Source organism: Peromyscus eremicus, chromosome 9, assembly GCF_949786415.1.
Source record: "Peromyscus eremicus chromosome 9, PerEre_H2_v1, whole genome shotgun sequence".
Lineage (NCBI taxonomy): Eukaryota > Metazoa > Chordata > Mammalia > Rodentia > Cricetidae > Peromyscus > Peromyscus eremicus.
Window position 1 is genome coordinate 8,086,161 of NC_081425.1, and position 72,089 is coordinate 8,158,249.

Genomic DNA, 72,089 nt, shown 5'->3' on the forward strand with positions numbered 1-72,089 from the left:
GAATCATGCTGTAACATTTTGCTAAATCGAATCATCTACATTTTCTCAGTCCTTGATATCACTCACCTGCAATTACGCCACCGAAATGGGCTTTTGTAATTCGTACAGAGCAAGATAACACGATTATGGGAATTAGAGTTGGAAGGCAGAGGCCATGTGTTGTGAGATACACACGTGGCTTTCTAGCAGATAATGTAACAGGGCTAGATTATACCAAGGTTCATTTTAGCCATTATGAAATGAGGAAATTGTAAATTACATGACAAAACTGGAAAAAATGATGTCAGGGTCTTGCATGTAGATTTTCTTCCTAGTAGGTTAGTTATGTGTGGTATCTTTCTCAGATTACATTTTAAAATATAACTTACAAATAGATTCTTTTTTTTTTCAGGACATATTCTTAGAAGACAACGAATGTAATTTTTCTATGTCAAATCAGTATCTTCATGTATTAAAATATTATTCTTTTCTAGAATATAATGTTCATCCAATTTAGAAAATAATCCAGTCTATAGACCTAAATTTTTAATACTTTCATATTTATCAATGAAGAAAATGGCTCACTATCTTTTTTTCATAAATAAGGCTGATGATACAGTGATTTTCTAAATAATCACTGCAGTCTGGATTTGGAGTTCCATCTCCCGGAGGGTGAACAATGGCAACTTAAGCATAGCAGTGCCTTTCCCTGCTTGAGCTCTGCTTCTGGAGATTTCACTGGACCTGAGGTTCTTTGTGTTGACAAGGCTTGACCTGAGCTTTGTATCGAAAAGCTTGATGTATAAAGAAATGCAAAAGCGTAACAATTCAAAATAATCCTGTAAAAGCAAACTTGGCAGAACTTTTGCAAAAAACAAACAGCAAATGAAGGCAGAGGGTATTTTTAGAACCGTGGTTTACTTGTCCGCCCAACATTAAACATTTCCTCTTTTCCATATGGTCTGTAGGCACTGGGGCTAAAGAGACAAGCGGAAATGAGGCACTGCTGTAGGAAGCTCAGTTATAATCGAATTATGGAGCACTGCTGAAGTAGGAATCAGAGATACAGTCCACAGTTCCTGTTGGCTGGGGTATTCTTGGTAACACCCTCTTGGATCTTTCTTATTACCCATTCTTTATATATAAAAAGAAAGTAAAGACACTCGTGGAGGTGATACATCAAGTTTCTTCTGCCACGGAAAGCATTTGCTCTGACTGTCAGTGCTGAGAGCTGTACTTCCTGGCACTACCGTGTCTTCCTGTTAGGTGTGACCTCTGGGAAAGGCTGATACAGACAAAATGCAGAGAATGAGTGTGATCAAATACCTGACACTGGAGTTTCAAAATCTGCCTTCCAGGCAAAAGACAACAGACTTACAATAACAGGAAATGACCTTTGTTTGCTTCAACTCTCTAAACTGGATAATTTCATGTGCTTCCAGGAGACCAAATTCCTCAAATGCATGATGATACCAGTATCAAATGAGGGGCAGATGTTTATGGAGAAATGATGTTGAGTTCTATATACTTTGCATCTGTCACAAACTAGCTGCTTTGTTTCCAACTCCCTACTCATTTATCTAGCTAGGTTCAGAAGTCACATTTAAAAAAAATTCAGTTATTTTTAGTGACAGCTGGTAGTTGTACCCATATGTGGGCTGCAGTGTGATCATTGAATTTATTTGTAGTATGTAAGGATCAAATCAAGGCATTAAGTTTTTCATCTTCTTGAATGTGTATCATTTCTTGATGTTAAGAACCTTTGTACTTCTTTAAAAAGAATTGTGTGTGTTTATGTCTGTGAGAGTGTATGTTTGTGTGTATATGTGTGTGGTGTTTGTATGTGTACATATGTGCATGCTATGTGTCTGCGTGTGTGACTGTGTGTTATAGGTGTGTTTGTAGCTATGTGTGACTATGTATGTGTGTGTATGTAAGTGTGTGTGTGTGTGTGTGTGTGTGCGCGCGCGCGCGCGCGCGCGCGCGCGCGCGCATGCGCGCGCGTACAGTTATGGAGTCAGTTCTCCTCTCTCATCATATAGATTCCAGAGATTGCATCCAGGTATATTTACCCAGTGTTCCAACTTGGTGACACAAGAACCTGTGGATTTTGTAGATTTTTTTTCATGATACTTTGAAAATATAGACTCCACCGTACTGAAGAACATTAGAAATGATTTCTTCCATATAACTATTTCAGAACTCATTTTCCAGACTCCTTCTAATTCCTTCCTAGACCCTAGTGAATATTTTACTCCCCATTTTTATGAAATAAACTCTTTTATCTCCCATACATATGTGAGAACATGTGATACTTATCTTTTTGTTTGTGGATTATTTCAATTAAAACAATGACCCCCAAGACCTACCATGTGAATGCCATAGATAAGATTTAATTATTTTTGTGGCTGAATAATATTTCATTTTCTTACCTATTCATCCATCTGTAGACCTCTTGCTTGATTGCATGGCTTGGCTTTTGGTTTACATACATAGGCATGTAGATAACTCTCTGAGATACTGATTTCATTTCCTCAGAATTTATCATGTGGCTTTTCAGATATGAGGGAAATCAATAACAAACTTTCATAATTCATTAACAAATGAGGGAGTATGTAACATGATATCACTGTTTTACACACTTCTCCAGAGAAAGATGAGGAGAAGTCTTAAATTGTAATTTGAGAGGCCATTGAAAGAGTTAATGTTATACAGTAAATGTGTATATCTTTATGGATTGGAACTGATGGAAAGATGAAGGGAGAGAAACTCAGGAAGTAACTGGTGAGTTTGTTTCCATCCTTCTGGAGCATGACTGTCTCCTGTGGGGTTGATGATGGGAATCTGTTCACTGTGGAGGTTGTACCTTGATTGAGAGACATCCCACTAGCTTTAGAAATTGGGTATATTAGTGGCTGACATTCATAAGATAATTAAAGATGAACTAGATTGATTTTTATCTCTGGAGGTTTGGCATAGTAACACGCTTACCCAGGGCCAGCATTTTTCTTCAAAGAGAACCCCCCACCCTTTTTAGGCACATACATGCTCTAATACAATGTAAAATGGCATTGGAATATAAAGAAGTTGACTGATATTCTGCAGGTGACCTAGCTGCCTTTGGCATGACCATGACCTTGGTAGAATATCCCATGATTTCCCATCTCATTCCTGGGTGGAGAATCAACCTCACTGAGAAGTTCAGTGTATAGTAAATTTATACACACTCATATTTTTGCATATTAGTCCTTTTGAGTTTTCTCAATTAATTTTATATCAGCACTCTACACAATATTGTAAATTATTGGTCCCATTAAAGTGATAGAATCTCAATATAGTTACTGTGCTGGGAATGGTGGGAATGTTTACTCTTTCCTTTATTTACCGAGGAAGAAGTTCAGTCAGTTTAAATATGACAGAGATCTCAATAATAGAAATTTAATAACTAAAATATATAGACAATGTTTTAAATATCATTAAACATTATTGAAAACATTCTATTTTTTAAGTGGAAAATACTATGGAGTAATGACTAAATACATATGTTACATTTTAGCAAAAGAGGAATTCTGGGGGAAAAGGTAAAAAGATGCTTCGGAAAATTTGTAAAATGTTTTACTACAGTAAACAAGTTGTGTTTAGTGATGTCTCATAGCTTTGAGAAATAGATCTTACCTTATCCTTTGAGTTTCCACTTGTTTTAATCATTTCTCCTTTCAAGTAAAATTTGGGACAGAAAGATTTCCCATACAACTCTTGGCCCACATGTCCATAGCCTTCCTCATTTTTGAGGTCATGCATGATATATCAGCATTTGATAATGGACATATGATACTCATATGAAGTTCATAGTGTATGCCAAGTTTCACACTTGGTGTTGTGTGATATACAGATTTTGAAATGTATAATGTTTACCCACCATTATAGTGTGTCATATAGAATGTTTCCAAATTCCCCCCAAAGTTTCCGTTCTTCACCTATTCATCCAAATCCCAACATCCAATATTTCTACTACCCCAGATCTCTCCCTGTTCTAGACTACCACACAATTGGAACCATTCAGCATTCAGCATACAGCCTTAGGATGGCCTTCTTTCACATAGGAATTTGCATTTGCCTTTCTTTCAAAACTTATTTGTAACTTCATAGTTTATTTCTAATACTGATTCATATCCCGTTGTGTGAGCATACCATGTTTTATTTTTCTTATGACCCACAGAATCAAATAAGCAGCCCTCATCAGAGCTCATAGAGACTGAAGTAACAACCACAGAGCCTGTATGGGTCTGCACTAGTTCCTCTGCATACATGCTGTGGTTGTTTAGCTCGGGAGTTTTTGTTGGACTCATGACAGTGGGAGTGGAGGTGTCTCTGACTCTTTTGCCTGCTTGTTTTCCTCCTGCTGGGCTGTCTCATTCAGCCTTGATATGAGGGTATGTGCCCAGTCGTACTGCATCTTGTTACACCGTGTTTGGTTGATATCACTGGGGAGGGGATGGTGGCTATTCTTAAAGGAAATGGAGGAGCAGTGGATCTGGTGGAGAGGGGAGGTGGGGGGTGGAAGAAGAGGATAGAGGGGAGACAGTGGTCAAGATGTATCACATGAGAGAAGAATAAAGACAAAGAAAAAAAGAAAAGAAAAAAAATCTACTGATCTATTAATTGTCATCTTAGCTGTTTCCAAGGTTTGAAATGTAAGCCTAAAGCCATTATTAACATCATTTTTCAGGTTTTTGTGTAAACACAGTTTTTATAACATTTTGTGTAAATGCTAAGGAGCATGACTTCTAGATCATAGGATAAAGGCAAATTTAGTTCTATAAAGAACTATTTTCAAAAGTGTCTGAAGCATTCTGTTTTTTACCAGAACCAGATGAGTTTCCATTGTTCAGACTCTGTGCCAGCTTGTGGCATTGTCAATGTTCTGGATTTGGCCATTAACAGGTGTCCAGCAAGATCCTATTGTGGTGGTATTGTGTTTCCCAATATATTGTGCACCCCAATAAACTTATCTGGGGTCAGAGAACAGAACAGCCACTAGACAGACATAGAGGCCAGAAAATGGTGGTACTCACACCTTTAATCCTAGACTTCTGGAGGCAGAGATCCATCTGGATCTCTGTGAGTTCAAAGCCACACTGGAAACAACCAGGCATGGTGACTCATGCCTTTAATCCCAGGAAGTAATGGCAGAAAGCAGAAAGGTATATAAGACATGAAAACCAGGAACTAGAGCTAGTTAAGCTTTTAGGCTTTTGAGCAGCAGTTCAGCTGAGATTCATTCTGGATGAGGACTCAGAGACTTCTAGTCTGAGGAAACAGGATCAGCTGATGAACTGGCGAGGTGAGGAAGCTGTGGCTTGTTCTGCTTCTCTGATCTTCCAGCATTCACCCCAATACCTTGCTCCAGGTTTATTTTCATTAATAAGACCTTTTAAGATTTGTGCTACATCCTATTGCTTTAATTTGCATTTCCACGATGTCATAAGGTGTAGAAAATGCTTTCTTATGCTTATTTACCATATAGATATCTTCCTTGGCAAGGTATATGCTCATGCCTTTTGCCTATTGTGAAACTGGGTGTTGGATTTATATTATTGGTATTTAGAGTTCTTTGTCTATTTTTTATAATAATCCTTTATCAGATGTCTTTAGTAAATATATTTCTCAGTGTGTGCCTGGTGTTATTCTCTTGATCATTCTTACTAGGTCAGCACATTTACATTGAATTACCCCTGGATTGTTGCTGGAGAATTTTTCTCCAGCTCCCGCCACCAAGTCCCGCCAGTCCCAGAACCCACTTATAAAATAAACACACAAACTCTTATATTATTTAAACTGCTTGGCCATTAGCTCAGGCCTGTCATTGTCTAGCTCTTACTCTTATATTTAGCCCATTTCTATTAATCTTTACTTTGCCACATGGCTCATGGCTTACTGGTACCTTACATCTTCCTTGTCCTCATGGCGGCTGGCAGTGCCTCTCTCTCAGCCTTCCACTTCCCAGAATTCTTTTCCTTGTCCCGCCTATACTTCCTGCCTAGCCAATGGCCAATCAGTGATTTATTTACTGACCAATCAGCAACACACTTGACATACAGACCATCCCACAGCACTTCCCCTTTTCTTTTCTTAAAAAGGAAGGTTTTAACTTTAACATAGTAAAATTACATATAACAAAACAATTATCAAGCAAGAATTACAGTTACAATATTAAAGAAGAGATCCTATCTATCTTATATTTGTGAGTTTAAGGTTTTATATCTAACTTATCTTTTATTATAACTAAGGAAAATTGTATCTAGTCTTTAACCACATCAAAGACCTCAGAAGGATATAATACTACCTGAGAAATGGAGAAGGATGTAAGCAACTTTTAGGAGTCTTGTAGGGTAGACAGAGACAGCTGGCAGCCTGGACAGTCATTCAAAGTTCTCTTGTAAAGTTGGGGCATCTGTCTTCAGCCCACAGGCCTAGAGTCTCTTATTCACTTTTCTCTGTGTCCTGTAGAATGTCTGGCAGTTTTCTCTGCAAAGCAGGAACCTGAAGGACCATTTTGTCAAGCAAAGTTCAGTGGTCACCTTTGTATGGGTCCTGCATGTCCAGTTGATCAGGCAGTCCAGGCAAGAACAGTTTCTTGCCCAAATGGCTATTTTTGTCAAGGTGAAGATAAACTCCATATGGAGTGTCTTCAATGCCCATCCTCCTCTCTGAAGTAAATCGGTGCTGTCAGGAGCAGACATGTCTCACTGTCCAGAAAGTCTAAATTTTTAAAACATTTTAAATGCCATATTCTGTAGGTCTTTGAAGTGTTTGAAGACTACCTATCTATCTGAAATATAACTATGTATACCTAGAAGACTTAACTAACATGGCTACAAATATGATTATCATAGATGACTAATTATTAATCTATTTTTTAATTATCCATTATAATTTTAAATGAGTTACATAAACATAATACCTCAAACAAGAATAGAAATATATATACAGTATAACAAAATTAAGTTTAAACTTGTATCAATAAACTAAAATCTATAGCGATGTAAAACATTTTAAACAAGTTGTTACTCTTTAAAAGTAGGTTCATTAATCTACCCTTTCATCCTATCATATCTAAACTATCCCCTTTTTTTCTTTAGAAAGAGATTGTATTTATAATCAACCTGCTTTAAATAAAAATATTGGTTTTTGTCTGTCCCACACCGGAGGGCTCTTCTGATTTGGGACATAAGAATCTCTTAACCATTTTTTTTTTTTTTGAGCAATATGTCTGGGTTTAGAGGGGGAGTGAGCCAATTCCATCTCTAAAGCCAGCTTGGTATATTTGGGAATTTGGGCGTAGCTTCTCTTACTACTTCCTGCTGGAGGGGGGCGCTGTATCTTATGGGGACACGAAGAAAATTTTAGGATCATGGAGTAGTCCATGAGGCTGTATCGTCTGAGCCAGTTGCCTTGAAACCATTCTGGATGTTGAATCATCTGGGCCATGGTGTCATTGGAGACCTTTCAGGGGGTCTTGGCTGGTCAAACCTGATGTATCTTAATCTGGAACAAATCCATAGTCTCTGGCTTTCCGTGGAAACAAGAACAGAGACTCTTTTCCAAAGCAACATATCCTTATATCCAAATTTTGAAGTCAAGGTACCTTTAAAATATACATTTTGGCATAACTCAACAGCTTTTACAATCAAATGTTTTTCTGTAGTTACGAATATCAAAGAGAACATAATCCAGATTTTCTGTGTGGTAGTCATCTTTACGTGGCTTATTTTTTATACTACCTTTACTGTCTCTTTAAAGACTTTATTTTTTAAAACTATGTATTTGTTTCTATAACTCTATATATCACTTTTTTTTGTCTCTTTCAAGCCTACGTATCTTTTACATACATTGTAAACTATTACATCTGAATCTGTCTTATTGTGAATCTCTTGCCTTAAACTGCAGCAGCTGTGGCTGCTGGCTCCGCCCACCTCAGCTTCCCAATATGGCTACGTTTACCGCCAGCTCTGGGAGCTATCGTGGGTCTATGCTTTTATCCAAGCAGCGTGTAGCCCAAAAACCTCTTTTTTTGTTTTGTACCTGCAAAGGCTAAATCCACCACGCAGCTTAATGTGCCACTTGCAGAGGCCTGATTCCTGCCATACTGCAGGTTGAGCACGCACGCCAGGAACCCACCAGTAGCTGAAACCAGCAGCTGTCGCTCATTTGAGAGAGACAATTAGGAAGCTGTTTTTAGCTCTGTTTTAGAATCTTTTTTCTCAGTTTTTAGGTGGAAACTCTTGCCACCACGTTGGATGCCATTAGTTGCTGGAGAATTTTTCTCCAGCTCCCGCCACCAAGTCCCGCCAGTCCCAGAACCCACTTATAAAATAAACACACAAACTCTTATATTATTTAAACTGCTTGGCCATTAGCTCAGGCCTGTCATTGTCTAGCTCTTACTCTTATATTTAGCCCATTTCTATTAATCTTTACTTTGCCACATGGCTCATGGCTTACTGGTACCTTACATCTTCCTTGTCCTGATGGCGGCTGGCAGTGCCTCTCTCTCAGCCTTCCACTTCCCAGAATTCTTTTCCTTGTCCCGCCTATACTTCCTGCCTAGCCAATGGCCAATCAGTGATTTATTTACTGACCAATCAGCAACACACTTGACATACAGACAAAACAAAACAAAACAAAAAAAAGAGGTTTCTGCGCTACACGCTGCTTTGATAGAAGCATAGACCCACTGTTTCTGAGAGTTGATGGCTCCCAGAGCTGGCGGAAAACGGACTACCGCCATGTTGGGAAGCTGAAGTGGGCGGAACCATCAGCCACAGCGCCAGTGCCATTTCAGGCTTAGAAGGCTACAGTTTAAAGCAATAGGCTCAAGCTAATATAAAAAAATAAGCCACGTAAAGATGGCTACCACACAGAGAATCTGGATTATGTTCTCTTTGATATTCTTAACTGCAGAAAAACATTTGATTGTAAAAGCTGTTGAGTTATGCCAAAATGTATATTTTAAAGGTACCTTGACTTCAAAATTTGGATATAAGGATATGTTGCTTTGGAAAAGAGTCTCTGCTTTTGTTTCCACAGAAAGCCAGAGACTATGGATTTGTTCCAGATTAAGATACATCAGGTTTGACCAGCCAAGACCCCCTGAAGGTCTCCGATGACACCATGGCCCAGATGATCCAACATCCAGAATGGTTTGAAGGCATCTGGCTCAGACAATACAGCCTCATGGACTATTCCATAATTCTAAAATTTTCTTTGTTTCCCCATAAGATACAGCGCCCCCTTCCAGCAGGAAGTAGTAAGAAAAGCTACGCCCAAATTTCCAAATTATATGTAATTTTACTTTGTTAAGTTTAAAACCTTCCTTTTGGAAAAAAAAAAAGGGGGGGGGGAAGTGCTGTGGGATGTTCTGTATGGCAAATGTGTTGCTAATTAATCAATAAAACACTGATTGGCCGTTGGCTAGGCAGGAAGTATAGGCGGGGCAAGGAGGAGAATAAAGCTGGGAAGTGGAAGGCTGAGTCAGAGAGACACTGCCAGCCGCCATGATGAGAAACAGCTTGTGAAGATGCCGGTAAGCCACGAGCCATGTGGCAAGGTATAGATTAAAGGAAATGGATTAATTTAAGCTATAAGAACAGTTAGCAAGAAGCCTGCCACGGCCATACAATTTGAAACCAATATAAGTCTCTGTGTTTACTTGGTCGGGTCTGAAAGGCTGTGGGACTGGCGGGTGAGAGAGATTTGTCCTGACTGTGGGCCAGGCAGGAAAACTCTACCTAGAACATATTAAGTATTAGATTCAGGTTCTTTAGGGTAGGACACCTTTTGGAATGATCTTTGTAACATGCCATTTATCTATGCTCTATACTTCTCTGGATTTTAATATGTGTTTCTTGCTTGATATTGTTTGCATTGGAAGTAGTTCCATCTTATCTAGGTCATTATCCCTCATTATTCCTGGACAATATTTGATAACCATTCCTTTGTATATAGTCTTGTATTAGGTTAGAACTTTCTTATTTAGACAAAAAGGGGGAGATGTAGTGGGTAGCCATTCCAGCTTTGTTCTGGAAGTTCCAACCCCCATTGAGACTTCGGCAACTGTCACGCCTACAAGGCGGGGCCAAGGGAGGCGCCTGGGGACCCGAGATCCGGATCGGGGAACGCTCTCTTGGTTCCAGGACGCTGGATGGTGGAGGTAGACAGAGGAGAGCTCCAGAGAACACCGCTGGACTGTGATACACCTTCCCCAGACCCCGCGACCTACCTATCCCTTAATTTGTAAGTTACGCCATTAAATAAATCTCCTTTTAACTACGTGGAGTGACCTTAATAATTTCACCAATACTGGATTATCAATTATTTCACAGATCAGTTAGTACAGTTGATGCTGTGTCTAAGCAATTGTAGCCACATATCCAAAATCATCTATATTTTCCCCTCTGTTATGGTCTAGTTTTGGATTTAAATTTGATTCTATAGTCTATTTTGGATTGATGTTGTGAAGGATGCAAGGTATACACCCATCATCATTCTTTTGTATGAAGATATCCAGGTACTCTGGCACCACCTGTTAAAATTAATATCTTTTCTATTGTTTTGTTTCTATTTCTTAGTCAAATATCAGCCAACTGTGTTTCCAGAGTGTCTCTATGATCTCTGTTTTCTATTCCATTGCTGTATTGGCTTTATTGATTAACATAAGAGCATTTTTAAGTAGAGGGAAATATATGACAATATAATAAAGCCAAGGTTAATTTTGGGCCACACTTTTTCAAGGTTTCTCATGTTAACATATGGTTGAAATTATGTGAGTGTAAATGTCATGATTGTTGGCAATCAGACTCCAGAACACATCAAAACAATTATCCACCATGATCAAGTAGGCTTCATCCCAGAGATGCAAGGGTGGTTCAACATACAAAAGTCCGTCAATGTAATACACCATATAAACAAACTGAAAGAAGAAAAAACACATGATCATCTCACTAGATGCTGAAAAGGCATTTGACAAAATCCAGCATCCCTTCATGATAAAGGTCTTGGAGAGATCAGGAATACAGGGAATATACCTAAACATAATAAAAACAATTTACAGCAAACCAACAGCCAACATCAAAGTAAATGGAGAGAAACTCAAAGTGATTCCACTAAAATCAGGAACAAGACAAGGCTGTCTGCTCTCCCCATACTTATTCAGTATAGTACTTGAAGTTCTAGCCAGAGAAATAAGACAACATAAGGGATCAAGGGGATACAAATTGGAAAGGAAGAAGTCAAGCTTTCACTATTTGCAGATGACATGATAGTATACATAAGTGACCCCAAAAATTCAACCAAGGAACTCATACAGCTTATAAACAACTTCAGCAATGTAGCAGGATACAAGATTAACTCAAATAAATCAGTAGTCCTCCTATATACAAATGACAAACAGGCTGAGAAGGAAACCAGAGATATGTCACCCTTTACAATAGCCACAAATGATATAAAATACCTTGGGGTAACTCTAACTAAGCAAGCAAAGGACCTGTATGACAAAAACTTTAAGTCCCTGAAGAAAGAAATTGAAGAAGATGTCAGAAAATGGAAAGATCTCCCATGCTCATGGATAGGTAGGATTAACACAGTAATCTTACCAAAAGCAATATACAGATTCAATGCAATCCCCATCAAAATCCCAACACAATTCTTCACAGACCTGGAAAGAACAATACTCAACTTCATATGGAAAAACAAAAAACTCAGGATAACCAAAAGAATCCTGTACAATAAAACAACCTTTGGAGGCATCATGATCCCTGACTTCAAGCTCTACTATAGAGCTACAGTAGTAAAAACAGCTTGGTACTGGCATAAAAACCGACATGTGGACCAATGGAATCGAATAGAAGACCCTGACATTAATCCGCAACCTATGAATACCTGATTTTTGACAAAGAAGCCAAAACTGTACAATGGAAAAAAGAAAGCCTCTTCAACAAATGGTGCTGGCATAACTGGATGTCAACATGTAGAAGACTGCAAACAGATCCATATCTGTCACCATGCACAAAACTTAAGTCCAAGTGGATCAAAGACCTCAACATAAATCCAGTTACTCTGAAATAGTCTTGAACACATTGGCACCGGAGATCACTTCCCTAATATAACACCAGTAGCACAGACACTGAGAGAAACAATTAATAAATGGGACCTCTTGAAACTGAGAAGCTTTTGTACAGCAAAGGACAAGGTCAACAAGACAAAACAACAGCCTACAGAATGGGAAAAGATCTTCACCAACTCCACATCTGACAGAGGGCTGATATCCAGAATATATAAGAACTCAAGAAATTAGACATCAAAATAACCAGCAGTCTAATTTAAAAATGGGCTATAGAGCTAAACAGAGAATTCTCAACAGAAGAAGCTCAAATGGCTGAAAGACATTTAAGGAATTGCTCAACATCCTTAAACATCAGGGAAATGCAAATCAAAACGACTCTGAGATACCATCTTACACCCGTCAAAATGGATCAAATGTCATGATTGTTTAACATTAAAAAGAAAATCAATTATTTCTCTTTTCTTTGCTATCTTAAGTCTCTCCTCTCCCATATTAAAACTCCATGAAAGAAAATTCTATGTATGCTCTTTTTTGCAAAACCAACTCTTCTCGTCTTCCTTGAATTTGTAATTTTTCTTTGGAAACATTTAGTAGACAACAGCAAGATGAATGAGAAGAATCACCAAATTTTACATTCCCTCCATCACCCCAGCTACCTTGACAAAGTTTAGTGTAGGAAGTGTGACAAAGTTTCCCATGAGGAATAGGGTGTCAGGGAGGACCCTACGAATTTCTAAGTGAAACTTGATGGTAAGAGACTTAAGGTGCCGTGGTAAAGGAACTAAGTAGGATACCTATGAAGACAGGCAAGCAGGCATTTCCAGTTTTAATAGCCCCATGTTGGTTTAGAGCAATCCTTTTACCTAGAAGGAAAAGGAACCAAGACTTAACTAACTACAAGTCCATATGAGAATGGAAGTTACCCACAGTTCCCCTACCCTTTTGTTTCCCCTCAGAGTGGTGCAAGCATCTCAAAGCAAATAGATATAGAAGAGCCTCGGTGGTCAAGTCACACAGTGAGAGGGAAAACCATCAAGGGTTGAAGAATGTAGACAAACAAGGATGGAGTTCTCAAAAGAGGATTTTCCTGGGGTGACTATGACACAGGAGTAGAGGTGTACAAAGGAGCCCTGGGTGAAGCAGGATACTTCATGATGGAGGCTTGTAGGCTGAGCTCCCCACCAGGTGCCTTTATCTAAATTAAATTATCAGTTCATTTCCAGAAGCACATAATATTTCTTAAGATTGTTATTTGAAAAATAGAACAATGTGGAAACTTTTTAAAGAATTTTCATCTAAAAAATTCCACTACTCCGTTTTGAATTGTATTCCTTAATTGTTTCCATTTCTTGAAGATATACACACACACAATTTGACAAGGATGTAAACACAGTGCAGATTCTGGACTGAAGTCTGATTTTATCTTAACTTCATATTGTAAACATTCCCCAAGATGCACATTCTTCACACTTGGACATTTATTCTTCTGTACCAGCGTATGTCTATTGACTCCAATTTTTTAATGTTTGTGTGTGCTTGTTTGTGTGTGTGTGCATGTGTGTATGCATGTGTGTGTGAGAGAGAGATATTTGCTATAAGAAGGGATGTTGCAAAGGATCTTTATGGCATTATGATATTCATTAATATTCATAGGGCTTACCATTTATTCTTATCTTTCAGCAAATAGAGTAAATTCTTTTCAAAATCATTATTGAACCAAAGTATGTGAACTAGCTCCTAAATTTGAATGACTAATGTTATAGTTTTTCTTTCATTACTTGGTTCTATTTACTGTCATTAAACTGGCTTCATTCATTTCACCAGAGAATATCAGCAGCAAATAGTATCATTCTTAATATTTACATTATGTAAAAATCTCAACAGTATGAAGAAACAGTGAATGTGGGGCATTAGAGAATAAAGGACTTGTAAAAATGAGAGAGCAGTTGGTGACTAATATTTTTAGATATGGAGAATATAAAATGAGAAACCCCATCCAATGACTGAGGGAACTGGATGCAGAGATCCACGGCCAGGCCCTGGGTGGAGCTCCAGGAGTCCAATTAGTGAGAAAGAGGAGGGTTTATATGAGTGAGAATTGTTGAGACCAAGGTTGGATAAAGCACAGGGACAAATAGCCAAACGAATGGAAATACATGAACTATGAACCAATGGCTGAGGGGCCCCCAAGTGGATCAGGCCCTCTGAATTGGTGAGACAGTTGATTAGCTTGATCTGTTTGGGAGGCATCCAGGCAGTGGGACCGTGTCCTGTGCTCAGTACATGAGTTGGCTCTTTGAAACCTGGGGCTTATGCAGGGATGCTTGGCTCAGCCTGGGAGGAGGGGACTGGACCTGCCTGGACTGAGTCTACCGGATTGATCTCAATCCTCAGGGGAGTCTTTGCCCTGGAGGAGATGGGAATGGGGGGTGGGCTGGGGGTAAAGGGAGGGGGGTGTGAGGGGGGAGAACAAGGGAATCTGTGGCTGATATGTAGAATTAAATTATATTGTAAAATAAAATAAAATAAAAATTAAAAAAATAAAAAAAACATTATTGGTTATATTATAACAAACAAACAAACAAAAAGACAAAATGAACTCAAGAGCCCTGGCTTGTTTTCCTGAATGATAGCCTGGGTGGTTCAAAATGAAGTTTTGTGTTGACTTTTGGAAGCTAGGGATTGTTTTTAATCACAAATATCATTTGGCTTTTGAGCATATGAAAATAGCAGTAAATTCTATTTAGACGTTCATCTGTTTCTAGGAAAAAAATATCTGGTATATATATCTCAAGAGAAATATACTAGTATCAAAAAAAGCATCTTTCTCTTGTCTTTAAATTTCTCATTGTAGAATTGACTAAAGATGCTTAAAAATTTAAAAGTATCAGTAGATTCACATTGAATATATTTCATATAATCATTGTTTATAACTTGAAGTGACATCCATTCACATTAGGACATTTAAAGATCCACTGTTCATGTTTTTCTCCTGGAAGATCCAAGACCATGAAATTCATGGACCTTATCAGTCTAAATGACTGTTTAATGACTTAGTGATTGAAAAGGAAATTTTACAGGAAGCAATCCATACATCTGCTGATCATTGCTTGGGTTTTGGTGATAAACTAGAAGGAATACTTTTATAGATGTGGAGCCTTCTTAAAAAAAATGTGTGTGATAAGTTATTTGCAATGTCTCAACATTTGAAAGTAATTGCCTTCAGATTAGAAGTTTTAAACTGTTTTTTTTTTAATGTCCAAATTCTTCAATTTTCTAATTGTGGTTCATATCTGTGGATAACATACAGGGAAATAAGCCATGTGGTGAGTGAGTTTTTTCAGGATCTTAGAAAATGAAGCATAGTGATGTGCCAGGTTCACACCCCACAAGGAATCAGTAGTGAGTGCTGTGGGATGTATGGCAAATGTGTTGCTGATTAATCAATAAAACATTGATTGGCCGTTGGCTAGGCAGGAAGTATAGGCGGGGCAAGGAGGAGAATAAAGCTGGGAAGTGGAAGGCTGAGTCAGAGAGACACTGCCAGCTGCCACCATGACAAGCTGCATGTGAAGATCCTGGTAAGCCACGAGCCATGTGGCAAGGGATAGATTTATGGAAATGAATTAATTTAAGCTGTAAGAACAGTTAGCAAGAAGCCTGCCACAGCCATACAGTTTGTAACCAATATAAGTCTCTGTGTTTACTTGGTTAGGTCTGAGTGGCTGTGGGACTGGCAGGTGAGAGAGATTTGCCCTGACTGTGGGCCAGGCAGGAAAACTCAAGCAACAAATGGCGTCCAACGTGGTGGCAAGAATTTCCACCTAAAAACTGAGAAAAAAGATTCTGAAACGGAACTAAAAACAGTTCCTAATTGTCTCTCTCAAATGAGTGGCAGCTGCCGGTTTGAGCTACTTGTGGGTTTCTGGTGTGCGCGCTCGACCTGCAGTTTGGCAGGAATGAGGCCTCTGCAAGTGGCACATTAAGCTGCATGGTGGATTTAGACTTTGCTAGTACAAAACAACAAAAAAAGAGGTTTCTGGGCTACACGCTGCTTGGATAAAAGCATAGACCCACGATAGCTCCCAGAGCTGGTGGTAAACGTAGCCATATTGGGAAGCTGAGGTGGGCAGACCCAGCAGCCACAGCTGCTGCAGTTGAAAGCAATAGATTCACAATAAGACAGATTCAGATGTAATAGTTTACGATGTGTGTAAAAATGTACGTAGGCTTGAAAGAGAGAGAAAAAGGAATATATACAGTTATATAAAGAAATAAATAGTTTTTAAAAATAAAGTCTTTAAAGAGACAGTAAAGGTAGTATAAAAAATAAGCCACATAAAAATGAATATTACACAGAGAATCTGGATTGTGTTGTCTTTGGGATTTTTAACTGCAGAAAAACATTTGATTGTAAAAGCTGTTGAGTTATGCCAAAATGTATATTTTAAAGATACCTTGACTTCAAAATTTGGATATAAGGATATGTTGCTTTGGAAAAGAGTCTCTTTTGTTTCCACAGAATGCCAGAGGCTATGGATTTGTTCCAGATTAAGATACATCAGGTTTGACCAGCCAAGACCCCCTGAAAGTTCTCTAATGACACCATGGCCCAGATAATCCAACATCCAGAATGGTTTGAAGGCATCTGGCTCAGACGATACAGCCTCATGGACTATTCCATAATTCTAAAATTTTCTTTGTTTCCCCATAAGATACAGCGCCCCCTTCCAGCAGGAAGTAGTAAGAGAAGCTACGCCCAAATTCCCAAATTATATGTAATTTTACTTTGTTAAGGTTAAAACCTTCCTTTTTGAAAAAAAAAAAAGGGGGGAAGTGCTGTGGGATGTATGGCAAATGTGTTGCTGATTAATCAATAAAACACTGATTGGCCGTTGGCTAGGCAGGAAGTATAGGTGGGGCAAGGAGGAGAATAAAGCTGGGAAGTGGAAGGCTGAGTCAGAGAGACACTGCCAGCTGCCACCATGACAAGCTGCATGTGAAGATCCTGGTAAGCCACGAGCCATGTGGCAAGGGATAGATTTATGGAAATGAATTAATTTAAGCTGTAATAACAGTTAGCAAGAAGCCTGCCACGGCCATACAGTTTGTAACCAATATAAGTCTCTGTGTTTACTTGGTCAGGTCTGAGTGGCTGTGGGACTGGCAGGTGAGAGAGATTTGCCCTGACTGTGGGCCAGGCAGGAAAACTCAAGCAACAAGTGAGTGTGATCATAAAGGCAAAAGTGAGTTTGGAAAGTCAGAAGAGAGTCATAAATAAAATGAGGCCCATTCTTCAGCCTCTGAACATGCTTGTCAATCCTTATTGCCAGAATCCAACTGTATCCCAGACAGACACACTGTGCAGACTGCATCTTCCTCATCGTGTAGGGGGAGGAGGGCTAGGTTTCTGTGAGTAGCTGCTTATGTTATTAAAGAAAAGTCAGAGGAGGTACTGAGGAGGCTATGTCCCTCATTGTTGAACTATTTGATACTGACAGAGATAGGTAGTCATTGCTCTCAGCTGTGAGTCCATTGATAACTTCACCAGATTCCAATGGATAGCTTAGTTCCAAATCTAATGGCAACACAGATTTCCTTGGTGAAACTAAATGAATCATGAATGAAAATCAGGAAACATAAACCTGTGAAAGAGGCAGGTAAGGAGGAGAGGGGCAATTGATAGGGATGTGTGTAGCTGGAGATTTCTCCAGTCCTGCTGGGGCTGCAGCCACTCAGACCCAAGTAAATACAGAGACTTATACTACTTATAACCTGTATGGCCATGGCAGGCTTCTTGCTATCTAATTCTTATATCTTAAATTAACCCATTTCTATTAATCTATAAGCTGCCACATGGCTTGTGGCTTACTGGTACTTTACATCTTACTTCTCACGGTGGTGGCGGCTGGCAGTATCTCCTGACTCAGCCTTCCACTTCCCAGTATTCTCCTCTCTGCTTATCCCACTGATACTATACTTCCTGCCTAGCTACTGGCCAATCAGCATTTTATTTATCAATCAATAAGAGCAATACATTCACAGCGTACAGAAAGACATCCCCAGTAGTTGGGAGGGAGATTAGAGACTCTAGGAGAGTGAGTAATCAGATTATATATGGGAAAACATGAAATGACAAAGTTAATCAGTAAGAACTACTCTTAAATAAAGGAAAGAAGAAAATGTAAGTGAAGCTACTATAGTATAAAATTACTGTGGACCATAACCTAGCACAGTATCATATATGTGAACAGGAATGAAGTCCAGCTCAGAAGTGTTCTCATTTCAGGGAAAAATGCCGATTCTTTGGGAGTACCTTTCAAGGTAAGTAATTTAAAGACCAGTAAATAAACTCTCATTCCAACTCTTCACTTTGACATTGATAATAACAATAAATGGAAGAAATGCCCATTTTTGAATATACATATAAGCAGTATGTTCTTAAGTTAATGTGCGCTGCCACATAGGCCATGCCTTGTCTGACATGCTCACCAACACAGAGAAAATTCTGTAATTGATTTTTCTGAGAAAGTGATAAAACATGAAGGTATGCTGTAGCAAAGATATGATTCATATCAATAACACTTATTAAGGTTCTTCATTCTGCCACTAGTTTATAACATTTATGGAACAGAATATTTTGATATGCTTTGAGGCTTAGCAAACCATCTCAAACATGAAGTGGTCTTTAGTCTCTCACAGTTCCAGGATCAACTGGAATGCTCTGACCTAAGGCTGAGTGATATGCACTCAAAGAGCATTCATTGGTCCATCAGGGATAGCACCTGCTTGTGCAGTCTGGGTCATTTCCCACGGTGATGAAAGGATTCTAGCAAATAAGAAAAACCTCAGGCAGCAACACGTTCATGCTTTGCTTGAGTCTCATTTGACACAGCCTTGGTCCCTATTTTAAGACCTATTGTCAATCCAAAATATATCTCTTGATTTGAATAATTAGAAAATATTATGGGTGATTCTTTTCTTTGTTTAAAAATGTCGCAGAAGGCTAGTGTGAGAGAAGCATGAGAGTGAGAAACTGTACCTCAATTTTCCTAAAGTTCTTAGACTTTGCTCTGAGTGGAATCAACATGGCTTTGGTTTGAGGCAGAGGAAGTGGGTGTTCTGTGGACCAAAACTATAAGTGAAGATCTCTGACAGTCTGAAATCCAGTGAAGACCATGCTGTCTTTACCTCATGAGTGCTACAACATGGAAATGATGCAAAAAAAAAAAATGTTTGACATGAAGCATTGTACTCAGTCTTGCAGGAATTTCCAGAAACCTTTTCTGCAAACCACAGGAACTGACACTTTCTGGATTTTACTCTCCTACTAAATCATGCCACCTAAGTAGTTCAGCCATGCTAAGCCCTAGTCTGTTCACATAGCCTACGAGGCTTCTGAGAACTGGTTTCTACAAAAAGTGATAACGAAGATTAGCAACATAGAGCAAGAGTGTACTGCATCCTTCACTTCTTGGCCAGTTTATGGTCAGCTGTGATGAGAACAGTGAGGTAACATTTAGTGTATGCATTTAGGTATTTTTGTATTTCAATATGTCTCTACAAGACATATTGTAGAGACTGTTTCATAAGAAAATCATTGAAAAAAATAAAAGCAAATAAGTCACTCCTTATTGGATTCAGCACTGGCCTGGCCATGGTGGAAACTGGCCAGAAAAATGGTGCAAGAATAAAATTCATTTTAGGGCTATGGGTGTACAGAAAAAGTCTAGAAAAGATCCAGATCAAGACTGTAAAATAAGAGTGCTATCAATATTCATTGTTGCTGTTCTGTGTTCCAGGGACGCCAATTATACAAACCCATTTCAGCTTCCTTAAAAATAACCTGGTCTACACAGTTCATATGAGTTCTGGTGTTAATGAAGGTAAAATATTAAGTAGACTCAGTGAGACTTTTGCATATCCTCTAGGCAGATAAGTCTTGATGAAATCATCGACAAATGCTTTGTACAGAAGTGGTGTTCAAGGAAATAAGATGTTAGAAAACAAAAAAGCAAGAGAATTAGCTCTGAATCAACAAAGAGAAAATCTCTGTACTTTATGCATGCAGGAACCCTGTGGAGAAGGCATCTTTTTTTCTCTCTCTTTCAAACCCTGAGTATTTACAGAGAATGCAACCAATTAAAAAACTTTAGGGAGTTGTAGATATTAATGAGATTGTATTTTATTTCATTAATTTTGCATAAATGTCTTTTCTGATCATTCATGACCTAGAAGAGTTGTCCAAGGTATTTACAAATTGGATGGATCACTCGCACGCTATTAAAATGATCAACGTTGCCTTGACTTCTTTACTTGTTCCCATGACTACCATATAAATTTCCCAAAGCAATCATTTAAACGGCCGCATAAAATTTTAGATGATTTCCTTTGAAAGGGTAAGAGACCTTGAATTAATAGGACCTCTCTTCTGGATGTTTAGGGTAAAGAAAGGTTTTATTTTTTTCCTCCTTAACTGTAAGGGTCATTAGCATGTGTTTGCTTTATATACACAGTTTTAGTAAAGGATTGCATTTTTGTTTTTCTTCTTTGGTTAAAAAAATAGCTTTAGAATGTTGAATGGTTGAAAAACGCTGAATTTTCTAAATGTGTGGAGATCTATCACAGATTTCACTAGGAAAAATTATAATTATGACCTTCTACCTGGTTTTACAGTTATCATATTTTAGATAAATTAGGCAGCCAAATGGCACTGCAAATTTTACTTTTCAGTTTGGAGTTACTCCTATAAAAAGGGAATGTAAGCCGTTTAATGTGTCCACAGTATTCTCAAAAAAGTGAATATAAAAATAAATTTATATTTTTTGTGTGTTTTCAAAAAGCAAAAAAAAGATTTATTTTAGTACCTCATGTATCAGATGTTCAAGAAAATGTTCTATATATGCTTGAAAAGAAAACACATTCTTACATTGTTGGGTAGAGAGTTCTGGCAGTATCTGTTAGGTCAAGCTGGTTAATGTTCAAGTCTCCTATTGCCTTTACATTTTCTAATAGTTCTGTTAAAACTCCAAAGGGGAATATTAGAATCTCCAACTGTAATTGTTGAATTACGTCTTTTCCTTGTAATTCTGTTCATTTTACTTTATATACCTTGGGTTTCTAGCATTAGAGGCATATACATTGTACTTTTTACATTCCTGAATATTGTTATCAATATGAAATGTACCTATTTGTCTCTAGTAATATTTTTTTTCATAAGGTTTATTAATATAGCCTTTGAAGCTCTCTGGCAATTCCTGTGTTTATTCTCTCTCTCTCTCTCTCTCTCTCTCTCTCTCTCTCTCTCTCTCTCTCTCTCACACACACACACACACACACACACACACACACACACACACACACTTTTTTTACAGGGTCTCACTGTGTAGCCCAGACTGGCCTGAAACTTGCTATGTAGACCAGCCTGACCGCAAATTCACAGAGATCTCCCTCCCTCTGCTTACTGCATGTGTTTTAACTGCTTCGCTTTCAATATGTTTCTGTGTTTCGATCTGAAATGTATCTCTTGCAGACTATACAGGTGGGTCTTGATTTCACATCCACTATCACCGTCCTCTGCCTTTTGGTTAGAAGTTCAGCACATCTACATCTATGGAATTATATGCTAGGCTTTATGTCTTCTATTTTGCTCTTTGTTTCCTACATATCTTATATAATTTTTGTTCTTCTATTCCTCATTTCCCTCTTATGTTTTAAATTCATTTTTGTTTGTTTGTTTGTTTGTTGAAACAGGGTTTCTCCGTGTAGTCTTGGTGCCTGTCCTGGATCTCTCTCTGTAGACCAGCCTGGCCTTGAACTCACAGAGATCCACCTGGCTCTGCCTCTCCAGTGCTGGGATTAAAGGTGGGCATGACCACTGCCCGACCTATGTTTTGAATTTTTATTTATTTTAGTTGGTGTTTAAAAATTTAGTTCACCATTTTAAATTATTTTTCTTTATGTGCTTCTGTATTTTGCCTGCATGTATGTCTGTGTATGATGTGTGTGCCTGGTGCTTGCAGAGGCCAGAAGAGGGCTCCAGATTCCAGTGAAATGGAGTTACAGTTATGAGACACCTTGTGGGTGCTGGGAATTGAACCAGATCCTCTGAAAAGCAACCAGCACTCTTAACCCCCAGCACCAATTTAATTCTATTGTTTTAAAAATGTTTTCTTTTAAAAGGAACTTTTAATAAAATCTCTTTAAAGAAAAAAAAATGAATTTGTAAAATTCTAACTCCATAGCACAGTTTTACAGTTTTGAACATTTGTAATTCTTCGAAGTTAATTATTTTTGGATATATTTGTACAATGTACGTTTCCCTTTGTGTCGAGATTTGAATGAAAGCATGGTATTGATGAAATTATTAAGGCCACTCCACGTAGTTAAAAGGAGATTTATTTAATGGTGTAACTTACAAATTAAGGGATAGGTAGGTCGCGGGGTCTGGGGAAGGTGTATCACAGTCCAGCGGTGTTCTCTGGAGCTCTGCTTTGTCCACCTCCACCATCCAGGGTCCTGGAACCAAGAGAGTGTCCGCTGATCTAGATCTCGGGTCCCCAGGCGCCTCCCTTGGCCCCGCCTTGTAGGCGTGACAGTTGCTGAAGTCTCAATGGAGGTTGGAACTTCCAGATCAAAGCTGGAATGGCTACCCACTACAGCATGGGATTATTGGAATGTGCCCCACCTTGTAGGCGTGACAGTTGCTGAAGTCTCAATGGAGGTTGGAACTTCCAGATCAAAGCTGGAATGGCTACCCACTACATCATGGGATTATTGGAATGTGAAGAAATATTCTTATAATGGTCTCATTTATTGCTACAAAATTCTATGGCTTGAAGTGGAATCCATTCATGAAATTTCCCCTCAAACTACTTTTCCAAATGTAAGGTCAACAAAATGAGAAAATTAGGATTAGAAAACCATGGAAAAGTAAAAGAGGAAAAGTAAAGGATGATTAGGTAATAAGAAATTGTGATTAAGCCTCAATAGCAATCACTAGAATATCAACTCCAATAAACATCAAAAATTAATGAAGAAAGAGATCATGATTTGAAGGGGAATGGAGAGGGGTGTACGGGAGGGTTTGGAGGAAGAAAAGGGAAAGAAGAAGATTTGTGATTATAATCTCAAAAATAAAAAAATTAAAAAGATATTAAAATTTTCCAGCTACAAATGAGAGATGAGCAATATCTAACTGGAACTTGATTTTTACTAACATTTTGAGAGATTATGCAGCTGAATGTTGGTATGTTTCCATTCGCTGCCATTCTAGAGGCAGCAAATAATGTTAAATTAAATCAGCCCCTTGAGTTTCAGGAAGTTCTGGTGAAAACTACACTTTGCATTTATTATATGTTTATGAATTCAACAAAATATTAAATGGTGTATTTTTTAAATGGTTGTTTATTTTATTTTTTAAAGCAGCATTTTGTTCCATTTGTAGAGCAAATGATATAAAGTTAGCTAGCTTATAAATTTGAAGAATCATGGCATTTACTACTGGAATTAGTATAGAACATAGTTCACGGCCCTGTATGAGAAAAAATTGAGATGTTCAGTAAACTAGAATAATTTCCATCACTTTAAGAATAACCCTGTGGCTTGGAGTGGCTGGAAGACACCCAAACACCTATCCCAGCCTGCTGGACTGTGCGTGCCCCTATGATGAGCAAATATGTGGAGGAGAGCTGGGAAAGATAAGAGCATTTGGTTGAGAGATGGGAGAGAAAGCAAAGCAGAATGGTTCCTGAGCTGTGGAGAGAGATGGAACTGGAGCCTGGAAGGCTGTGAGGAGCAGGATGATGTGAGAGACCCGTGCAGCCACCTGAGGCCATGGTGACTTCTGGGCCCAAGTTACCACCAAGGGCCATGTCTGGGTCCCTGGTCCCACTGCAGCCACGGTCTGTGTTGATGTCCGTGACCTGTGTTACCATGAAAGTCCAGGGGAGATGTCTATGGTTTGGGTGCTGACTGAAGCTGTGTTGATGTCCAAGCGCTGTGGTGAGCTAACCCCGCCTTTTGCCAGCCAAAGGCGAGCTGGCCCCACCCCTCGCTGCCTGTGCAGAGCATAGGCAATGGCATGGGCTCAGAACTGCCCCCTCCCCTTGCTGGGGGTTGAGGAGGGGAGACCTGGTGGAGACCTGGGCTTACCAACTCAGCTACCATCCACGTCCAAATCCACAGCTATGAGCTGGCCTACTCCAGCATCCACCCCATCTACTAAACTGCTGGAGTGTGTGAAGGGACCCATCCTCTTGAACCACAGCGGCAGAATCTCCATGACTTGGGCAACAGCAAGATATCCAGAGGAGTTTCAGTCAGAGTCCAGTATTGATGGCGTTCCCGAAGCCAGAGGCCTTGGCACAGACCAACGACGCATAGTAACGGACATTTGCAAGTAAAGCTGTTTTGGGCAAAAGGGTATGCTGCGTGACACACCACAGCTCGCAATGCCGGGACAGTTAATGAGTATGTGATAGAGAAGCGGGAATGAAGGATGAGCAGAGTGGTACAAGTGAGACAGAACCGCAGAGGGTGGAATGAGAGAAAGCTGCAACTGAGAGAGGAGCAAGGTAGAGTCGGGAGGGGAGGTGTGGAGGGGTGGGAAGGTGGGGGGAGGGGGGGATGGGGTGGGGGTGGGGGTCAGTGAGAAATTTTTTTAAATAATTTAAATTTTTAAAAATTTTGTTTTCTAGGAGGAAGTTACAAGGGTAGAGGGCAGATGTGGAAGGACTGGGAAGGGAGTGGGATTCGTGTACATGATGTGAAGTTCCCAAAGAATCAATAGAAAATTATGTTTAAAAAAAGAATAAAGAAGAATGTTTTGTGTTTTGGCGTATATTTTTATAAAGCAGAATCCAAGAAGATTGACTATAATTAGAAACAAAACTAGTCAAAGATTTTTCCAATTTTACTCATTAATAAGAAATAAGTATTATTACAAAATTAAATTTGACATTCAATTATTTTTCTGCTTTCTTCAAGAAATGTGAGTTTCATGACTCCAGCTGTAGGAATTATATACAACTCTAGGAATAGTGTGATTTGACAAAAGGATAATAATAAGTCAAAGACAATTGGAGAGGGCATTGACTTAACAGCCCAACTACAAGAGAGTGATCCATGACAATAGCTCTCCTGTACAACACTTAAGGCCGGGTTATTTCAGCACAGCATTTTCATGGTGGCCATTGAGATCTGCTAATTTTACTAGAAGATAAGATTTACCAGTTAAAATTAAAATTTTAACATTGCAATAAAAATATGCATAGATTTAATATTGTATTTTTAGGACATTTGGTTGAAGTATCAAATAAAGCACTTTGGTCTAGTTGAAGGAAGCTGAATTGTTACAATACATATGTGCTTCTGGACTTGGAATTAAAATCTCAAAAATGTCTAAGAATAGTTACTTTATATAATCATTTTCACAGCAAGATAACTATTAAGTTTATCAATTATTATTGAGGTCCTTACATTCAAGGAGAACTACATCTATTCTAATGAATTAGAGGAAGAATTTATGAGTTTCATAGGGAGAGTCAATCCATGAACAAAAGATGAATAGCAGCCAACCATTAGTTATTATTGTTTATTTTAATTGCACATACGTACGTGTATACACACACACACACACACAAGGCACATGCATGAAGGTATGCACCTATGACTCTGTGCACAGAGGTCAGAGGACAGCTCAGGATTCAGTTCCCTTCTCCCGTATTGTTTCTGCCTTGCTTTTTACTCCAGGATACTTGACTTTGAACTCCTGGACCAATGCTCCTGTCTTACCTTCCTTCTTGCTGTTACAGGTGCAGGCCACTGTGTCCAGCTTTTTATATGGGTTCCAGGGGCCAAGTTCAAGTCACTCACATGCATGGTCAGGGCTTTTACCTCTGGAAACATCTACCCAGTGTACCTTCTACTGGATTTTTTAGAATAAATTTTTAGTGGAGCACAATCATGTTCATTCCTTGTATATTGCCTACTCTAAAATGGAAAGTTTGATTATCAGTAACAAAGTCTTCATAAACTACATATTTTCCTAATTTTTCCCCTTCACAGAAAAAAGTTTGCTGAGCCCTATTCTAGGAATAAAAAATTGATAGCAAAGTTTTCTGTCTCATCTTGGATTCTTGGGAAGCAGAACTCTAGAAACGGAGTGAATCAGAACTGAAGAAGCGGGTGAACTAAGTCAGGGACAGAATATATGCTAGCATCCAGGTATATTGTCCAGGTTCTGGCTCTACACAGTCTTCACTTGATTCCACTAGGTCCTTCTGAAGAGTATACAGAGTATCCACCCAAGTCATAGTCATCACCCCAAAAACAGGATGCATCACACTCTTTCTATAGGAGCTGCTGCTGAAGACAAGAACCCAGCAATCCTGGGCTGTGCTTGAATAGGCAAGTAGACCTAACGGTGTTGGAGAATTGTCTTGGCAGAGAGTACAGAGTGAGACAGAGGGATGAATGCTTTGGGTGAATCGTTATCAGCTGGAATTTGGATGCTGCTGCCCATCACAGCTGAGGCTGGAATTAGAAGAGAAATTAGTGGAAACAGCACACGCAGCCAGCATTCTCTCCTGCATTGTGTGACATCACAGTGTGAACTGTTCTGCATTGTCTGTCAAGTAAATTCAATTGACCACATTTCCAGTGTGTAGTGTACCAGTAGCATATTGAGTGGTCATGGGGGAAAAAAAGCCATTTCACAATGGGTTCTGTATTTGTGCTTGCAAGCTCAGTCTAAAGAAGTGATAAAAAACAAAGCACAGAGGAAGTGGGGGAAAGATCACTTGCCAGTTACAGTAGTATTTTCTCCCGGTAGGATGGGGTAGTGTGTATCATATACTCACTATTATGTACTTCAGTCATCTGAAGTCTAACTGCAGTGATGCTGATGAGAAATTTATATATGAAGCTGAAATCTCAGAGGGTTGCTATTACAGTGAAGATTTCAACAGATGTTGTCTAGGTTTGAATTACCACTGAATCTAATGCTGGGCTAGTGCATGAGTTTAAAACAATTGGAAAAAAATAAATGCACAGTGAGGATGAATGGAAGAGGGAAAGCAGACAGGGGAGGAGAGCCATGATGCTTCTCAGAGGGAGTAAGATTCTTTTTGTCTACTCTGGTCAGCTCACGACCTCAGCATGGGACACAAAGCTGTCTGAGGCTTTCGTCTGCTGTGTTTAATAAAACACATTTGTTCTTTTTGTTTAAAGTAAAATGTCCAGTATAAGAATGTTTTTCTATACTTATGGATTTTTGTTTCCAGTTCATTTAGTTTTGATTCAGACTTGAAATTGTGATGTTGCAGATAGCATAAGAAGACAAAATAGCTGTATTTACAAAATAATTTTGTTAATTAAAATTTTTTAGCCAACTGTCTTTGTGGTGGAAGGTTGTTAACATAATTAAATACAGAATTCAAGAGAGGTAATAACGTTTATTAGCTTGTATAAAATGACTGATGGTAATAAAATTTCATATGTGTGTGATTGTTGGTTGAGTGAATGAATAAACACACATTCTAAGATAATATGCATCACCATGGAAATGCCATGTAGCTCTCACATGGATCACTCCAAGACCAGAGCTAGTAAGTGTCTCTGGGTTCAACACACTCCACACATCTTAATCTGCTGTCCATGTTCTAGATGCCATGCTCTCTGAATGACATCTTCACACTCATCACGTAGACCTGCTTCTGTTCAAGACCCTAGTCACTGTTAGTCTATAAGGCTCTTCTGTCACAGCTCTGCCCACAAGGGGATACACTCATGTTTAAAACTAGTTTACTCAGTCATTTACTCATAAAAATAACACCCAGTATAAAAGGCTTAATTCTGTCTATCATTTATCTATGATTCTTTATCTATTATCTATCAATTTCTACCTGTTTGTGTAATCTCTCTCTGGGTCTCTGTCTGTCTCTCTGTGTGTGTGTTTTATGTTTATCATCTATCTACTTTCTCCCTGTAATTGATCCACACCCCTTGAAGACAGAAGTTATTCCTCTTTTTTTATAAATTTCTTCTTCAACCTGTTGTATCACATACTTTATTGGATCCACATTGATGCTCTCTGCTAGTGTGTCTGTAGGTACTATTATTAGTTTTAATCATAAACTGGAAACTATGTATTTTAACTTATAATTACATATGATATACACATATGACAAATTATTATGATGTATGTTTTTATCTTTTTCGTTCTTTTTTTTTGGAGGGGGGGAGGTTTTCAAGACAAGGTTTCTGTGTATATCCCAGGCTGTTGCGGAACTCACTTTATAGACCATGCTGGCCTTGAACTCAGAGATCTACCTACCTCTGCTTCCTGAGTGCTGGGATTAAAGGCGTGTGCCACCACATGGCGTTTTCTTTTCTTTTGTTTAAGATTATACAATGATTACATAATTTCTCCCTTCCCTTTCCTCCCTCCAAACCCTACACTACACCCATCTGTGCTTTCCTTCACACCTACGGCCTCTTTTTGATTAATTTTTATTTTTAAATAATGATTCTGTCATCTCTTTATTGCTTCAGTTGTCATGTTAACAGAACTCTAAAAGCGCTGGTGTTTTCTTTCATACACTATTAAACAATTTTTTCTTTTAGCTAAAAGATGTAAGTTTTCCTTACAAAATAGAAAAACATGCTTTTTATTATATGCCTTGTCTGTCTTTTAAACATAGGCTCTGCTAATCTTTTTCACAAAACAGTTTTGTAGAAAATAGTTCCTGCCAAAATGACTGCATAAAAATCCCCATGGATGCTGGTTATAATATGGATTGCCAGTCTCTGCTCAAGACCTACTTAGATAGAGACTTCAGAAGGAAGAAAATCTGGAGCCTGGGTTGTCATCACAAAGTCAAATAGTTTTGTATGCCCATTTACATGCAAGAAATTCTTAAAGTAATATATTTTTAAGCACTGAAGTGGATATAAAAAAACCATTTATAGAGGTACAATAAAGATTAGATGAGATAAATACTATTAGAAACCAAAGAGATTTTCCTAGTTTTGATTATCGCATTCTACAGAGTCACAGTTTGGAAACCAGGAGAATATGGTCCACCAGATTAACGCATCAGTGCTCACATGGGCTCACAAAGACTGAAACGGCAAGATGGGGACTGTAGGGGTCTGCACCAGGTCCTTTGTGTATATGGTATGGTTGTTATCTTGGTGTTCTTGTAAGACCCCTAACAGTGAGGGCAGGTATGTCTTAGACTATTTTGCCTGTTCTTGAGACTCTTTTCCTCCTATTGGCTTGACTTGTCCAGCCTCAATATGAGGGCTTTTTACCTTCTCTTATTGTATCTTGTTTTGTCCTGTTTGGCTGTTATCTCTTGGAGGCCTGTTCTTTTTCTGCAGAGGAAACGGAGAGGTAGTGGATCTGGGAAAGTGGGGAGGTAGTGTCAAGCTAGGAAGAGTGGAGGGAGGGAAAACTATGGTCAGGATGTATTGTACAAGAGAAGAATCTATTTTCAATGAAATAAAAAGAAATAAAATATTTTTTAAAAGCAAGTAAACCAATAAGTTTATAAACACCTAGCAGTGTGTTTATTTTATTGCTGACTTACTGACTTCTGCCAATATCTACTTATGATTCAGCCAAATTTCTTTGACTTTCAATGGTTTCAGGTAGAGGTCAGCTATCTATTTTTAGGTTATTCTAGAATACCATAGAGAGCTAGGTGTGATGATATATGACTGCAGCCCCAGCTACTAGGGAGACTGAGCAAGGGGAGCAGCTGTGGCTGAGCTCTGTCTTTTTCTCTAGGAATTATCCATCTGAGGAGTTCGAGTGATATTAACTAATGTTAGTTTGCCAATATTACAAGTTCAAGCTTATGCCTGCTATTATTTCTCTGACCCAAAGGCTATATGATCATGTTCAATTAATTCTGGGAATTTTAAGAGGAATAACTGTATCTCTTTCAATGTTTCATCTATCTATCTATCTATCTATCTATCTATCTATCTATCTATCTATCTATCTATCATCTATCTATCAATCTTTCTTTCTATCTATCTATCTATCTATCTATCTATCATCTGTCATCTATCTATCTTCTATTTGTGATATGTCATCTATCTTTAATCTGTCTACGAGATTTCTATTTGTCCAATTTTATACTAATAGGTCAACATTGTAATTGAGATGATCTACCTGGAAATTTTGTCTTACATTCAAACCAATATTGACTACAGATATTTCAGCTGCTTACTGAATCACTGTGAAAGCTGTAAGAGATCTGGCCATCCACATACCTTTTATTTAATGATGTATAATTAAAAAAAGTTAGGCTTCCTGAGGTATACCTTATCTTGCATCCTCAAAGTACAGAGAGTTTAATTTTAGGCACAGATTTTTCTCAGGTAGATAATTAACCATGATAAACTAAATATCTTCAGTCCCCATGAAACTCAAGATGATCTTATCAATTTAATTTGTAAACAAGAACTTTGAAAAGTTTTAGAATCTCACAGCTATATAAACATTTTACTTGTTAAGAGCCAACAAGTAAATTTGTTTCACTATGTATCTGCATATCTAAGAATGACTTCATCTATCATTGACCTATTTTTAGGATATTCTAGAATGTCAAAGACAGCCAGGTAAGTGGCTGTGTGTCTATAGCTCCAGCTATCATGGAGACTGTGCATGGAAAATGGTCTAAGCCTAGAATTAGGGGCCAGTTTGGACATTATAATGAGACCCCTATTCAAAAATCTAAGAAATGAGCTAATAAACAAAAATCAAAACTAAAGACCAAAGGAACAAAGCATAATGATAATATATAATACTTGTATTAAACAGTAGCTTTTTGCTCCATGGAAATTAGTTTATTAAAAGCCTTTGAATATAATTTTTGAACTTCTCTTATAATAGTAAATACTTAATTAAAATATAAAACTACTATCATGGTTTATATTAGTATCCTTGTAAAATATATTTATATTGTTTCTTTACACTTTATCTGATCAAATTACCAGGAATTATTATTTAAATTCTGATTGAGTATTACATTTTTCTTTACAAGTGTTTATGGAGTTTGGAATTGTGTCTCACAGGTTGTAGGGTTCTGGTGAAATACGTGGTGAGAACTGACTGTTTGCCTAGTAGGATATATGAGGCAGAGTCAGATGAGTTTAGTAGTTCATATAGAGACTAATGCAAATCCTCAGACATTCTTGGAGCATTTGAAAAGCACTGTGAACTACTAATAAATAGAAGAAATCTTACATGAGTGATGGATCCCTTGCAGCTTTAGAAGCTGTCATGTGTGCTACCGTATACATTGTTTCTTTTGGCTCAGATTGATGCTTTCAGACACTGAAGCTCCCCTCTGTCATCCTTGTGTACCTCAGTGTAAGCACAAGACAAAGATAAGGATTCATGCATTCAAGAAAAAGTCAATTTAGTGAAAACTTAAAGTTATCCATGTTTCAAAGACTTCTCAATGCTCTATAGAAAAGCACAATTCACTTTTCATCTATCCATAAGAGAAAACCATGATTATGTAAACCTTCAGATGTTTAAGCTTGACCATATTACATTTTTTCTGGAACATATATTGTTATATCTTATTTAAATTGTACTTTAAAAAGCTACCCTTCAGGTTTGACGTAAGTCTACATGATAAAGTGTGTAAGTCCAGCTCTCCTTACACTACCTGACATGCAATAATGAATAGATACTCTTGCGTGGTGGCAGTACATCTTTTGAAAAGCATTTCATACACAGAAGGGAAGAGACCACATTCAAAGAAATATTTTGATAGAAGTGGTTTTTGCTGAATACGTTCAGTTTTCATATTTTAAGAGAACACTACTGGTCCCAGTCACAAAGTGATTTGTTGCTTTTGTGTGGAACCTGCCTCTTTAGTCATTTTTACACATGTGCATTAATGAAATGTCATGGATGCTCTCTGAAGCTCACAAATACATCTCTAGAGGCCCATTACTGCTCCCTGGATTTTCAAGCGAAAAAGGAGAAAGAAAAATAGATAAACATGAAAAAGAGCTTTGAAATTATTGTAGCATTGGTGACTTGGTTTAATGTACACCACCTTATGATTTTAAATTAATATGTTGCATGCTGTGATATAATAAATGTTAGAATATAATCAAAGCAATAAAATGTTTTAAAAGATCAGAGCACTTACATACCTAGGTAGGGTCTTCTTTTATATTTTATGTGAAAATGTTGTACCAAGACAAGTAGATTTTTATGAGGCGAAGTCAACGGAAATAAAACCATACTAATCAAATTGCCATAACGCCTAATATCAAAGAAGAATAGCACAAGTGAATATCACTATGATTGTTTCTGCAACACTTTCTGAGTTACACATGTATGCCTTTAACATAACTTCTCCAATATCAGTAGATTCACCATATCTGCAGGCTAGTGAAATAATTGGTTGCATTTTACAATGAAAATAAAATAAATATGTTTATCCCTAAAGTTTGATGGGGATCACTCAGGCAGAAAAGGTCTATATGCAGTCTGCAAGAAGCACACAGTGAACATTCATTAACTGAATACACCATGCTTCCTATCAAAAGAAAAAGCAATTCTCATAAAAATGAAATTAGTGCTAAGAAATACTGGGAAAAATACATAAAAGAGATAATTTTGCCTGTTTATATTTTATGTTTATCTTTTTTGAGTACTTTAAAGTTATAACCAAACACCACAATTTTCAGTATTTTACCACATACAAGAGCAAAATCATTCTTAAAGATTTTACATTTATTTTCTGAATTATTTACTCTTCAGCTATTTTAGTCATTACTAAAATATGAAGTTCACATTCTCTCATGTTTCAATTAATTGATCCAAATCTCAAAGAGGATATTTTAAAATACTTTAGAATTTCTCCCTGTGAGAACACGGGGAAAGCAACTCCACAACACTGCACAGATACTGAAAGTTGGGAGGATTTGGAAGTCCAAGAAGGATGGGAAATATTAAATAAGTAAATAAAGCTTACTAGAAGATAGAAATGTCTGAAGCATTATGAAGAACTAATACATAATAATCATGCATGAACCTTAAATGTTTCTCAGAGAAGTTTCTAGACCTCTTATGCAGTAAATTCAAGAAATATGGCAACTGACACTAAAGAAGAACATTTCTCAATTTTTTTTAAAACTGGTCATTTGAGAAAATGGAATTAAGGAAACTGAAAATGGAAGAAACATGCCTCAATTTTATTGTTTGTGATTTAGCAAGGCAGGAAGTATCTAACCAACTGTCTTATTAAATAAGAAACACAGAACCAATGCAAAGAAGAAAGCCAAGAGGTCAGAGCTAAGAGCTAAAACCTTACCCTTCCTCCTGTGGTGGTCCTACCTCTCCGAAAGAGTGCTACTTCCTGTGTTAAAGTCTTTATATAGACTTTCTGTTCTGCCTTCTCATTGGTTGTAAACCCAACCACATGACTGCCTCATCACTGCCTGTCTGTGCAGACCTCCAAGTCTTTTATGGTTGGTATTGAGATTAAAGGCGTGTGTATCCAATGCTGGCTGTATCCCTGAACACACAGAGACTTACCTAGCTCTGTCTACCAAATGCTGGGATTAAAGGTGTGCGGCACCATCACCCAGCTTTCCTATGGCTTGCTAATAGCTCTGACCTCTGGGCAACTTTATTTATTAACATACAAATAACATTTTAATACAAATAAAATATCACCATATGAAGCTACGCTATCAGGAAGATGTTTGTTATGGAAATTCGTCTACACAGAATGATAATTATAAATAACTCCTAGTCTCTAGTCCAATGTGTGAGAAAAAAGATTTTCAAGATAAATGTTTAAGATTGGAACTCCATGATGATGTAGTGTTCTGTAGGGCTGTTTGTCTTCCTCTGAGAGTGCAGAAGAACTTCAGCAGCTGGACAGTTGGTCAGGGTAAATTGAAAGCATTCCACACTAGTTGTGTTGGTAAACTTCAGCTAGAACAAACCCAAAAATGCTAAATTCCTCTGATAATTGTGGGGTATCTTTAGGACTCTTCATTGCTGTGGGATGTATGGCAAATGTGTTGCTAATTAATCAATAAAACACTGATTGGCCATTGGCTAGGCAGGAAGTATAGGCGGGGCAAGGAGGAGAATAAAGCTGGGAAGTGGAAGGCTGAGTCAGAGAGACACTGCCAGCCGCCACCATGACAACCAGCTTGTGAAGATGCCGGTAAGCCACGAGCCATGTGGCAAGGTATAGATTAAAGGAAATGGATTAATTTAAGCTATAAGAACAGTTAGCAAGAAGCCTGCCATGGCCATACAGTTTGAAAGCAACATAAGTCTCTGTGTTTACTTGGTCGGGTCTGAGAGTCTGTGGGACTGGCAGGTGAAAGAGATATATCCTGACTGTGGGCCAGGCAGGAAAACTTAAGCTACACTTCATATTGGTGTAGTGATCAATAAGGACACAGATAAGACCTATTTTAACTTTTCTTTTGAAGTTGTGTGAGCTATGGCATTTGCTTTGACCAAAGAGGAATTTTTTCCATTTGTATTTGTTATTATTATGGTCCATAAGGGTTAACTATTGGCTCAGCTGTGAAAGATAATAGCTAAACTACTTAACTTTCTCTTCAGATATTTTATTTATTTATCTATCTATTTATTTATTTGTTGTTAAGTGATACTTTGAAAACTAAACTTTTTAATTTATCTTACTAATTTTATAAAGTTATTTCTTACATTGTTAATGACATCCAAGAAAGCTTTAGGATGCAAAAGTCAGAGGTTTTTTTTCCTGTGCTTTACATCAGGATTACATTAATAATATCAGTAGACAGGAAACTAGGTGAGGCAAAAAATACACGTTTGTGGAATTCACCTGGGGCTGGATGGCATAAAGGGCAGGGAGAGAATTATAGTGAGTTCATGTCTGGATGTCCAGTGAGTTTATGATGTTCTGAAGAACTGGTAGCAGCAGTTAAAAATTATTTCTCCATACCACCAAAAGTGCAAAGGGGTTATTTTCTAAGGATTTGTACTTCAAACCTACTTGTACCATAGAATCATACAGACATAGACAAGCTTATTACTCTAGAAGAACTGTTGGCTAAGAACTCCATAGCTAATGCTACCAATTGCTATAAAGAAACTCATATCATAAGATACAATGCACACCAAAGATGATCCCCATCCCTTTTTTTGCCACCACAGAAATTTTTGTCTGTGGTCTGTATTTCAGAAACTCAGGATTGCAACAGAATGTGTCTTGTTCTGATGCTATTTGGAATAACTTTGCTGTGTGTTTTATTTTTGCTGTTACTGATTGGAACTTAGCAAAGCTTAGGCTATTTAAGTCTATCATTTAGCACACACTGATTAACTGGTTCAATTATGACTTTATATTTGTTAGAAGATTAAAAGTGGCTGCTTTCTTTATGATTCTAAAAATGAGGGCTTCCTCTTCAAAGACAAGCTGCCCCAAATTATTTTCCAGGTCTATTCTGCCTTAACATTGAGAATAGCCTTTTAAATTTGTCTCAAGAGTTCCTTATCTGCACAAACATTCTACCATGCCACCCTTCCCCTTCCAATGGAGACAAATCTTTTAAGAATGAGGAATGAAGCCTCTGTTTGACTCACTTAACTGCACTCTGCATCTCCTTGTCTCCTGACCCAGGAAGAAAACTGGAACTGATTCACTTTGGCACCTGACCAAACCCGAGACTCTCACATCTTATGTCCTACCCTAGTTTTCTTTTTTTTTTTTTAAAAAAATTCTGTGCAGATTACCAACTAATAATAATATTAATTAAACTGTATTGTGGACCATAGCTTTGGGCTGTTAAAGGCAATCATTGAAATAATCAAAACCATTAGTGAACCAGACTTTTGACTTAGAGATCAGCATGTTGATTGTGTGCTACACAGTCATCTCTGGGCAATCTGAGGTCTTGGGCATCTCACAGCTCAGGGCACTCTTTCCATTCTCAGTGATTTGACAGCAGACCAATTATTCATAAGCCTTCACTTATCTGATAATTTGAATGTACTGTTTACTATAAACAAGTGTATCTGAAAATTAGTCCTTGCCAGTAGTTAGGAGCTTTCTGAAGTCTTTTCCATGCAGTATTTTATTTATTCACAATGATAATCTTGTAAGTTAAATGTGATCACTTTAATTGGCATCAAAGTACAGAAGATCATGGTGATTTGCTTATGGCCACACAGGAATAAATTGAGGAAGCCCATGCTGGGATGTGACTTAGTTTCAAATTTCCTACAGATTCCATATTTCCAGGATTGCTTCCATAATACCGTGTCTAACAGAAATACAATGCCTGTTGCAATTTTTATTCAGAGTTTTCTTTCTGCTTTTGTATAATGCAAAAGGCAGAAACCATCAAGTAGATTTAATTTTAATAATTTGCTTCACTTAATCTTTCCAATATACCAAATATTGCCATTTTAATATAAAGTTTAAAATATTTTCTTTATTGAGAATTTTATACATGCATGAAATGTGTTTTGATTAAATCCAAACCCTATCCAGCTCTTCCCCAATTCTATGTCCCTCCCAGCTTCAAGTGTTCTCTCTCTTGTTTATTATTAAGCCTGTGGAGTCCACTTGTGTTGTCAGTATATGCATTGGTGTAGGGGCATCTACTGGATTGTAGATAGCTTTTAGGAACCATATTGCTGAAGGAAATGGACTGCCCTTGCCCCAGCAGCTGGCAGTTTCAAATTATTTCTCATCTAGGTGTGGGACTTCCTGACTTCCTCCTCCCTTCATACTGGGATTCTGTCTAGCTTGATCTTTTGTGCATCTTTTGAATGCAGTCAATGCCAGTTCATATGTGCCCCTTTGTGCGTTCCCCCACCCCCCGCAATGCTGTTTTACTGTATAGTTGTCTATGCCTCTGGATCTTACAGTCTTTTCTGATCCCTCTTCCACCATAATCTCCATGCCTTGGGTGGAGGGGTGTGATGTAGCTGTACCATTTAGTACTGAGTACATCATAGTTTCTTGTTCTCTGTACCTTGACCAGTTGTGGGTCTCTGTATAAAAGCTATCTATTGAAGAAGACTCTCTGAGAGATGCACTTACCTGCATCAAGTGTGCAGCTCCACCAGTTTAAACATTACTAACAAGATACTACACATTTGCTTTTTTGTACAAAGTTTTTGAAATGTAGTGTGCACTGAAGACTATTGTAACTTGGATGAGAAATTTTCATTGAAAATACTTAACTTACCCTTACATCATAACTTTTAAGATGGAAAAATTGACTCACCATTTGCTAGTATGAATGCATTTTACTCTTTTAAAATAATTACGTTCAATATTAGTTTTGAAATGTAAAAATTACAGGACTGGAAAGGTGACTGAGTGGCAAACACTGGCTTCCCCTGCAGAGATGTGGGTACAGTTTCTATGATCCACATGAAGTTCACTTCCATCTGTAACTCCAGGCCCAGTGCATCTAATGCCCTCTTCTGACTTCCAAGGATACTAGATATGCACGTGGTGGATGTACATACATGTGGATGAGACACTCATATACATAAAAAGCAATAAAAAATCATAAGAAAATGAGTTATACGGTAGCACCAACACCTGTGCAGTCAAGTCCCATCACACTCGACAGAGGAACTTGGTAGTGTCTGATAGGGTACGAGAGAACATAGACATGGGCACTTTTGCACTGTTTATTTCATTTTTCAATGCATCAATTATTAACAAAGGAAAACTGTGTTAAAAGTTTCATTTGAATGGTTTTCTTATTTCCTACACATGTTTTACATGCGCAAACCAATAATAAATTGATCTTTCCAGGGGGACACATTGACTGAGGAGGAAAAGCAAGTAGTGGAGGAGGCTTCTTTCGAGGTCCAATAAAACAGTGCTTTAGAAAATGCAACCCATTTCTCTTACCCCTCAATCAAAATCCCAGCGTCTGGCAGTGATTACATGGGCTTTTATTGAAGAACCTTGTAGTTTTCCTTCTGTCTGCATTTCAGCACCATTTGTAGCTGTTTCCCTTGGGGCGTGAAGATTCATAAAGATCTTTATGAGACGGTGGAAGGCAATAAAATCTGACAGGTAGAATTTACCTTCTAATCACTCTGTTTGAATCCTGCTGTAGTCTCTTCAGCACACAGGCATCCCATACTTCCATTGCTGGCCTCTTTGATGGAGTCATGTGATCTCTGACTATGCTTATCCCATGTTTTTCTTTAATCAGCAAAGAACATTGTTAAGTCTTTGCTCCACAAGTGACTGTGCCTATTTCTGGAGGTCTGAAGTGTGGGATGAGAGCCTCAGATAGCAGAAGTGATAAAGAAAGTATTTGGGGAACAGGGAAGATATGGCATTATACTACCTTTGGAAGTCACAGTGCTTTGCTTGGCATGGAGCCTCCTATGAGCTTCAGTAAAGAAAAGATGATTTAACCTTTAAAAAATCTGAGTTTTAATGGACCTCAAGATCAACATTTAGTTATGTTTACTGCTAAGAAACTTTGCAAAGGGAATCTTCTCAAGACCATACAAATGAACTTACATATGCAGGTTATAAAGTGGTCTCCATGGGATGTGCTCTGTTATAATTAACTCTCTGCAAAGAGCTCTGGTTGTCGTGTTTTGTGGACACATATTTAAACACCATAATAATTCATGCCTACTTACTAGACAACACCAAGAATAAAGAATTTGACTTTGATTATCAACTAATCTCTGCCAAGAATACACTAACTAGGTTACAAATATCTAGTGTTGTCCTAAGTTGCTTCATGTCAGGTATTATGAAATAGTTTGTCCAGGTTTTGGAGGCAGTGTATCATTTTTGGAAATTATCAGGAAACTTGTATGCTCACTTTAGTAATAATGTAAGGATAAACTCTTCTAGAAAGCTGTGCTTATTAGCAGTTAAATATTTGTTAATTATTTATAAAATAGGTGTCAGATGTCAATAACAATGACTTATTGAGCCACCTTTAAGAAAAAAGCTAGTATCTACATCTATCAATTTCCCAGTGTGTCACAGTGAGTTGTGCTCACCTTGTGAATGGTTCAATTTATTTCCCTCAGTTTTTTAAGCTGTTGAACATTGCAAAGATAATTTTTTATTTGTTTATAATTTTCTTCTGGGGTTGGTTGTTGAGAATAATATGATCTTTCCCCAACATTAAACAAATGATTCTAGCTGTTCTTTATTCTTCCTAACATACGAGGTGGTGGGTGTCAAGAGCTACTGCATATGGCTTTGGTATACATTTTGTCTGTTTCTTATTCATGTGTAGGTATTCTTTATAGATTTTGGATGCCAATGTGTTGTGAGTTGCTTTACTCCATTTATGATCCAATTTCACCACATGGCATTTTTTTTTAATAAAGAGAAGTTCTTTGTCAAATCTGTCTCTATTTTCCATTTCTGTGTGTCTACTAAACCATAGTTTTGCTTTAGAAGTCTTCCTTTCCCTAAGTTGATGGGCAGATTTTGCTTTTCTTCAGAACGTCACTGTTACTGTTGGCTTCAGCTTATTAAAAGGTGGTATTTGTGGATGGTGTGTGACAGGGCTTTCTCCTCATAGATATGCCAAAGTATATAGGTATTATTTAGTAGATACTTGTTTCTTGACTTTCCTTTTCAAAGGATCTGTGAGGAAGCTGTGGAGGAAGCTGTGGCCTGTTCTGTCTCTCTGATATTCCAGCATTTGCCCTAATATCTGGCTCTGAGTTTGATCTTATTAATAAGACCATTTAAGATTCATGCTACAGATCTGAAATCTTTTACCAGAAGTGCAGGCTTATTTTTAGGCTACCCATTAGGTGGCCACTAGATCCATATTGACATAAATAACAAAACACGATACTTTTAGATTAAATTTTCTGGACCACTCTTGTCTACTTCTCAGATTATCATGACTATTCATAGTCTTTTTTTCAAGTAGGGTTTATTTTCCATATCCACTCAACTGATTTGAAAGCTACAATGTTGGTTTGAAAAACAACAGACACTTTGGAAATCAGTATGATGGTTTCTCAAAAAATTGAGAATCAATCTTCATCAAGACCCAGCTGTACCACTCTTGGGAATATACTCAAGGAATGCTCAATCATACCACAAGGACACATGCTCAACTACGTTCATAGCAGTATTATTCATAATAGCCAGAAACTGGAAACAACCTAGATGTCCCTCAACTGAAGAATGGATAAAGAAAATGTGGTACATATACACAATGGAGTACTACTCAGCAGTAAAAAAAACAACAACATCATGAAATTTACAGGCAAATGGATGGAATTAGAAAATATCATCCTGAGTGAGGTAACTCAGACTCAGAAGGACAAACATGGTATGTACTCATTCATAAGTGGATGCAAGATGTAAAGCAAAGGATAATCAGACTACAACCCACAGCTCCAAAGAAGCTACCTAAAAAGGAGGACCCTAAGAGGTACGAATGGATCACCTTGGGAAGGGGAAGTAGATGAGGTCTTCATGAGTAGACGGGGGGGTGAGGGGGACAATGGAGGGTAGGGGATGGGGGGTGAGAACATAAGAGAATGGGATGGTCAAGCTGGAATAGGGACAAAGTGGGAGAGCACTGAAAGAGATACCATGATAGAGGGAGACATCATGGGGATAGGGAGAAACTGGGTGCTAGGGAAGTTCCCAGGAATTCACAAGGATGACCACAACTTAGACCACTAGCAGTAGTAGGGAGGGTACCTGAACTGGTCTACCCCAGTAATCAGATTGGTGAATACCCTAATTGTCATCATAGAGCCTTCATCTAGTAACAAATGGAAGCAGATGCAGGGATCCACAGCCAAGCACTAGGCCAAGCTCTGTGAGTCTAGTTGAAGAGAGAGAAGAAGGATTCTATGAGCAAGGGGCATCAAGATCATGAGGGGGAAACATACAGAGACAACCAAACCAAACTATTGGGAACTCATGAACTGTAGACTGACAGTTGTGGAGCTTCCATGGGACTGGACTAGGCTCTCTGCATAAGTGAGACAGTTGTGTAGCTTGATCTGCTTAAGGGGCCCCTGGCATTAAGAACAGGATCCATCCCTGGTGCATGAGCTGGCTTTTTGGAGCCCACTATCTATGGTGGGACACCTTGCACAGCCTTGGTGCAGGGGGAGGGGCTTGGACCTGCCTCAGCTGAATGTACCAGGCTCTGCTGACTCCCCATGGGAGGCCTTACCTTGTCGGAGGAGGGAATAGGAAATGGGCTGGAGGGGGAAAGCTGGGGGATGGAAGGAGGGACGAGAAGGGGCTCTATGGTTGGTATGTAAAGTGAATAAAAAAATTCCTGAATTAAAAAAAGAAAAACACAGATTAATATTGGAAAAATTGCTATTATTATCTTTATATTATCAATGTAATTGCCATTGTATTGTATAATTTGACCATGAATAGAGTTTGGTTTTCAGATTATTCTCTTTAATTATATTTTGCATATTTTTGTAAGCATAATTACATTCATTTACTACATATTTTTAAAGATATAATATTATTTTGATAGTGTATATAAAATATTATCCATATTTATTTGAATTCACACTGCTTTCCTCTTCTTGGCACTAGATTACCTCTCCCATCTCTGTGTTTCCTATGGGTCAGTATCCTGTCTGAAGGTGACTTTCTCATGGTCCCTTATGTGTGGCTATATTTTCTTTTTCCTTAAGTTTTTATATTAGTATTGATATTATTATTATTGTCATTGTTATTATTATTAGCCCCCAGAACTTTTCACAAGGTTTACATTTACTTTTCACTGAGAAGTGAAGAGTGAAAATATCAGCACGCTAATGAAAAATCAGCTTAGACTCTTCTTGTCCATTCTTTGAAGTTATGTATTTTCTTTCTGGACTGCTATGCCTTAACAAAATTTGTCATGCTTGGCCATTCCATACTCAAATACTTTTTTTATATTGATTTTTCCTTTCCTTTAATCACTTGGGACTCCAATTACATGATAGTAGAAATTTTGGCAGTGTCCCATATAAATCTTATATTTTTCATTTCTTGTCTTCAAGATTCATTTGCCTATGTGTCTCTGGACCTATCTTCTAATTGATTAGTTTTGCTTTTAATTGTTTTGAATTTGAAGTTAATTATATGCACTAAACTTTATTTAAATTTTTAATTTAATAATTGATTATTTTTACTTTTATTACCTTGTTTTTTATTATGTGTATTGCATGTCTGTGTAGGATTATGAGCATGTATGAGTGTAAGCTCTAGAAGGAGACTGGAAGGAGTCAGATCCTCTGGGCCTAGAGTTACAGGAAGTTGTGAGCTGCTAGATGGGTGTATGCTGGCAACTGAACTCAGGTCCTCTGCAAGAGTAGTAAGTGCTCTTAATCTGAGCTATCTCTCTAGCTCCCAATTTAGTCTTTAAAAATATTAATTTTAGAGTTGGACATGGTAGTGGTGGCGCATGCCTTTAATCCCAGCACTCAGGAGGCAGAGGCAGGCACACCCCTGAGTTCAAGGCCAGCCTTATCTACACATGAGTTCTAAGACAGCCAGGGCTACACAGAGAAACTCTGTCTTGAAAAACCAGAAAAACATTAATTTTAATTTATGTTTGAATATTCTTTTTGTTTTCTTTATCAAATTTTAATTTTTAAAATTTAATTAAAATATAATCCCTTTATTTCTCCCCTACCTCCCTCATATCCCTCCCATGTCCAACACATTCTCAACTCCAAAATTCTTAAGACCTTCTCTTCTTTAACCACAGTTGCTACCTATGCATATAAATGAATAAATAGAAATATATAACCTGCTGAGTAAGTCAGTGTTTTATACACACACACACACACACACACACACACACACACACACACAATGGAACTGAAAATCATAAGGCAGTTCTCTGCATTTTGACTAGTCTCCTTCTTCTGCAAAAAGAGGCAACTTTGGTGAGAAGTGAGACATACACTCACTTTTAGGTATAGCAATAAGTATCTGGAGTACAGTTAGGACAGAACGCTGGCTTAGGGACGTGGCAGTAGTAGGTTCTGCTCTTGGGTCTATGACCTCGCAAGCCATCTGCAGTCACGGAGGTTTATAGCACTAGACATGATTTCCCTCCTTAAACCCAATTAGACAGCTGTTGGTAACTGTAGTAGAAGTTTTCCTGTGTCCCAGCCTGCCGGCGGTCTGGACAAATCTCTCCCACTTGCGTCCCCCAAGTAAACACACAGAGGCTTATAGTAATTATAACTGCTTGGCCATTAGCCCAGGCTAACTACTGACTAGCTCTTAGACTTAAACTCAGCCCATTTCTGTTAATCTATATTCGCCACATTTTCTGTGACTTTACCTGTGTGCTGCTCCCTGGTCGGCAGGCTGGCATCTCCTAACTCAGCCTTCTTCTCCCCAGAATTCTCCTTGTCTGCTTATTCCACCTATACTTCCTACCTGGATACTGGTCAATCAGTGTTTTATTAAACCAGTGTACAAAAGTATTATTTCACAGCAGGTAACCCTCAAAATAAAAGTGCCATTATTTCACCATTGTAGTGATGATATATTGTGTACTCTAATAAACTTGCCTGGGGATAAGAGGACAGAGACATCCACTAGACTGGACATAGAAGCCAGACAGTGGTGGCACACACCCTTAATCCTATCACTTGGGAGGTAGAGATCTGTCTGAATCTCTGTGAATTCAAGGCCACACTGGGAATGGCAGTGGTGGCACACACCATTAATCCCAGTATTGGCAAGCACACATGCCTTTAATCCCAAGAAGTGTTGTCTGGGGAGAGAAAGAAATATAAGGTATGAGGAAACTGGAACTTACTCTCTTGAGGCTGAGAATTTTGTAGAGGTAAGAACTAGTGGCTGGCTGTTCTGCTTCTCTGATCATTCAGCTTTCACCCCAATATTTGGCTCTGGGTTTTTTTTTTTTTATTATTATAAGACCATCTAAGATTCGAACAACACACCATTGTGGAAAGTCTTCCAGTCCAGTTAGTATTGTGGTTCACAGCTTAGTAGGATGACAAAAGGCTTCTATCCTTTGACAGCTTGCTCACCACCTTCTGGTCCTATATAAGCCATTTCTTAGTGATGAGACTTCTAGATCAATTCTAGCTTGATTACTGCAAGTCCTGTGTCCAGCACATGCCACATCTTCAGTAATGGGGACTCTAACTTCTGGGCGGCAACAAAGGGTATTGGCAATATTTACAATGCTTTTCTTGGGGGGTTGTTTCTTGGAATTTCTTGGTTAATAGGTCAAGAAGAAGTTTCTCATGTGTAGTACTGGGATTCTTGTTAGTCCATGGCTCTTGTAGAAGCATTATTTCCCCAAGTGGTATACTTTCTTTTTAATATATATATATATGTATATATATATTATATATATATATAATATAATTTTTGCATGTGTATACACATACATTTATATGTGTTATGTGTAAATTTAGGTATGTATAAAGTAATGATTTTTTTATGCTCTTTCAAGCATCCTTAATGTCATTTACTCCTCTTCCCCCTCCATTTATATTTCCCTCTCCCCCCCCCCAGTTAAAGTTCCCTCATTTTCCCCTTCATTTCACCTACATCCTGCAATTCTCCACTCTAGATCTCATCCCAGCTCAGCCTCCTTTTACTTTCCTGGTTTCTGTGACTACTCTAGGTTATACAGATTCAGAGCTAAAAATCACAAATAAAGGGAATGTGCAATGTTTTTCCTTCTGGGTCTGGATTACATCATTCAGTATATAATGTTATAGTATCATCCATTTATTTAAAAATGTAATAGTTTTTATATCTCTAATGGTATTTTCTTTGTGTCTTATTTCTTTATTAGATGGAGTACATATATTTTGTTTGTTTCCAGTAACACTAGTATCTGTATGAACTGCTAGTGTTTTCCTTATTTTCTTAATCTTATTTGGTTACTTGCTTTTGAGTACATTTTAGAAACTCTGAACAGTGTTTATAAAAAAAACTGTGAGAATATTTTGCATCAGTGGATGCTTTATTGTCTTCCAGAATAAACTAGGGAGTGGATTCTGGTCTACGTACAGTTTAATTTTGCCTTCAGGAATTCCAACTGAAACATGAGGAACTGGGTAGGGCTACTTCTGCCATATAAACCTCATCCTCAGAGCTCAACTCAGATACATTTTGTTTATATATCCTCCCAAAACTGGGCAAGCACACACTCTGACTTCCACCAATAAATAAGCAAAAAAGTGACGGGAAAATGAGAATGAGTGAGGCTGAAAATGACATTTTATTCTCTTACTCAGATTGTGTTTTCCACCCACTGCTCACTGAATTAGTTTGTGCTGATTTTTTTAGCTAAGGGTTTTAATGCTTTATCAGACTTATCTATGTTAAGGGAGCCTGGCATGAAAATGAGATGTTACTTACAATCCTGGAGAAGACTATTTTACAATGCTAGGGTATACTTTGGGTATGAATGTGTTAGGTCACCTCATAAGTTCTGTGCTTACACCTTGCTGTGAATTTTACTACATTTGTTTAATGACATGAGATGTATCATAATCCCTCAGTATGATTATTAATTTGTCACTTCTTTTCTGGTTAGCTTTTTTTTTTTTTTCGGTCAAATTGACACAGGATAGAGTCATTTTGAGAGAGACAAACTTAATTGAGAACAAGTCCCCACCACATTGGACTGGAGGCAAGCTTGTGGATATCTTTTTGATTAATGATTGGTGTGCTTGGGTGGTCCCAACCCAGTGGGGCCAGTGCTACTCGGGACCAGTGGTCTTTGCTGGTATTTTTTGTAAAGGGCAAGTAAGCCAGTAAACAGCATTTCGCCATGGTCTCTGCATTAGTTTCTGCCTCCTGGTTCCTTTCTTGAGTTCTTGCCCTGACTTCCCTGAATGATGGTCTCCAAGCTGTAAGATGAAATAAACTCTTTCCTCCAGGAATTGCTTTTTGTTTTTCTGTTTTATCATAGCAATAAAAACCCTACTTAAGATGATCTCCTCACTGTCTGTAGATGAACGGTCTTGTTAAATAAGAAACACAGAGCCAATGCAGAGATGAAAGCCCAAGAGGTCAGAGCTAAGAATCTTACCCTTCACTGCTGCTTTTGTCCTCTTCAGCAAGAGACCTACTTCCTGTCTGTTTGTCTTTTTTTTTTACAGACTTTCTATTCTGCCTTCTCATTGGTTGAAACCCAACCACATGACCTCCTCATCACTGCCTGTCTGTACAGACTTCCAGGTCTTCTATGGTTGGTATTGAGATTAAACGTGTGTGTCTCCATGCTGGCTGTATCCTTGAACACACAGAGATCCGCCTAGCTCTGCCTCCCAAGAGCTGGGATTAAAGGCGTGTACCACCACCTCCCAGTTTCTGCTATTGTTTGCTATTAGCTCTGATCCTCAGGCAACTTTATTTATTAACATACAAATAAAATCACATTTCAGTACAATTAAAATATCACCATAACTGTCTTATCATTTCTTTACTTCACATATTTGAGACAATTTGTACAATGTCAGAATTATTATGTTGTGCTACATATCTCTTTCTTTCCGCCTTCTCCAGTAGAGTGACTATTTTAAAGTTTGCCTTATGCACATTGTGTGTGTAATGTGTTTTCTGAATGATTCCTAGGATTTCCTGCTCCTTATCAAATGCACTTTAGCTGTACATTCTTTCAACAGTTTAGCACATTTCAACTGTATGATCCTCGAACAGTCCACCACCATATTTTAATATTACTTTCTGTCACTGTAATACACTGCAGTGAAGCTCACTCATATATGCACACTGGGAATACACTTATTTCCCAAGTCCATTGTCTTGTGGTCTCTAACATGGGCTCTGCCCCAGTAAAAACTAAAGCGACATGGTTTTTTTTTTTTACCATGGGTCACCTAGCAGAGAGTATAAAATAAGGTACACAGGAAGAAGAATGAATGGCAGGGAGGAGAGGAGTTTCAGCTCTTTATTACTGTCCATGTTTTTCTTAGGTTTACACTGTTCCTTTATCTCACATTTGTATCACTTCTCAAGGTAGTCATTTCCATAAACTGTTCTCCTTAGACATTCTTATAACACCCCTCTCTCATCCCCTTGAACCTACTCTCATAGCAGCCCCCAGACTGTTCCTCTCATGAGTGTTCCCTTAACCACACTCATCTCTTTTTAAATAGTTTTTGTTAGTAGTCATCTTTAGATTATGCTAGCATGCTTTTGATTATTTTGGACTGACTTAAGCTTTTATGGAAATGTAAAATAGATGATATTCACTTATGATGCCATGACTGAAAATTTGAAATTAATACATTATAACAGAAGAGAAAATTTTCCTCTTCCACTAGCCTTCAAAATTCACACACTACCCTTCCTTGTGTTTTATGATATCATTAATACTTTACAAACTCACAACTGCCTAGTATTGCTTATATATCTGCACGTGGATATTGTTGGCTTACTCTTTTGTCCCAAACTTTTAATGCTAGGAAACTTTCTGGCCTGATATTGAGCCTGAGAGCTTTTTTAAAAGACATCTGATTTGAAATGAATAACTGTTTCTTTGTCCGGCCCATTGCTGATGCTGTCTACTGAATTCTTCCTGCTCTTGCTGTTGATAATTGTCTGACTAGTTATTATTCAATTCTGTATTTTCTGTTTGACTTTTAAAAAATTGTTTCTGTTTCTCATTTTTACTACAGTGTGATAAATGTATATCCTCTTTTGTTTATTATATTGCAATGTATTGGTCTTCTTGAAACTATGTAATATTCAACATATCTGGAAACAAATTTCAGCGATGATACTTAAAAATGATTTTGTTCTATTCCCTTTATATTTACGCAGCTCCCATGAGATACTATGTGGACTCTGTCACTTAGTATTTGGTTTCCAAACTCCAGTTTTTATATGATATATGTTTCTATTTCAAGATGCCCTCTGAATTTATTTTAAATTAAAAATTGCACTGTAGTCTTTCTCACTTAAATGACTCAAATCTGCTTTTTAATTCATCTATCAAGTTTTTGATGTCTATCTTATGTTTTAGTATTTGTTGTCTTTGTTTTGTTTCTATAACTCCCGTTGACTTATGTGTAAAACATATTGGGTGTCCTGTTCTTTGCATCATTGTTGTTATATTTATTTAATTCCATATACCTTAAAAACATTGCATTCAAGTTTGGTAACTTTAGCATTTCAGGTTTTTTGCAGCCAGATACAGTTACTCTTCCTATGTCCTTCTTCATGTGTTTGAGGTCTCTGTTTACTTTTTTTATTTCTTGATGTTTTCTTGTTATTGAGAAAGCATATTAAATATTTTTACAGTTTGTATTATAATTAAAAACTTATAATTGCTTCTAATATGGGCTGAGATATTTTCATCTCATGATCACTTTTCATTTATGTAAACTTCTAAGCTTTCTGAATTAAGTATCCTGAAATTTGAGAGAAGATATATCTCTGGCCACATACTTCCAGGAGACACTCAAGTTTAGTTTTTTCTAATAAAGTGGGTGACAATTGTGTGGCTTTGTCTGTTTGTGGGGTCTCTGACAGTGGAACCAAGATCTATCCCTGGTGCATGAGCTGGCTTTTTGGAGCCCATTCCCTGTGGTTAGATTCCTTGCTCAGCCTTGATGCAGTGAGGAGGGGCTTGGTACAGCCTCAGCTTGATGTGCCAGAGGCCTTATTCTCTCTGAGGAGTGGATGGGGTGAGTAGGGGACAGTGGGGGAAATGGGAGGAGGAGAAGGAGTAGGAACTGTGGTTGGTATGTAAAATAAAAAAAATTATTTAATTAATGTACAATGTCATTGGTTTTCTGCCCTCTCAGTTCTCCTACCTCATCCACGTTCTGTCCCTCCCAAATTCATTGCCTCCTACTCTTTAACTATTATTGCTACATATACATATAAGTGGATGAATACATAAATATAGCTTACTAAGTCCATTCAGTGTTGTTTTTAGAGTTAATCAACTGACCAGGTGAGTTTTTAATGTTATTATTCTTCAAATATTTCTATAGCTTGTAAACCAAAATCTGGCTTTCAACTGATGAACAAAATTCATTTTGATGTACAGACAAACTTTAGTACCATGCCTACTTTTCTGAGATGGGCTTCTGCTTCCTGTTAAGTCTCAATATTTCTCAAAACTTTTGTCATTTCATTAATGTGTTTAAAAAGTTCAGAGCAATTTTTTTATAAAGCATTTTCAGTTGCTTGCAAAGACAGGGGCAGTCAGAGCATCTAATTCAACATTGTGAGCAGGAGTAGTCTTGATATTGTGTAGGTTTGGGAGAAACTGTTCATATTTCAGTTCTTCACATGTTATTGACATGATTGATATGATTAATGCTTAATTTGTTTAGAACATGATCAGGGAAGAAGAGTCTGTTTTTCATGTTTCTGAGGCAATTTTCTTTCTAATATTCCAGTGGTTCTTATATCATAGCCATGGGCAATGACTTCTCCTGAAATGTGATTTCATGAGGCAATTTTCTGTATTTGTCTTCTATGATTCACTAACAGCTTGTTTGATTTTCATAACAGAAAATAATTCTTTCCATATGCCAAAAGACAACTCATTTAAATAAGCCTGGTTCATGGTTTATCAACTTGATTACATCAGTTCTTTGAAAATAAAGGAGTTTATGCTATGGTTTTAGAATAAATTGCTTTCTCTACTGTCATATATATTTTACGAGAAAACAAACATGTAATTTGTAAAGCCGTGCCATCATACTAATAGAACAAGGAGGGCTTTACCCTTCCATTTCATCAAAAGTCAAATGCATAACAAATCAATGTCAATGATGAAAGTATTCCTTGTGCATTGTAAAGATCAAAGTAATCAAGATGGCTGTGTCTAGACAAGGTCATTGTTATGATCACAGTAGTGAAGCAAGGTCATGATGTACAAGAAAAAGTAAAATTTGAGTTTTAGGTTTAAGTTGGCCATTTTTTAGTTTCAAGGAGATGTGAAAATCATGACACATAGTATATGCTGATGTATAAGTTTTTTTTTTAAAAATACATGCTATATCCTTTCTTAGTAACCTATCGGAGCCTATGGGAACTAAATAAACTATTCTATTTTTTCTCCCAAAGGTTGAGACTTACACCAATGACATATCTAGCATATATAATTTGTTATAAACATAAATATAACCAAGTATCATAGTTAGTTGTTTAATATGAATATAAAAAGTTTGAGAAGTCAGATGACTTTCAGTAGAGATGAGTGACAAAAAACCTTGAAGAAATTCTTACAAGAGCTCCTTGGTATGGATGCTCAAGATGCTGAAAACAAAGTAACAAGAAATCAAACACTTTAAGTTCTGGTACTTTCATTGGATCCTATGAGTGCCTTATCTTTTCATAGTAAAAGTCCCAAACAACTGCTCAAATTTTGTACAACCTTTGTTTTATCTTACAATTTTTGGGAAAACATGAAATTTGTCTCAACTAGGCTACAATGCTCCCTATTCAGTCTTCTTTCAAGCACCTGATAACCATCATAAAAAGCAAGTTTTACTAATGGAAGCAAGTGCAGAGATCCATAGCCAAGCCCTAGGCTGAGCTTTGGGAGTCAAGTTGAAGAGAGGGAGGAGGGATTACATGAGTAAGGCGGTCGAGATCATGACAGGAAACCCACAGAGACAACTGACCTGAGCTCGTGGGAACTCACGGACTCTAGACCAACAACTAGGGAGCCTGCATGGGACGATCTCTGCATGTGGCTGACAGTTGTGTAGCTTGGGGGCCCCTGGCAGTGGGACCAAGATGTGTCCCTGGTTCATGAGCTGGCTTTTTGCAATCCATTCCCTATGGTGGGATGCCTTGCTCAGCCTTGATGCAGGGGGGAGGGGCTTGGTCCTGCCTCAACTTGGTATGCCATGCTTGTTGACTCTAATGGGGGGTGTTACCCTTTCTGCTGAGTAGATGGTGGGGGGGTAGAAAGGAGGTGTGGGGGGGAACAGGATGAGAAGAGGGAGAAGAAACTGTGGTTGGTATGTAAAGTAAATAAAAAAAAATTAGTAAAAAAAAGCAAGATTTAAATCACTCCAATAGCTTTTTGGTAGATGGATAAAAGCCTGTTGGGAAAATACATGATAGGGAGAATAAAATGGCATTAGAATTTTTTCTGTTTTGGTTTGAACAAAATGAACAAAGAATCATAATTATATATTTTTGAGATACTAGGATAGCAAGGTCTTTTTTCTTTTACATGGGGCTTGAAGATTATAGTTTTAAAAAAAGGAATACATGTGAGGGAGAGTAGCGTCTATGGGTATGGGTAATGTATTTCTAAAGTGAGTACAGACCATATTAACCATGTTCCTGGGTTTTCCCTTCCCTTTCTTGTGAACCTGATAAATACTTTCTTATTTCTCTAAATGAATAATTCAATGAAAGTGAGTAAATGTGAGGTGTAGTTCTCAGTCTTAGGGAAGTTATGTTAGTACTGAGGAAGAAAATGTATTTAGTTCTTTTTTTGGGGGGATGCTCTTGTATAAGTGTGCCCAGGCTACCATGTTGTATTTATTTTTTGGAATATGGTCATGATAGAGTATACTGACCACATGTCATTATGCCTTTGATTTACCTTCAGTATACTTTAATTAGCTTGCATCGTTTCTGGAAAACTTATTTTGTCAAGTATATTTGAACACTGGATCATTACTATCTTTAGAAATGTTAGAAGAAGAATAAGCAAATGGTACATTTTCTTTTTGTTCTCATCTTTGTTCCTGAGGTGTGTTTCTTCAGTTAAGTAATAGATTCTTCAACAAGTAATAAATCGCCAAGTCATCAAGATTAAAGATAATAATGTGTTATTTGGGGGCAGTGTACTATTCTAAAAGATACAAGCTTTGGGCTAAGACCACATGGAAAGGTTTAGTGGAGAGATGTGAGAAACAGCAGTGTGTGTCTTGAGGACTTGTTTAACTAGGGTGTGGGATTCATGTATGAAAAATCAGAAATAAAACTAGAATAATACTGTGTGTTTTTATTGAAAAGGCACTGGAGGAGATGTTTTTATTTTTGTGACTTGGTTTCTTCCTTTGTCCTCCTCCACCCACATCCTCACCCTCCTCACCCTCCCCTTCGGCTCTTCAGTCTCTTTTCCTTCCTCCTCCTAACCCCTCCTTCTCCTACTCTGTTTCCTAATTACTCGTTAACCTGGCACAAACATCAGGCAGGATGCTCTAATGTGATCATTAGTGAAGGGTCTGTTTGGAAGCTGCGTAATTATTCTTCCTTACACAAAGTGGTTTGAAAGGCATTTTTTCCTATCTGTCTTTAACTATATGCAAAATATTAGAAGATAATGTACTTGCTCTCAGGAGATTCCTGAGTTCAAGAAGACAATGCAGATGAAGGCAAAAATAAGATAATTTAGAAGTTTCTATTCCTTTAAACTTTGTGTATCTTGCTTTATCAAGCCCAAATAGTCTAAAAAATCTCTCCTTCTAAAGTGCACACTGGGTCATAGTTTTCTATTTGTATTTAATGCTTTTTGCTTGCTTTGTTTCTCTTTCTTCATGATTACCTTTTTTCATGCTAAATACACATTTTCTTTTTTTTTTTAATTCTGTGGACATTTCTTTTACAATGTTTTTGGAGTTATTTTCTCAGTAACCATCATGGGGAGTGTAATTAATACCTCATTTGTAATAATCTAGTTGGAATTAATATCAACTTCATTTCATGGTGTGCAAAACTTTGCTCTTAAGTAGCTGCTTTCTGTCCCATTCTTTTGAGATGTTACTGTCACAAAAATGACATTTTTGACATTGTATGCCAAGCAACATAGATTTATAAATATTGCTTTAGTTATTTGTCTCTTAATGCAGAAGTGAAAATTAGTAACAAGATGCTTTTGTAGTTTCTTTTGAACTCAACTGCATCATTGATCTTTTTCCAATGAAGATTCATTCGGATGAGGGTCTACATTCTGTCATGACAGCCTGAAAGATTCTTTTAATACTCTTCGGAGCCCACTGCTTTAGTGATGAGCACTCTTTCTTAGCTGATCTAATTTTTCTGTGGTTCTCATCTCTGAAGAATAAGTAGTGTTGGATTCTGAACTCTTGTTTGACCATTTCCTTTTCAGCACTTTGAGTAGGGTGTACTCTTCTGTACACAAACTCCATAGTTTCAAAGCTAAATGGAAAGTTTCAGAAAGGATTTAAAACTTTTGTTTATCTTTCATGTTTTTCAGTACTGGGGAATGAACTCAAGCATAATAGGCAGGTGCTCATATATATGTAATTTATGTTTATGTTGATTTACTATATATTTATTTATATAATATTCCCATCCCTCTTTATTTTTAACTTTGGGAACACCATCTCACTAAGTTGCCCAGCTGTCATTGAACTTGTGATCTTCCAGCCCCAGACTCCTGAGTACATGGAATTACAGACATGTGCCACCACATCTGGTAATTCATCAGTTCAAAATAGTAGAGAGTGGTGAGTCGTGAGATGAAATCTGACTGTTCATGTCCGTGTGGCTGCTGATGTTCCCCATCCCTTTGTACAGTGTGTTCACTAGGTACACCCTAATGTCAGATCAGTGGTTATAGCAGCGCTGTGCTTGTGTCTTGTTTGACTTAAAAAAATGGCTCTAACAGCAAGAATAGGAATGCTGTCAATGAGACAATGCCTAAGATAATCCATAAAGAACTCCCTATAACTGAAATGTAAAACTGCAGTAAACTAGTGAGGGAAGGAGGAGGGTGGAGGAGATGGGCTTTTACTTATTTTTAAAAAAGTGTATTATTGTAAATGTTCTGATTTTTATGGTTTCCATTGTTCCTTGCTTGCTTAATTTAGAGACAAAACTGTATCATCATCATGGACACACAGGAAACAATGTAGTACACAAAGAGTTCCACATTGCCTGTGGTTTCAGGCATCCTTTCAGGTTTTGTCATGTGTCCCCTTCAGAAAGGGATGCCTGCTGCTTTCCATCTCTGTATATTCCGACCTCTATGATTTGGTGAGAAATCACCTCATAATCTTCATGAGACTCTCCTCTACATGGTGTTACCCCTTTGCTGCTCTTTTCAATGTCCTCACTTTTGGGGGAAGCCTGGGATGGGATCTTGACAGTGTGGTTATGTTATGACTCTATATAGATCTCTGAATTCTTCATCTTTCTTGGCTTTCCTGAAGACTCTGGAATGTATATGGCACTGATCTCTTCAAACAAAATTATATTTAAAGCCAACATTTTTTCCAATATCCTTTCTTCTCTTTCCTTCCTGAGATTCTGTTATGCATGCCTTAATACACTCAATACCCCATTGGTAACCAGATTTTAGTTTACATTCCCATTCATTTTGCTTCTTAAATTGCAAGTTCATAGGCATTTTAAGTTTGTAATTGTTCAAATTTCTATTGGGAATTTCTGTCATTTTTCCCAATTATGTAATCACACTTGTAAACTTCTGAATTTTTATTAGCTGTTTCAATAATTTGTTTCTGTATCAGTATTCTCTATGGAGTAAAATATCACCTCAGACTCCCAATTCAGTCTTTAAAAATGGTTTCCTATGGTCTGTGGGCATATGTTGATCAGTTGACTTTAAGTCTATTACTAGTAAATCTGATGTCTGGTCTTCCTTGGGGATAGTTTATTTAGACTGCTGTTTTCCTACCATAGGTCATATATTCTGTGTTTTTGTATGTCTTGTCATAATAAAAATTAGTTATTTAAAATCATATAATAATACAATTCATGAAAAAGTAGATTCCTGCCCTTGCCCCGGAATTTGAAATTTTGCTTCTGGTTATAATTTTTTTTTGTTGATAATGTTTGTTTTGTGTTTTTTTGTTAACTTTTTAGTAGAATACTAAAAAGTAACAGAATAATCCATATTATTTGGTATGTGTGGCTGCCAAAGTCTTTAAAGTTCATGATTGACCATTAATTGGATATAATGTTCCTTAAGTTTCTAGGACTAATATGCCCCCCAGCTTTGCTGAGGGGAATCTACATTTATTTGGGGGCTTGCCTTCAAAACTCTGACATTTGCCCTTTCTACATTAGCCCTCACCTTCTGACAGTAAAGAACCAGGGTTAGACCCATGTAAGGCAGCTGAGGACCTCTCATGTCCTTCTTGAATAGAGGAAGACTCACATAAATGATCTACTGTATTCCCAGAAATACTTTGTATCTTTTCAATGCACCTCTGGAAAGCTCATTCTGTAGAGTTCTCTTGTAAGTGCTCAGTTTTCTCCTGTTTGTTCTCATTGTCCCACATTTCTAGCAAACATACTGTCAAACAGTTGCTGTTATTTTCATTGCTCACCCACCCTCCTCTGATCATTGCTTCTTCCTGACAAATTATCACATAGAATAGGTTTTTCTTTTGACTATAGATGAATTGTAGCTTAAGCCAAAGGAAGCAGGCTTATGGGTATTGTTCCAACCTCCCAATGGGCCACCTCAGAGGACAAGTCTCAAGAACTGCTTCTTTCAAAGAGGCACAAGTGTAGCAGGAATCTTAATAGTTCTTATTAATAAAGACAAACCTGAGGCTAGTTGTTGCTGGAGAATTTCTCTCCAGCTCCCGCCACCAAGTCCCGCCAGTCCCAGAGCCCACTTATAAAATAAACACACAGACTCTTACATTATTTAAACTGCTTGGCCATTAGCTCAGGCCTGTTATTGTCTAGCTCTTACTCTTATATTTAGCCCATTTCTATTAATCTTTACTTTGCCACATGGCTCATGGCTTACTGGTACCTTACATCTTCCTTGTCCTGATGGCGGCTGGCAGTGTCTCCCTCAGCCTTCCACTTCCCAGAATTCTTTTCCTTGTCCCGCCTATACTTCCTGCCTAGCCAATGGCCAATCAGTGATTTATTTACTGACCAATCAGCAACACACTTGACATACAGACCATCCCACAGCACTTCCCCTTTTCTTTTCTTAAAAAGGAAGGTTTTAACTTTAACATAGTAAAATTACATATAACAAAACAATTATCAAGCAAGAATTACAGTTACAATATTAAAGAAGAGATCCTATCTATCTTATATTTGTAAGTTTAAGGTTTTATATCTAACTTATCTTTTATTATAACTAAGGAAAATTGTAAGTATCTAGTCTTTAACCACATCAAAGACCTCAGAAGGATATATTACTACCTGAGAAATGGAGAAGGATATAAGCAACTTTTAGGAGTCTTGTAGGGTAGACAGAGACAGCTGGCAGCCTGGACAGTCATTCAAAGTTCTCTTGTAAAGTTGGGGCATCTGTCTTCAGCCCACAGGCCTAGAGTCTCTTATTCACTTTTCTCTGTGTCCTGTAGAATGTCTGGCAGTTTTCTCTGCAAAGCAGGAACCTGAAGGACCATTTTGTCAAGCAAAGTTCAGTGGTCACCTTTGTATGGGTCCTGCATGTCCAGTTGATCAGACAGTCCAGGCAAGAACAGTTTCTTGCCCAAATGGCTATTTTTGTCAAGGTGAAGATAAACTCCATATGGAGTGTCTTCGATGCCCATCCTCCTCTCTGAAGTAAATCGGTGCTGTCAGGAGCAGACATGTCTCACTGTCCAAAAAGTCTAAACTTTTAAAACATTTTAAATGCCATATTCTGTAGGTCTTTGAAGTGTTTGAAGATTACCTATCTATCTGAAATATATCTATGTATACCTAGAAGACTTAACTAACATGGCTACAAATATTATCATAGATGACTAACTATTAATCTATTTTTTAATTATCCATTACAATTTTAAATGAGTTACATAAACATAATACCTCAAACAAGAATAGAAATATATATACAGTATAACAAAATTAAGTTTAAATTTGTATCAATAAACTAAAATCTATAGCAATGTAAAACATTTTAAACAAGTTGTTACTCTTTAAAAGTAGGTTCATTAATCTACCCTTTAATCCTATCATATCTAAACTATCCCCCTTTTTGTTTTAGAAAGAGATTGTATTTATAATCAACCTGATTTAAATAAAAATATTGTTTTTTCTCTGTCCCACACCAGAGGGCTCTTCTGATTTGGGACACAAGAATCTCTTAACCATTTTTTTTTTTTTTGAGCAATATGTCTGGGTTTAGAGGGGGAGTGAGCCAATTCCATCTCTAAAGCCAGCTTGGTATATTTGGGAATTTGGGCGTAGCTTCTCTTACTACTTCCTGCTGGAGGGGGGCGCTGTATCTTCTGGAGACAGAAAGAAAATTTTAGGATCATGGAGTAGTCCGTGAGGCTGTATCGTCTGAGCCAGTTGACTTGAAACCATTCTGGATGTTGAATCATCTGGGCCATGGTGTCATTGGAGACCTTTCAGGGGGTCTTGGCTGGTCAAACCTGATGTATCTTAATCTGGAACAAATCCATAGTCTCTGGCTTTCTGTGGAAACAAAAGCAGAGACTCTTTTCCAAAGCAACATATCCTTATATCCAAATTTTGAAGTCAAGGTACCTTTAAAATATACATTTTGGCATAACTCAACAGCTTTTACAATCAAATGTTTTTCTGCAGTTACGAATATCAAAGAGAACATAATCCAGATTCTCTGTGTGGTAGCCATCTTTACGTGGCTTATTTTTTTATATTAGCTTGAGCCTATTGCTTTAAACTGTAGCCTTCTAAGCCTGAAACGGCACTGGCGCTGTGGCTGCTGGTTCCGCCCACTTCTTCCCAACATGGCGGTAGTCCGTTTTCCGCCAGCTCTGGGAGCCATCAACTCTCAGAAACAGTGGGTCTATGCTTCTATCAAAGCAGCGTGTAGCGCAGAAACCTCTTTTTTTTGTTTTGTTTTGTTTTGTTTTGTGCTAGCAAAGGCTAAATTCACCACATAGCTTAATGTGCCATTCGCAGAGGCCTCATTCCCGCCATACGGCGGCGGGTCGAGCACGCACTCTAGGAACCCGCCAGTAGCTCAAACCAGCAGCTGCCGCTCATTTGAGAGAGACAATTAGGAAGCTGTTTTTAGCTCCGTTTTAGAATCTTTTTACTCAGGTGTTAGGTGGAAACTCTTGCCAACACGTTGGGCGCCATTTGTTGCTGGAGAATTTCTCTCCAGCTCCCGCCACCAAGTCCCGCCAGTCCCAGAGCCCACTTATAAAATAAACACACAGACTCTTACATTATTTAAACTGCTTGGCCATTAGCTCAGGCCTGTTATTGTCTAGCTCTTACTCTTATATTTAGCCCATTTCTATTAATCTTTACTTTGCCACATGGCTCATGGCTTACTGGTACCTCACATCTTCCTTGTCCTGATGGCGGCTGGCAGTGTCTCCCTCAGCCTTCCACTTCCCAGAATTCTTTTCCTTGTCCCGCCTATACTTCCTGCCTAGCCAATGGCCAATCAGTGATTTATTTACTGACCAATCAGCAACACACTTGACATACAGACCATCCCACAGCAGCTAGTTATTGGTGTGAATGTTGGAAGATCAGAGAGACAGAACAAGCCACAGCTACCTCACCTTGCCGGATCCTCAGCTGGTCTTGTTTCCTCAGACTGGAAGCCTCTGTGTCCTCATACCCGAATGGCTCTCAGCTGAACTGTGCTGCTCAAAAGCCTGAATGCTTAACCAGCCAAATACTTAACCATCCAAAAGCTCCTAGTTCCTGGTCCTCACGCCTTAGATATCTTTCTGCCTTCTACCATCACTCCCTGGGATTAAAGGCTCACTCCCTGGAATTAAAGGCATGTGTCACCATGCCTGGCTGTTTCCAATGTGGCCTTGAACTCACAGAGATCCCAGACGGATTTCTACCTCTGTAATGCTAGGATTAAAGGCATGAGTGCCAACATTTTCTAACCTAAGTATCTAGTTGCTTTTCTGTTCTCTGACCCTGGATAAATTTATTAGGGTACACAATATTTTGGGGAACACAATACCACCACACACAAGTGCATCCTGCTCCTCCCACTAACTGCCAGTCCTCAGGCCTTCACCATGATGTGGGCCTAAGTTTTCAAGGTTTTCCTGGAGAGAAGTGTCTGAGGATGGGAAGAAGGACAACTAAGATACCATGGGGTTCACAGCTATCACCTGGATTCAGCTTCTTTGTCTGAATAGACATTCAATGAATTGTCATAGACCCTTAGCTAATTTCCAGCATCCCAAAAGTGTCGATTCTACTAATTCTGAACAATTTTCTCATTGCTTTTATGAAGAGAATATTTTTTGCTATCTTTAATCAACATCCATTTCCTAACTTTCTACCATTCTGTAATTGAAATTGAATCTTAGTGTTATTTTAGGAAATCTTTGCCTTAGCTTCTATTGCTGCCATAATAAAAATCCTCTGACAAAGGCAACTTCGGAGGGAGGAGATTTATTCCAGTCTGAGGGCATCGTGGTGTGGAAGTCAAGACAGTAGGAGCTTGTCACATTGTCACACAGTTCTCATCAGCAGAAAACAGAGAACATATTAATGTAAATACCATTAGGTTCACCTTCTCCATTTGTATAGTTCAGGATCCCAGCCCCAAAAGTCCCCACCCCCAATTAATGTAACTATTTTAATCTCCAATAGGCCCATACCCGCTGATTCTACAGCCTATTTGGTCAACAGCACTAACCACTACCATCATTATTGTATAATGACTCTAAGTTTTCATGTCCCTTATAGGTCAATAGAAACCAATCAAAAAGGATTCTTGCTAATTACTGAACTATTCATAGTAGTTAAGAAACTAAACCAGCTTCGTGGTCTATCAGTGGAAGGACAAAGAAAGAAAACGTGGTACATACATACAATTGAATTTTTCAGCAACAAAGAACCATGAAACCATGACATTTCCCAGAAAAGAAATAGAACTGGAGATAAAGTGAGATGAGCCTGACTCAGAAGACCAATGCCCCATACTTTTCTCATATGTGAAATTTAGATTTAAGTGTGTGTGTGTGTGTGTGTGTGTGTGTGTATGTGTGTGATATGAAGGTAAATAGGTAACAAGGTAAAGAAGATAGTTTGAACTGGGAGAAGAAGGTACATGACATGTGACATGAAATCAGAAGGTAAGACAACTTGGAAGGAAGAGGACCAGTGCCACTGGGTAGGAACAAAGTCCTTCAACACATGACCCCATCACAACAGAGATACAACCCATCCATCCCCCCTTTAAAGAATCCCATACTAATTCCTCAATCTTTCCTCCCTCTCTTCCTATTAACTTAATGTTTTGTATTTCTAATAACACACACTGAACCTACCATGCCTGCTTAAATGACTTTACTTTGACTCTTGCTTAGTTAAGAAGATAATTGTGTCCCTAAGATCCATGTACAACATTTATCTGTGTCAGTGGCTACACGGGAAAAGTTCTGAAAGGGAGTATGGCTGAAACAGAAAGGAGTGACAGTCCTAAATTACTTCCGTTTTCCTTCCAGGCTTACTTTAAATAACTTAATATAATCCCTTCTTAAAGTTGTTTCACATGAAACAAAAAAACAAGAGAAGACTCCAGTGGGTCATTTTTGTTCCCCAGAACATGAGCACTGTGTTTGAGGAAACAATATTGTTCTCAATATAATAGACTATATACATTGGTTTATTTTTGTGATTTATGGATGAAATTCTCAGGGTGGTTATTTCTCAATAAACTAGAGTCTTTAAATCATTGATGTGAAGAATGGAAATACCATGTAATTCAACATAGTCATGTGCCTGCAACATGTCCTATGGTCAGGTATATGAGTCCCCATGTGGAGCCCATTTTCAGGTTCCTAGTAGCTTTACCCAGCAGGTCTGCATAAAGGATGATTAGGACCACAGGCCTAAGTGCAGGTGTCTAAAATGGTTTGCAATTTGCTGTGCTGAGGGGAGGTCTTTTGCTCCATCCCTTGGCGTTTCTATAAGTACCTTAGGGCAGAGACAGTCAGGGTCTGTTGTAATAGTTTCCAGGCCCTCTCGAGCTTATCCTGTATTTTCTGTTTATCTCCACACTCTAAGTCCTTCTGTCTAATATTTCCTGCTGCTCTCACTCAAGAAGACTCTGGGGAACTGTGGGGTTGGTGGGTAGCCGCCCCACATCCCCAGCATCCAAGTTCCGATAAATCCAAGTGAATAAATTTGGGACTGGGTTTCCTATGTGCAAAGGAACCACCTAATAGGAAAAAATCAACTTTGCTCTAATTCTCCTGAATGTGCTGACTTCATTTAACACTACTATCTTTCACAGGAGAGTCTCAGGGTGTTAAATAATGGCAAGAATTGCATTGCAGTGATTGTGGGCTTGGTCAGTGAGTGCTGCTGTGGTTAGTCATCGCCACAGACGACGAGGCTCACAATTGATAGTAGAATAATCTCATGTCTAGTCTCGAAGCAGAAATTAACTGCATGGCCTCTCAGTGGGTATGTCAGGAGGCTGTCTGCTTAAGGGTTTTTTAAAAAAAATGATGATCAGATAAAGAACTCTAGTGGGTCTTAAATAATTATTTAAATAGAAGGACAAGTGCTAAGGAACCAAAGTCTGGAATGGCCTTCTCTAAGGAGTATTAGTTGAAGGAGAAATTGGATTCTAAAGGTTATGATTATATTTTAAATAACATATAAAAACTCCACGTAAATATGCTTACAAAATGGAAATCAGGTAGATTGTGATGATGTAATAATTATGGAAAATAAAGCAGCTTCATTTAAAGCTAATGTCCCATGCATACAGAATTGTGGCTTTTACTTTTGGACAATGATCTGAAAAATGGTATTATTCAAGTTTTGGAAAATGCTAGTTATTCCCCTAAGTTGACAAGATTATACAAAAACAAAACAAATCAAAAAAAAAAAAAAACACAAGGCATAAGAGCACGGTGTCCCCATGCGGATGACTCCACTTGTCTTTTATCACCAAATTTAATATTGAAGTGCTGGGTATTTGTGACAGCGACAAACCTCTCCTGTGCCTCATCTCTTTCCCACTTTTCCCCTCACCTAAACTTGTGTTCTTTCTGTAAGTTAAACCACAGTTGTTGAGAGACAGTGCAGGGACTGGCTGAGAGTCTGTTCCCCGCTCTCACCCTTAATCCTTGTCTCCTTGAATAGGATTCTTAAGTATTTTCCTTTGAAGTTACTGAAAATCATGATTATAACTTCCACAGGAAAAATATCTGTGCATAAAGGATTTCCTGGCTAATTTAGTTTTTCTACTTAATATAAAAATAACTCCGTAAACAACAATGCATGTTATTCAAGGTCAGATACAGATGTTATACTGGCCATGTTTCCCTTCCTTTTTATATCTCATTAAGTTTTCTAATAGGGTAAAACCATAACACTCTATATTTTTATGGTAGAACTTTAAAAAATGATATGACCTTTGGAAACTATGCTATTCAGTAGAAGCATAACTTTACAGATGTTTTAGAAAAACTACAGTACCAGAAGACAACTGTTTCTGTATAATTAACGACATTTAGGTACTGCAGAAAACAGTCTCTAAAATGTGCTGACTGCCTTATATGAATGAGAAAATGTACATTTTAAAACTTCTTTGATATTTGTTTCACCAAAAATATCCTAAAAGATTTTGACAGTAAATACTGGTTATGGAAAGTTTCAACTTTTGAGGTTCTTTTCTATTTTGATCCAAAACAGTTAACCACAAATTTTAAAGTTCATAAAAAGAATATTTTTGAAGTTTAAAAAATATAATTTTAACTTGACGTTATTCTAGGCATTGCTATAAAATTTGTTCAATCTTTCCAAATATATCAACTTCAATTGTTTGATTACTCAATATGAAGCACGTTTTTTAGTACTATCTTTATTAATGCATTTCACGATGCCACAGATAGGTTCCTGTTTGCTTTCTGATCTCTGTTTCAGCTTTTCATTCACTGCAGAGATTTATATGAATACTACGTGGCCTTAGTTGGAGTCACTTACACAATGTTGACATGAAGATGCCTTACTTTGATTTATTATGTTTTGTGGGTTTTTCCCTTCCTTTTTATAATGTAGTTACCCATTCATATGCACTTTTGCTTTTTCCTCCTGTTTTTGTCAATGTTGTTTGTAATGGACTTTTGTTTCTACCTACACACCAAGTGACATGCTGAAGCCCTACCCCGCAGGGCCGTGCTCTTTGCAGTGGCTCCCTCATGCCTAGAGGATGGCATTTCCCAGTTCTTTCCCATCTTCTAGCTTCTATATTCTTGTCACCCTATCTTTCACCATATGACTCAAGCCTTAGAGGGGGTGTTATAAACTTCTCTTTTAAGTTTGAGTCCCCAACTGTCACTTATTTTTACTGTCTTGGAAGCTATGTGTGTCTTCACTCACCTGCGTTCACTGCAAAGAGAAACTCTGGTAAGGATGAAAATAGCATTTTTCTTTGGATGTAAACATAAATATTCAGGGAACATATTTACATAATTCTTAATTCTTTCTTTTTATTCTCAACTAACTTTTCTAAATTTCATTATCCCAAGGCAATATTACTTCATGTTCTTTTTGGCTTTCTTCTGTGGTGGTATACACTCAGACTATAAGCATTAGGGGAAGACACAGTTTATTTCATCCTATGGGTTATAATCCATCATTGAAGAAATTCAGGAAAGAAGCTACAGCAAGGTAGGAACTTGAAACTTAAATCATGGAGAAATGCTGCTTCCTGGCTTACTCCCTGTCTCAACTCAGCTATACAATCCTATACCATCTGCCAAGGAATAGCATTACCCACAGTGGGGCAGCCAATCCTACATCAACCATCATTCAATAAAACACCTATGGACATGCCCCTCAGACAATCTGGTAAAGGTGATTCAAGGCTCCCTCTCCCCAGGTGTGTGAAATTGACCACTAAGATCAGCTTTATCACACCATATTTTTTTTGAGGTTTAAGGGGTTAGCTTACAACATGAGAACAGCATTCAGCATTCAGTAACAGAAAGCAGTAAACAACTTTGATACCAATCTGTTGTTCTCACATTCTGGACCCAGATGTTGGGCTCCAGCACAAATGGAAGTAAATCCCCTACTATTTTGCACATACTTGCTAACACTTCCTTCTGTAGACACTTTAACAAGCACATGGTGTGGGCATCCTCCTTCTGTTTTTTAGATTTAGGTCTCAAACCTGGGAAATTAGATTTCAGATGCTAGGAAACAGATCCCTTTTTACTTCTCCTCAGCTCTGAAATTAGAAACCTTCCACGTGGAGAATTGAACTATCAACCCAAATTTCAATTCTAGTTCTTAGTAATATTTTGCATTGAAGGCTACAGGGTCAGTAGTTTATGACACATAGAGTTGTTTGGAAAATGGCAGGTTTAACACACGCAGAATGTTGTCTTAAGTATGGAAAACATTCAAATTAGGTAATACTGGAAAGTTGCTGATTCAAATGCTTGTGTTCATTTGTAATATGTAAACTGTAATGGATTTGACTGGCAGGTTAGTGGAGACTAATTTGGTATGCTCAGTGAGTTGGTTTAACATTCTTCTCTGAACATAATTATGGTAGGAAAGTCAGAACTTAAACAGGAACTAACAAAAAAGGATAAAGTTATTTCAAAACATACTTCACTAAAAAGAACACAATACAGGATTCATTATAGAGAGATAAAAGAAGGGGATGGGAGCTAAAGTTCCTGGATGACCAAGAAAGCCTGAATACAAAGTCCTCTCTGAAGGTAGCTCAAAGCAATGGGAATGGGCAACAGAGGGGACAGCTGTAGGCAGAAGATTTTGTCCCACAATCAGCTGTCAGGCAACCACTCAGAGCTGTCATATTAATTATAAATGCTCAGCCGACTGCTCAGGTTTATTGCTAACTAGCTCTTATAATTTAAATTAACCCGTTTCTATTAATCTATGTATAGCCACATGGCTCATGACTTTACCTGTTCTCTTTCATCTCCAGGAGACTCCTCTGACTCTGCCCTCCTTCTTCCCAACCTCCTCTGTGTCTCCTAGAGACTCCTCTGACTCTGCCCCTCCTTCTTCCCAACCTCCTCTGTGTTTCCTAGAGACTCCTCTGACTCTGCCCCTCCTTCTTCCCAACCTCCTCTGTGTCTGGCTGTCCTGCTTGTACTTCCTGCCTGGTTATCAGCCAATCAACCTTTTTTATTAAACCAATTACAGCGACGCTGTGGGATGTTCTGTATGGCAAATGTGTTGCTGATTAGTCAATAAATAAAGCACTGATTGGCCATTGGCTAGGCAGGAAGTGTAGGCGGGACAAGGAGGAGAATAAAGCTGGGAAGTGGAAGGCTAAGTCAGAGAGACACTGCCAGCCACCACGATGAGAAACAGCTTGTGAAGATGCCGGTAAGCCACGAGCCATGTGGCAAGGTATAGATTAATGGAAATGGATTAATTTAAGCTGTAAGAACAGTTAGCAAGAAGCCTACCACTGCCATACAGTTTGTAACCAATATAAGTCTCTGTGTTTACTTGGTCGGGTCTGAGCGGCTGTGGGACTGGCAGGTGAGAGAGATTTGCCCTGACTGTGGGCCAGACAGGAAAACTCTAGCTACACAGCGATAAATCTTCATAGTGTACAGAAGAATTAGTCCACATCAGGCAGCAGCCCAGGTAAGAGCAACTAGCAACTGTAGGAAGGTCCCTGAGGAGAGGGGTTTGATATTACGAGAAGGCTGCTATGGCTGGACATTGAGAGTAAAAAAATAGAAAAAGAGTCACCACTAAGGAGGTAGGTAGGAGTTAGACCATGGTTATAGCTTGTATCACACACACACACACACACACACACAACATGGGTTTTAGTTTACCTATAAACGAAAATGCCTGCAATTTTTATGTTCTAAATAGTCAATTTGGGGTTACTAGGGCATAGTTGAGAAAAGATCCAAACATGGAAACCAGAAATGTCTGAGACACTAGTGTAGTACTCCAGAAGAGGGAGGGCACAGCTACATTAGAGTGACTCTCAGAGACAGAGAGAATGGAATGAGCTTTCAAAGATTGTTGGGGAAATATACTGATGGACTGAGTATGGACTTTAAGTGAAAGGAAAACACCAGTTAGCCAGGGAGGATGGACAGACAAATTAATGAGAAACAGCTTTATGGTTAGGATCCTGGTTGTATTGCTATAAAACATCCAAAGACAGTATAGTTTGAAAAAATACCTTCATTTCTTTGTAATATAGATCAGAGTTGGTTTAGGTCTGAAGTGCAGGAAATATAAGCAAAGCTTCAGTTATTTAATTGCTGTAGATTCTTCCATCTTGTTTCTTTCCTACATCTTTCTTTGCTCAGGTCTCAGGCAGTAGGAAGGATGGCAGCGGCCACCAGGATGCACCCCTTTCTCACAACTCTGGGTTACACACACCCCTGGTAGCCTATTGTCTGAAACCAAGATACACAATACCACTTCCCTTGGAGTGCAGCGCAGGGAGTGGGACTAGGTGTCCTTGCACCATGCTCGAACCTGACGACTCAGACCACCTACGTCAACACGACAAAACCATTAGGCCTGAGAACCACAAGCCCCCGTGTCAACATGACCTATTTGCTTTCTCCAGAGCAGAAGAGGTGAGACTATAAATCAATCAGTAGCTTCAACACTAGCTTCAGAACCTCGAAAGCCAATTTATCTGAAACAACATTGTTGTACTCACCTTTGCGCAAAGGTTGCCTAGCCAGCAGAAGTTTACTCCTCAGAAGTTTGTCATTCCTTCATGGTTATGTCTTGAACTTCACCCAAACCCAGGGAGTTCTCATCACTGGAGGCCTGTTAATGCCAGCTGAGGGCAGAATCCAAATCTCAGAACTGTATTACTTATTAAACTACACCTCCTAATAAACTAGAGGATGTGAAGAGTATGACCTCTTCCTTACAATACAGAGAGAAAAACTTTTGCTTTCTCTTGTTAGTAGACATACTTCTTAGTCTTCTGACAGGGTTCCACTGAGGTCCTCTCAAGGACAGTACGGAAGACCCTGACTTAGGAAAGACCTTGCTCCACAGAGGCTGTTGGTCCTCCCCTGACGGGAAAATTGGAACCAAGTGTGGATAGTCTGAGCTCTACTTATCTTTCACTGACCCATAATGTCAGCTCATATATCTCCCCAAATAATTGATTCTGTTTTAAGAATATTTTGATAGCTGATAAGATTTGTGAAATGTCAGTTTTGAAGGAGCCTGCCTTGTGACTCAAAATACCACAGTTTTGCTTCCCCCTATCAATTCTTGTCTCCACATGTTTTGAATTTATGAATGGATGTAGGTCAATGATACATAGAGGCCTGATGACTCCCTTGTGAGACAAGGCTATTGAGGTCCCTTTATAACCATTTTTCTTTGGGATACATGCAAGCCATTCTCAGCCTCTGCTTTATGTCCATCAACACTTGTAGCTAGAGTTTTCCTGCCTGGCCCACGGTCAGGGCAAATCTCTCTCACCTGCCAGTCCCACAGCCTCTCAGACCCAACCAAGTAAACACAGAGACTTATATTGGTTACAAACTGTATGGCCGTGGCAGACTTCTTGCTAACTGTTCTTATAGCTTAAATTAATCCATTTCCATAAATCTATACCTTGCCACGTGGCTCGTGGCTTAATGGCGTCTTCACATGCTGTTTGTCATGGTGGCGGCTGCAGTGACTCCTTCCGCCTTCCTGTTCTTTCTTTTCTCCTCTCTGTTAGTCCCGCCTATACTTCCTGCCTAGCCACTGGCCAATCAGTGTTTTATTTATTGACCAATCAGAGTAAATTGACATACAGACCATCCCACAGCAAACACTACTTGGCTTGTTATCATGTCTGTGAGGAATGAAGTTCTGCCAAATATGCCATCACTGGGGTCAGTTTCTTGATGGATCCTGGAGGTAGAACATTCCAGGCTTCTTCTGGACATGGCTATGCTCTCCAGATTGTTGATGTCTGTACCTAATCTATGTCTCACCTGGGCTGTACTGCCTACATGTGTTTATGTTGTAACTCTAATCCATCTGACTTTCTAAGCGGTACAATTTTTCCACAGGACAATTAGAATTTAGGTTCTTTAGAAAGAATGTTGAGGCAGGTTATGGCAGTTTGAATGAGGTGTCTGCCATATTCTTGAGCATCTGAATTCTTGGTCTGCATTTGGTGACACTGGGTAGGTTTAAGGCAGGCTTCGAGGTTTCAAAGACAACTGCTGTTTCCAGCAGCCCTTTCTGCTTCCTGTCTGTGGTTCAAGGTGTGGCCTCCTTGGCTGTGCCACCTGCCTGCTTCCTCTTACCTCCGGTCTGCCATCACACTGTTATCCACTGGAACCATAAGTCAAATAAACTTTTTTTTCTTCTGTGAATTGTCTTGGTTACAGCAGCAGAAAAGCAACCAATAGAAGGGTTATAAGTCCATAATTTTATTGCAGCAAACACTGGCAATCTGCATACTTATTACATTTAAACAGAGATCCACGGCTAGGCACCAGGCTGAGCTCCGGGAATCCAATTGATGAGAGAGAGGAGAGATTCTGCAGGCGAGGGACGTCGAGATCATGATGGGAGGATGTGCAGAGATGACCGGCCACACTAGTGGAAGCCCATGAACTGTGGACTGGTGGCTGTGGAGCCCCCATGGGACTGGACCAGGCCCTCTGGATACGGAAGACACTTGTTTGGCTTGAACTGTTTGGGGGGCACCCGGGCAGGGGGATCAGAATCTGTCCCTGGTCTATGGGCAGGCTTCTGGGAATCCGGTGCGTGTGGTGTGATGCCTTGCACAGCCTTGGTGCAGTGGGAAGGGGCTTGGACCTGCCTAGGCTCAGTGTGCCAGGCTCTGCTGACTCCCCATGGGAGACCTTCATTTGGGGGATGTGGGGATGCAGGGTGGCTTGGGAAAGAGGGCTGGGGTGTGGGAGGAGGGAGGAGGGAGGAGAAAGGAGAGAGGAGGGGGGATTTGTGGATGGTATGCGGAGTGAGTAGAAAATTTGTTAATAAAGAAAAATGAAAAAACAAAACAAAACAAAACAAACACTTCAGAAATATCCAACACACATTTTAAAGGATTTTACAAGGCTGTCAAAGTGCTCCAGAAGATGGAGGCATGAGCATACAGGCCTGATAACCTAAGTTTCATACCTTATCCCACAAAGTGGCAGGAGTTATCTTCTGACCTCCACGTGCATGCTGTACTGTACACACACACACACACACACACACACACACACACACACACACACACACACACAAAATCTTTCCAGGCTAGTTTGCCCTTGGATTCGAGGTTGCCCTTGAGGGTGTTTGACATTTGCTTGACATTTGCTTTTGAGAAGTGCACACCCATAGTTCTTTAATGTCAGTTTCCTTGGGCTAAAACTAGTGTCAAAAATGCTACTGGCTCTTCTAGGGAAAAAGCTCCATATCCTTGGCTTGTCCAGCTTGTCCAGGCTACCTGCCTTCCTTGGCTCCCTCCCTACCATCATCTTCAAAGCAAGTGAAGTGTCTTCAAATCCCTCCCTCCCCCCCTTCCCCCTTTCTCTCTCTTCCTCTATCTTCCCCATCTGGGGTTGGTGGTCATGGAAGAATGCTCAGGGATAGCTAAGATTTTGCAAATAGTGTACAATAAAAATGCTTTCAATAAACATTTGTTATATTTGACTTTCTTTAGGGGCTGCTGGTGAAGATGAAGTGCAGCATTTTCATATAAGGCACTGTGTTTCATACACAGCACTTTGGGATGATCTCTGCCCCCTTACCCTTTATATGTGACCCCTCAAACATTTACACTCTTTTGTGGAGAAAGCATTCCAAGCCCCTCCCGCTGGTGTGCTAAATGCACACAGTACCATTTCGCCATTGCTCCTTATCTCAGTCTGCAGTAACCAGCATTCTACTCCCCATTGCTGTGAGAAGAACCTTTTTAGATCCCACATTTGAATGAAATCATGTGGTACTTGTCTTTCTGTGCCTGGCTTAGCTCACTAAACATAATGATCTACAATTTTCTCTATGTTGCTACAAATGACAGGACTTTATTCTTTTTATGGCTGAATAGTATTCCACTGTGTGCATACACCACGTTTTCTTTATCCATTCATCATTTGACAGACAATTAGGTTGATTGTATATCTTGGCTATTGTGCATATTGCTGTAATAAACATGGGAGTGCAGATGTCTCTTTGATGGACTGATTTCATTTCCTTTGGACATGTGCCCAGTAGTGGGATTGCTGAATCATATCACAGTTCTCTTCTGAAGTTTGAGAGGAAGCTAACTCCATACGGTTTCTCACAATACATTAATTTGCATTCCCTCTGAAAAAGTGTTCATCTTAGCCAGCATTTCTTTTTCCTCCACTTCCTAGCCAGCATTACTATCTTTTGTTTTTTGATAATAGCTATTCTAACTGGAGTGAGTGTTCATTAAGGTTTTGATTTGCATTTCTCTGGTGATCAATGATGTGAAACACTTTTTCCAAATACCCAGTGACCATTTGGTGTCTTCATTTGGAAAACATTTGACTCTACTGCTTATTTTTAAACCAGATTATTTAAATTTCTTTTGGAAGTGAGAGCTTATACATTCTGGAAATGAACCCCTTGTCAAAGACACAGTTGTTAAATATTTTCTCCCGTTCTATAGTTTCTGATTCCTTTTTTGGTGTAAAGAAGCTTTTTGGTTTGCTGAAGCCTCCTTATGTGACTTTGCTGTTTCCTATGCTTTGGGGTATTTATCAAAACAAATAAACAAAACAAAATAAAACCCCAAAGACTCTCCCCCACCTATTTTTCCAACTAGAACTTTCACAGCTTCATGCATTGCATTTATGTCTATATTCTCCTTGGAGTTAAATTTTTAACTGGTGAGAATGTTTTCCCAGAACCTTTCATTGGAAAGATTATCATTTCTCCAGTGTATTTTCTTAAAGCCTTTGTTGAAGATCAACTGACTAATGCTGTATGCGTTGGCTTAATGGACCACTACTTGTCCATTAGCTACACATCTGCATTTAATGAAAATGCTATGCTGTTTAATAATGCATTTTACTAATTAGATTTTAGATTTTAAAAATTAGTGTTCAAGGGGCTGTAGAGCTGACTCAGTGATTTATACTCTTCCAGAGGACCTGAGTTTAGTTCCCAGCACCCTCCTAGCTGTTCATAACCATCTGTAAGTCCAACTCCAGCAGATTTGATTACCTCTTCTGTCCTCTATGAGTAACAACACACTTGTGGCATAAACTCACACAGACATGTATATACAGAAATAAGAAAAACTAAATCTTTAAATTAGTATACAAAGTAAACCTTTGCATTATGGGCTTTGCTTCCCAAACTCTTCACCTGCTTCTCTCCCTCAATTCCCTGTGCATTTTCTGCTGCCCCCCTTTTCTCCCTACTTAACCTCCTCTGTTTCCATGTCGTGTATTCTCTTACCGTATTTCTTCCTGCTTATCTTTCTTCTCTTCTTCTCCATCAACTTCCACGTATGTCCTATTTCTCTCTCTCTCTCTCTCTCTCTCTCTCTCTCTCTCTCTCTCTCTCTCTCTCTCTCTCTCTCACACACACACACACACACACACACACACACACATACACACACACACTAAAATCTTGGATCCATATGTGAAGAAAGCATGTAGTGTTTGTCTTTCTGAGTCTAATATACTTCGCTTAAGGTAAACATTTCCAGTTCCACACATTTCCTTCCGAATGTCATGGTTTCATTTCTCTTCATAGCTAAATAAAATCCAGCTGTGTATGTGTGCTGCATTTCCTTTGTCCTTTTTTGTTGATGGGCTTCAGGCTGGTTCCATTTCTTAGCAACTGTGAATGAAGCAGCAACAAACATGGGTATGTAAGAGGATTAGGAGTCTTTTGGGTATATAACAAAAAGTGAGTCATATGGTAAACTTATTTTTAGCTTTTTGAGCAACCTGCATGCTTTCATGGAGACCACGTAAGTTTGCACTCCCACCAACAATGAATAAGATGCACCCTTTTCCACATCCTCTTCAGAATTGCTGTCATTTGCTTTCTTAACAATAGCCATTTGAGGGTATGAAGTGATCTCAAATCAATTTGCATTTCTC